This window comes from Protomyctophum bolini (assembly GCF_963924005.1).
Source record: "Protomyctophum bolini genome assembly, chromosome: 3".
In the NCBI taxonomy this organism is placed as follows: domain Eukaryota; kingdom Metazoa; phylum Chordata; class Actinopteri; order Myctophiformes; family Myctophidae; genus Protomyctophum; species Protomyctophum bolini.
This window is the reverse complement of record NC_137864.1, coordinates 50,980,750-51,051,949: the sequence shown is the minus strand read 5'-3', so window position 1 is coordinate 51,051,949 and position 71,200 is coordinate 50,980,750. Positions and strand designations below refer to the sequence as shown.

At 42.3% G+C, this 71,200-nt stretch overlaps 5 protein-coding genes and 1 long non-coding RNA gene across 7 annotated transcripts in view; all 6 read left to right on the top strand.

The window, feature by feature from the left end:
- marf1 (meiosis regulator and mRNA stability factor 1) overlaps nucleotides 1-17,074 on the top strand; it is a 49,935-nt gene extending 32,861 nt beyond the window's left edge. Inside the window, exons 18-27 of one of the 2 annotated variants that reach the window (XM_080760139.1) lie at nucleotides 109-251; nucleotides 1,593-1,726; nucleotides 2,572-2,774; nucleotides 4,380-4,607; nucleotides 6,095-6,334; nucleotides 7,081-7,332; nucleotides 9,048-9,108; nucleotides 10,120-10,218; nucleotides 12,611-12,787; nucleotides 13,709-17,074. In XM_080760139.1, coding sequence (XP_080616265.1) covers nucleotides 109-251; nucleotides 1,593-1,726; nucleotides 2,572-2,774; nucleotides 4,380-4,607; nucleotides 6,095-6,334; nucleotides 7,081-7,332; nucleotides 9,048-9,108; nucleotides 10,120-10,218; nucleotides 12,611-12,787; nucleotides 13,709-13,995 — 1,824 coding nt within the window. In that variant the 3' untranslated portion in view covers nucleotides 13,996-17,074. Of the gene's footprint in view, nucleotides 1-108; nucleotides 252-1,592; nucleotides 1,727-2,571; nucleotides 2,775-4,379; nucleotides 4,608-6,094; nucleotides 6,335-7,080; nucleotides 7,333-9,047; nucleotides 9,109-10,119; nucleotides 10,219-12,607; nucleotides 12,788-13,708 lie in introns of both variants that reach the window. The other variant, XM_080760138.1, reaches the window with a different exon arrangement.
- Nucleotides 17,075-19,216: 2,142 nt separating this feature from the next.
- Nucleotides 19,217-23,688, top strand: LOC308313096 (uncharacterized protein). The gene is made up of 5 exons (XM_080760005.1): nucleotides 19,217-19,472; nucleotides 19,804-19,989; nucleotides 21,667-21,762; nucleotides 22,001-22,084; nucleotides 22,242-23,688. Exons 2-5 carry the CDS (start codon nucleotides 19,807-19,809, stop codon nucleotides 22,326-22,328), a joined length of 450 nt encoding a protein of 149 aa, XP_080616131.1. The 5' UTR covers nucleotides 19,217-19,472; nucleotides 19,804-19,806; the 3' UTR covers nucleotides 22,329-23,688.
- A 2,048-nt stretch (nucleotides 23,689-25,736) lies between these two features.
- On the top strand, nucleotides 25,737-31,500 carry LOC308313097 (cystatin-like protein; the record flags this gene model as incomplete). The annotated part of the gene is made up of 4 exons (XM_080760006.1): nucleotides 25,737-25,919; nucleotides 26,505-26,600; nucleotides 26,838-26,921; nucleotides 27,079-31,500. The coding sequence occupies 4 exons, from the start codon at nucleotides 25,737-25,739 to the stop codon at nucleotides 27,163-27,165; spliced, it is 450 nt and encodes a 149-aa protein (XP_080616132.1). The 3' UTR covers nucleotides 27,166-31,500.
- Nucleotides 31,501-32,596: 1,096 nt separating this feature from the next.
- Nucleotides 32,597-38,706, top strand: LOC308313095 (cystatin-like protein). Its single transcript, XM_080760004.1, has 5 exons — nucleotides 32,597-32,967; nucleotides 33,732-33,917; nucleotides 35,778-35,873; nucleotides 36,050-36,136; nucleotides 36,294-38,706. The coding sequence occupies exons 2-5, from the start codon at nucleotides 33,735-33,737 to the stop codon at nucleotides 36,378-36,380; spliced, it is 453 nt and encodes a 150-aa protein (XP_080616130.1). The 5' UTR covers nucleotides 32,597-32,967; nucleotides 33,732-33,734; the 3' UTR covers nucleotides 36,381-38,706.
- A 7,606-nt stretch (nucleotides 38,707-46,312) lies between these two features.
- Nucleotides 46,313-56,011, top strand: LOC308313094 (cystatin-like protein). The gene is made up of 5 exons (XM_080760003.1): nucleotides 46,313-46,435; nucleotides 46,770-46,955; nucleotides 47,533-47,628; nucleotides 47,801-47,884; nucleotides 54,733-56,011. The coding sequence occupies exons 2-5, from the start codon at nucleotides 46,773-46,775 to the stop codon at nucleotides 54,823-54,825; spliced, it is 456 nt and encodes a 151-aa protein (XP_080616129.1). The 5' UTR covers nucleotides 46,313-46,435; nucleotides 46,770-46,772; the 3' UTR covers nucleotides 54,826-56,011.
- A 2,220-nt stretch (nucleotides 56,012-58,231) lies between these two features.
- Nucleotides 58,232-63,084, top strand: LOC308313099. The gene is made up of 6 exons (XR_013963844.1): nucleotides 58,232-58,558; nucleotides 59,306-59,491; nucleotides 61,344-61,439; nucleotides 61,616-61,699; nucleotides 61,861-61,978; nucleotides 62,426-63,084. It is a non-coding gene; the product is annotated as an uncharacterized lncRNA (long non-coding RNA).
- Nucleotides 63,085-71,200: the final 8,116 nt, after the last annotated feature.

The window sequence follows — 71,200 nt, the reverse complement described above, 5'->3', positions numbered from 1 at the left end:
GGAGAAGGGCGGGGCCGAGAGAGGCCCCCGTATTTCCTCCACTCGTTCACACACCTGTAAAACAAGTTCTGATTCTATTCAACACTGACCCAACTTTGTGTCCTCCAGATCCTGGGCATGGGCACCAAGCGCCTGTTGACCCTCACGCACCGCGCTCAGGTCAAGCGCTTCACGCAGGATCTGCTCAAACTGCTCAAGTTCCAAGCCAGCAAGCAAGTGGCCATTAAGGACTTCATGCAGGCGTACCATTGGTCAGTATACACAGCGGCTCGTACTGTAGTTTAGCATTCCCTCAGTGTGCTTTACTTTGAAATGGATGTCTTTCTTCGTCCATTTAGTTTTTTAAAGCTCCAATTATTAACTATTTTTTTAATTAACTGTTGGATGATCTTTCTTGAGTATTATATTGGACTAGAAGCTCTTCACTGCGGCTGTCGACTGTTCGCCGCTTCACCCCCCAATGTATGAATGAATGAACCATTGTAAAGATTCACCCCCCAATGTATGAATGAATGAACCATTGTAAAGATTCACCCCCCAATGTATGAATGAATGAACCATTGTAAAGATTCACCTCCCAATGTATGAATGAATGAACCATTGTAAAGATTCACCTCCCAATGTATGAATGAATGAACCGTTGTAAAGATTCACCCCCCAATGTATGAATGAATGAACTTGTAAAGAGTTCTGAGCACTTGTAAAAGCGCTATGAAAATGCAATTCATTATTAATGCATGCATAGCGTACCATATTAATATTAATATTATGAATGCAAGCCAGCCACTGCCTGCAAGGCTGATTAGAATTGAAAACAACTGGCGATCATTGATTCCTCACCGGCTCTTTAAAAAGTCAGAAATAATCAGATCTCGGGAAAACAAATCGGGTCCATAAAGAAAAAAGACTGAACGGCTCCGAATCGGTCCAAATTGTCACCGGTCCACTTGTGCTCGGTGCCGTCATTTGAAAGAAATCTCGGAACGGGTCTGAACCGGATAAAATGTCACATGCAGTGGGTGTGCTGTGGATTTGAACTAGTAGGGCTGTATTTTAATGACATCGCGCGTGTGTGCACAAAGCTCATTTGAATTGCATGTGGGGGTGCGTGTGACGTCTGAACTACCCTGGACAGCCCCACCGCCAGCTCACCACTGTTCACACGTCGATGTCTGGTTTGGGACCATTTATTTGGACCCGTTAATAATAATAATAAAACTTTATTTGTACAGCACCTTTCATGACATGAAATGCAGCTCAAAGTGCTTTACAGAAAAATGGAGAATAAAAGAAAAGCAAGGCAACAACATTAAAAACAAGCAGTAATGCAATACAGTGAGGACATGAATAACAAAAATAAAAAATAAAAGATCAATTAAAAGCAATGTTGTAGAAGTGGGTCTTGAGCTGAGCTTTAAAAATGTCTACAGAGGCTGCCTGTCGAAGGTACAGTGGGAGCTTGTTCCATGCCGACGGCCCGTAGAAGCAAAAAGCTGCTTTAAGAGCTCTTTATTAGACTGCTTCAGCATGGTGGGGTTTCTCCCCTTTATTGGACTGCTTCAGCATGGTGGCGTTTCTCCCCTTTCTACCAGGTGTTTCTCCAGGGACTGGAGAGTGATCGACTACGGCATCTGTGACCTGCTGGACCTCCTGGCCGAGATCCCTGACACCACCATCACCATAACGCACCAGGACACAGACACGGTCATCTCTGTGCCCAAGAGAGGTGAGAATCACTGTTAACACACCAGGACACAGACACGGTCCTCTCTGTGCCCAAGAGAGGTGAGAATCACTGTTAACACACCAGGACACAGACACGGTCCTCTCTGTGCCCAAGAGAGGTGAGAATCACTGTTAACACACCAGGACACAGACACGGTCCTCTCTGTGCCCAAGAGAGGTGAGAATCACTGTTAACACACCAGGACACAGACACGGTCCTCTCTGTGCCCAAGAGAGGTGAGAATCACTGTTAACACACCAGAACACAGAGGTTAGAATCACTGTTAACACACCAGGACACAGAGGTGAGAATCACTGTTAACACACCAGGACACAGAGAGGTGAGAATCACTGTTAACGCACCAGGACACAGAGAGGTTAGAATCACTGTTAACACACCAGGACATAGAGAGGTGAGAATCACTGTTAACACACCAGGACACAGAGAGGTGAGAATCACTGTTAACACACCAGGACACAGAGGTTAGAATCACTGTTAACACACCAGGACACAGAGAGGTTAGAATCACTGTTAACACACCAGGACATAGAGAGGTGAGAATCACTGTTAACGCACCAGAACACAGAGGTGAGAATCACTGTTAACACACCAGGACACAGAGGTGAAGTATTTTTTGAAAAATCGAACCACTGACATAGAAACATATAGCTTTTTCAGAAAACTGTCAGGATGTAGAAAGACATTTGTATAGAACGGTCCGGTCTAAATCAGGTCTGTTCCCTCCCTCCCCGTGCGTCCGCCCGTCTGCCCCTCAGAGAGTACCGTGGATGAGATGGACCGCACCAAGCAGTTTGGTCTAAATCAGGTCTGTTCCCTCCCCTCAGAGCGCACCGTGGACGAGATGGACCGCACCAAGCAGTTTGGCAAGGAGGTGGTGGACCTCCTGCGCCACCAGCCCCACTGCCGCATGCCCTTCAGCAAGCTGATCCCCACCTACCACCACCACTTCGGACGGCAGTGCAAGCTCTCCTACTACGGCTTCAACAAGCTCATAGAGCTGTTCGAGGCCATCCCTGACGTACTGATGGTGAGTTGGAACGCACATATCTGCTAGTGTTGTACTGATGGTGAGTTGTTGTTGTTGAGGGGAACCATAGACTCTAAAAAATATGGACAAAGCGTTCTCCGGGTCTAACATGAACGTAAAATGAAGCCTGTCAGTCCTTGAATTGTAAGTCGCCATCTTTCTAGATCCGTTTGGGCCCAGCTGGCCCATTGGCTGGCCCAGACAACGAGGCGGGACTTCCCCCCTTCTTCTCTGTTGGTTTTTATTTTGACTCGAGTGGGTGGGGAATCCCGTTCATAGACTGTAACGGTAGCCACGCCCCTCAGAACATACGCGACTTTATGGTCATTTTTTAAATAAATAGGACATACTTTTCCAAAAAAGAATATTATGACATGAGAAATGAGACTTTAAACTAGTGACTGGAAGCAGAAAGTATTCATGACCATGTTTATTAAGGTAATACAGTCTAGGTGAAGTTGGGCCCAAATACATGGACTTCTATGAGGATATGGGTTTTTTTGGGCCCAATGACAGCGCCACAACAGGCCATTATATGAACTTTCAGGATGTCCCGATTTCCTCAGTGGCTTCACAAAATATCTGTCTGACTGCCCCCCTGGGCGGAACGCACATATCTGCTAGTGTTGTACTGACGTACATTTACCAATGACCCAGGTGCTTTCCCGGATTGAATGAGGTAGATAAGAGCTTCTTGATTGCCTGAATTGTATTTCAGACTGATGTGTCCCTAATATCTCTCAGGTTCTGGAGTGTATTTCAGACTGATGTCCCTATATATTATTGATTCTGAATTTAATTTTAATTCACACATTAATCATGTTACCAAGATTGCCTTTTTTCACCTTAGAAATATTGCACGAATCAGAGCCTATTTGTCCTTGGACGATGCAAAAACGCTAATCCACGCCTTTGTTTTTTCTCGGCTTGACTACTGCAATGCACTTTTTTCAGGACTGCCTAAGAAAACAACTGACAGATTACAACTTGTCCAAAATGCAGCAGCCAGAGTTTTAACTAGAACTAAGATGAGAGAACATATTACTCCAGTTTTGGCATCACTGCACTGGCTTCCGGTTGTTTTTAGGATTGATTTAAAAAATATTTTACTTGTCTATAAAGCTCTCAATGGTCTCGCACCTTCCTACCTACATGACTGCCTGCCTAAATATGTCCCAAACCGCCCCCTAAGGTCTTCCACTGCCGGCCTGCTCGCTTTGCCAAAAAAAATGGCAACTAAAAAATACGGGGAAGCAGATTTTTACTTCTACGGGCCGACGGCATGGAACAAGCTCCCACTGTACCTTCGACAGGCAGCCTCTGTAGACAAAGCTCAGCTCAAGACCCACTTCTACAACATTTCTTTTAATTGATCTTTTATTTTTTACTTTTGTTATTCATGTCCTCACTGTATTGCATTACTGCTTGTTTTTTAATGTTGTTGCCTTGCTTTTCTTTTATTCTCCATTTTTCTGTAAAGCACTTTGAGCTGCATTTCATGTCATGGAAGGTGCTATACAAATAAAGTTTTATTATTATTATTATATTAATATCTCTCAGGTTCCGGAGTGTATTTCAGACTGACGTGTCCCTAATATCTCTCAGGTTCTGGAGTGCGGTGAGGAGAAGGTTCTGACCCTGACGGAAGTGGAGCGTATTAAGGCGCTGGCGGCCCAGCTGGTGAAGCTGCTGCGGTCCCAGCGTAACTCCAGCCTCCCGGTGACTCAGCTGCTCAGCGAGTACAGCAAGACCTTCGGATACGGCCTGCGTCTGCAGGACTACGACGCCAGCTCTCTGCCCGCTCTGATGGGCAAACTGTGCCACGTTGTCAAGGTAAGGCCTGTCTGATTGGGAGAGCTGATGTGTTTGCATTTCCATTTCAGATTATTATTTTAACTGCTTTGTAAAAAGCTTCTGTTGAACAGCTCTGAAGATATTGACAATGGCTTTCTAAATGCCCCCTAGTGGCTTCTCAAAGCATAACATCATGGGTCGGTGTTTCGTTTTCAAACTGTAACTATTAATGTCTTTTGAGGGGCTGAGGAGGAGATATGAGGTACCGCAAAACCACTTCTTTAAATACTTGCAAATCAGAAACTTTATTATTACATGTGTCAAAAATACAAAACAACCTCCTTTATCCGTGCTTGAGAGGTTTTCCAAACAGGATTGTTTAGGAAAGGGGTTGGTCTCACAAATGTATGGTATACTAGAAGGGTTTCATAAAGATGACTCGGAGAAGATAAGACAAAAATGGACACAGGATCTTCAAGTGGAAATCTCAGAAATTGATTGGGGTTTGATATGTTCCAAGGCACAAACGCAAACTATCAATACTAGATTAAGACTAATTCAGTATAATTGGATAATGAGAACTTACATAACCCCGGAGAAAGTAAATAAATTTGATCCAAACATTCCTGATTTATGTTATAAATGTGGGGAACATAAAGGTACACTGTTCCACTGCTTATGGGAATGTGAGGAGATTAAAACATTTTGGAGGTCCGTGGTCCATTATGTCTCTCAGATTACGTCAGGTCCAGTTCCTCTGTGTCCTAAATTATGTATACTCAGTATTTATCCATTAAATTGTACACTAAATAGTAATGAAAAAAGAATGACCGACCTCTGCCTGTTACAGGCCAGACGCTCAATTGCGCTATGTTGGAAGAATGTCAATGCCCCTACGATCGGCTTTTGGCTGAGGAATTTAACAACCAGTTTGGCACATGAAAAACTAACTTATGCAATTAGGAAGAAACCTGAGGTATTCTATAAGATATGGGAGAATTTCTTGAACTTCATTAGGCGAGGTGATATTGAAGAGGCTTTGGATGTATAGTGGTTATCTGAGTAGTCAGCTGGGGGGTGGGGGTAGGGAACTGTGATGGACATTGTGAATCTGTTTAACTGTATGTAATGTGTTTTATTTTCGTTTTATTTTTTGTTTTGTCATTATTTATTTATTTTTTGTTTTGTATTTATTATTGTCAATTCATTTCGTTTTAAGATTTTGTTTGTATTTGTGCTGCCAGAGGGATGTGGGGGGGAAAAATATATGTCAATTGTTGAAAATATTTCTGTAATATAAAGAAAATGAATAAACATATGTTTAAAAAAAAAAAAACTGTAACTATGCTCGTACAGTGTATGGTACCACAATAATGGTACATGAAAGAGAAACTACACATATTACAGAAGAACATACAATATATTCACACATGCATTGCCTCACAATACAAGAGGAAATCACGGGGAGAACATGCAAACTCCACACAGATCTCCATATCTCTCTCTCTCTCTCTCTCTCCCCTCAGGTGGTGGATGGTCCCGAGGGCCGAGAGGTCCAGTTGATCAACAGGAAGTCTCTGCGCTCGCTGACCTGCCAGCTGCTGGCGCTGCTCATGTCCCTGGAGGAGCGGCAGTCGGCCGTGGGCCTGAAGGTGGAGGCGCTGAGCCAGCGCTACCTGGCCGTCCACAGGACGCCGCTGAACCCCTGTGAATACGGCTTCCTGTCGCTCAGCGAGCTGCTGAAGAGCCTGCCCTACCTCGTAGAGGTAAAACACTATGTTATCATCATCTTCTCTGCTCATATAATCTCTACCTCGTAGAGGTAAAACACTATGTTATCATCATCATCATCATCATACTATACTATCATACTGTAGAGGTGACCCTTTTGGTGTTTCTCTCTCCTTCTCTGCTCATATCATCTCTTTTCTGTTGTACGCGTTCATCCTCTCTTCGGTTGTAAGGTTATAATAGTTTTTTGTTTTTTTTCATTATAGTTTAGTTTGAGTTAGTTTTGACATATTTTTTTCTAATTCAGTTAGTTTTAGTTCGTTTTTAGAGCGGCTTTGTTAGTTTTTATTCTGGTGAAATGCTTAGTTTTAGTTTTTTTGGTACTTTGGTTTATTTGTTGGTTAGGGTTAGCGTGGCTACATGCTGCCGTACGGTGCTGAAAACTGCAGTAAAACTTGTTGGAGAAATGAGGAAATTAATCTAATGAATTTAGAAGGATTATATTATATAAATATCTGAAAGGCATATAAATATTGATAAAAACTAAAACTATGGGTATTTTGTCTACAATTTCAGTTAGTTTTGAGGACACACAATACAGTTTCAGTTTAGTTATCGTTTTTTTAATTTATTTTTAGTTTTTATTAGTTTCAGTTAACTAAAATGTTTTTTTTAATTCTAGTTTTCGCTTTTTTGTTAGTTTTAGTTAACTATTATAACCTTGCCCACTACCCACTGCTTCCCATGTGCATGGATGTAACTCTTCCGTCCCCCTCCTCAGTTATACCACGAGGACTCCAGTCCAGACTCGTCTCCATACGGCCGCAGCGCCAGCGGCCGTGAGGAGTGGGTGAGGCTCACCAAGCTGTACCAGTTTGCCCGTAACGTGCGCTCGCTGCTCCACACCTACCACTACAACCAGATCTTCCTCACGGAGTTCCTGGGAGCCTACAGCAAGTTCACCGGCTGCAGCCTCCAGCCGCGGGCCTTCGGCTACGCCAGCACCGATGAGCTGCTGAGCGCCATTCCACAGGTTTGAGACGCCTTTTTTTTCCCCCAAAGAATAGCAGACCTACAAGCTCGTAGCGCGCCACTCGGTGGCGCGCTATGAGCTTGTAGATCTGCTGTTTTTCTATAGCTAAAGCATAACATGATGCTAACACCAACTGGGGTTCCCGTCCAAAGTGGGTTAAAAAAATGAATATGTTATGTGGTCCCCGTGGATTTAGGTTAATTGAAATGATGTTGTACAACTAGTGTATGACGACTGCTTGATCTTGTGCACAAAGGGATCAGTATTATGCTAGTTTATTTTGGTTTAATTTTTGTTTCATACAAATCCACCGCATTGGACATGTTATGATCTCCCAGTCAGTGGCCTAGTGGTTATGATCTCCCAGTCAGTGGCCTTGTGGTTATGATCTCCCAGTCAGTGGCCTTGTGGTTATGATCTCCCAGTCAGTGGCCTAGTGGTTATGATCTACCAGTCAGTGGCCTTGTGGTTATGATCTCCCAGTCAGTGGCCTTGTGGTTATGATCTCCCAGTCAGTGGCCTTGTGGTTAAGATCTCCCAGTCAGTGGCCTTGTGGTTATGATCTCCCAGTCAGTGGCCTTGTGGTTATGATCTCCCAGTCAGTGGCCTTGTGGTTATGATCTCCCAGTCAGTGGCCTTGTGGTTATGATCTCCCAGTCAGTGGCCTAGTGGTTATGATCTACCAGTCAGTGGCCTTGTGGTTATGATCTCCCAGTCAGTGGCCTTGTGGTTATGATCTCCCAGTCAGTGGCCTTGTGGTTAAGATCTCCCAGTCAGTGGCCTTGTGGTTATGATCTCCCAGTCAGTGGCCTTGTGGTTATGATCTCCCAGTCAGTGGCCTTGTGGTTAAGATCTCCCAGTCAGTGGCCTTGTGGTTATGATCTACCAGTCAGTGGCCTAGTGGTTATGATCTACCAGTCAGTGGCCTTGTGGTTATGATCTCCCAGTCAGTGGCCTTGTGGTTATGATCTACCAGTCAGTGGCCTTGTGGTTATGATCTACCAGTCAGTGGCCTTGTGGTTATGATCTCCCAGTCAGTGGCCTTGTGGTTATGATCTACCAGTCAGTGGCCTTGTGGTTATGATCTACCAGTCAGTGGCCTTGTGGTTAAGAGTGTCTGCCCTGAAACTGGGAGGTCGGGGTTCGATCCCCAGCTGAGTCATACTGTACCAAAGACTGTAAAAATGCGTCCCTGCTTCGCACTTGCAGATCTACAATCTATGAGCTTGTAGATCTGCAATTTTTTAATAGCTAATTAAGTATTACATAATGCATAAAACACAAAGGGGTTCCCGGTCTGAATGGGTTAAATCCAGGAAACCCCATCTATTCAGGCGGATGTGATTCATGCATTTTTATTTAGCTGAATTTTTTTTTCTGATTGATTGACTAGTGTATTCTCATCAATCAGGTTTCTGATTATTGACTAGTGTGTTCTCAATCAATCAATCAGGTTTCTGATTATTGACTAGTGTGTTCTCATCCATCAGGTTTCTGATTATTGACTAGTGTGTTCTCAATCAATCAGGTTTCTGATTATTGACTAGTGTGTTCTCAATCAATCAGGTTTCTGATTATTGACTAGTGTGTTCTCATCCATCAGGTTTCTGATTATTGACTAGTGTGTTCTCAATCAATCAGGTTTCTGATTATTGACTAGTGTGTTCTCATCCATCAGGTTTCTGATTATTGACTAGTGTGTTCCCATCCATCAGGTGGTCTGGATCAAAGGACACAGCCACAAGAGGATTATCGTTTTGAAGAACGATATGAAAGGTAAGCTCTATACTTATATTATACTTAAATAAGAATCATAATCTTGAGTATCATCCACATTTACACCATTTAATTTGCACTCATGGATTGTTTAATGCAATCAGACAGGACTTTTATGTTTATATGCATGGGTTGTCCAGGCCAGAAAGTAGTTTTTTTGCCACTCTGTAGGCGTTCCAGCAAAACTTCCGGGTTTGATTAAAATGGTAGAGCCTTACGCTTATCATTTGGCTATTGTCTCCTAGTGAGTCTGAGCTTAGCCTCGGTACCCATTATGTCATTGTCTCCTAGTGAGTCTGAGCTTAGCCTCGGTACCCATTATGTTATTGTCTCCTAGTGAGTCTGAGCTTAGCCTCGGTACCCATTATGTCATTGTCTCCTAGTGAGTCTGAGCTTAGCCTCGGTACCCATTATGTTATTGTCTCCTAGTGAGTCTGAGCTTAGCCTCAGTACCCATTATGTTATTGTCTCCTAGCGAGTCTGAGCTTAGCCTCGGTACCCATTATGTTATTGTCTCCTAGTGAGTCTGAGCTTAGCCTCAGTACCCATTATGTTATTGTCTCCTAGTGAGTCTGAGCTTAGCCTCAGTACCCATTATGTTATTGTCTCCTAGTGAGTCTGAGCTTAGCCTCAGTACCCATTATGTTATTGTCTCCTAGTGAGTCTGAGCTTAGCCTCAGTACCCATTATGCTATTGTCTCCTAGTGAGTCTGAGCTTAGCCTCAGTACCCATTATGTTATTGTCTCCTAGTGAGTCTGAGCTTAGCCTCGGTACCCATTATGTTATTGTCTCCTAGTGAGTCTGAGCTTAGCCTCGGTACCCATTATGTTATTGTCTCCTAGTGAGTCTGAGCTTAGCCTCGGTACCCATTCTTTTATTACTGGGGGTTTCAAAAGGGCACATTTGTTCAGAGGGGAAAGGGCTCTAGCACCCCCTAGTGTCTATCCACTGGAACCGCCCCCTCTAGTTGCTTTAGTGCCTAGTGTTAACGTCACTGTTTTGGTGTCCAGCCAAGGCCTGCTCCGCAGCGTCGGACAGCCCGCTGCCAGAGGAGGAGAGGAACGACGACAGCCTCTCCAGCGGCGCCACCTCCAGAACTCACAGTCCAGGTAAACTAAGACCACCTCCAGAACTCACAGTCCAGGTAAACTAAGACCACCTCCAGAACACAGTCCAGGTAACATAAGACCACCTCCAGAACTCACAGTCCAGGTAAACTAAGACCACCTCCAGAACTCACAGTCCAGGTAAACTAAGACCACCTCCAGAACACAGTCCAGGTAACATAAGACCACCTCCAGAACTCACAGTCCAGGTAAACTAAGAACACCTCCAGAACTCACAGTCCAGGTAAACTAAGACCACCTCCAGAACACAGTCCAGGTAACATAAGACCACCTCCAGAACTCACAGTCCAGGTAAACTAAGACCACCTCCAGAACTCACAGTCCAGGTAAACTAAGACCACCTCCAGAACACAGTCCAGGTAACATAAGACCACCTCCAGAACTCACAGTCCAGGTAAACTAAGACCACCTCCAGAACTCACAGTCCAGGTAAACTAAGACCACCTCCAGAACTCACAGTCCAGGTAAACTAAGACCACCTCCAGAACTCACAGTCCAGGTAAACTAAGACCACCTCCAGAACTCACAGTCCAGGTAAAATAAGACCACCTCCAGAACTCACAGTCCAGGTAAACTAAGACCACCTCCAGAACTCACAGTCCAGGTAAAATAAGACCACCTCCAGAACTCACAGTCCAGGTAAAATAAGACCACCTCCAGAACTCACAGTCCAGGTAAAATAAGACCACCTCCAGAACTCACAGTCCAGGTAAAATAAGACCACCTCCAGAACTCACAGTCCAGCTAAACTAAGACCACCTCCAGAACTCACAGTCCAGGTAAACTAAGACCACCTCCAGAACTCACAGTCCAGGTAAACTAAGACCACCTCCAGAACTCACACTCCAGGTAAAATAAGACCACCTCCAGAACTCACAGTCCAGGTAAAATAAGACCACCTCCAGAACTCACACTCCAGGTAAAATAAGACCACCTCCAGAACTCACAGTCCAGGTAAAATAAGACCACCTCCAGAACTCACACTCCAGGTAAAATAAGACCACCTCCAGAACTCACACTCCAGGTAAAATAAGACCACCTCCAGAACTCACACTCCAGGTAAAATAAGACCACCTCCAGAACTCACAGTCCAGGTAAACTAAGACCACCTCCAGAACTCACAGTCCAGGTAAAATAAGACCACCTCCAGAACTCACACTCCAGGTAAAATAAGACCACCTCCAGAACTCACACTCCAGGTAAAATAAGACCACCTCCAGAACTCACACTCCAGGTAAAATAAGACCACCTCCAGAACTCACACTCCAGGTAAAATAAGACCACCTCCAGAACTCAGTCCAGGTAAACTAAGACCACCTCCAGAACTCACAGTCCAGGTAAACTAAGACCACCTCCAGAACTCACAGTCCAGGTAAACTAAGACCACCTCCAGAACTCACAGTCCAGGTAAACTAAGACCACCTCCAGAACACAGTCCAGGTAACATAAGACCACCTCCAGAACACAGTCCAGGTAACATAAGACCACCTCCAGAACTCACAGTCCAGGTAACATAAGACCACCTCCAGAACACAGTCCAGGTAACATAAGACCACCTCCAGAACTCAGTCTTGAGGAAATGCAAACGGATTTGTAAAGTTTCAAATTAAAGTTTTAAACGAAACAATTGTTTCTATAATATGTATTAATTCTTTAGATCTTTTAGGCCTGTCACAATTATTGTAATTGTCTAATCGCAATTATTTGAGATGATCTCAATTATGTTGTCATAATCGTTTCTCTGTTGAAACCAGGGGGGCAGTCAGACAGATATTTTGTGAAGCCACTAAGGAAATGAAAGTTCATATAATGGCCTGTTGTGGCGCTGTCATTGGGCTCAAAAAAACCCATAGCCCCATAGTCATAGAAGTCCATGTATTTGGGCCCAACTTCACCTAGACTGTATTACCTTAATAAACATGGTCATGAAATGAATACTTTATGCTTCCAGTCACTAGTTTAAAGTCTCATTTCTAATGTCATAATATTCTTTTTGGAAAATTATGGTCCCATTTATAAAATAAATGACCATAAAGTCGCGTATGTTCTGAGGGGCGTGGCTACCGTTACAGTCTATGAACGGGTTCCCCCACCCACAGTTTTTACAGTCTATGGTTGAAACGTATTCAATTCATGAATTAAAAAAAGCTGAAATGGCAGTAGAAAAAAAGGGGGTTTAGATCTTGGCAGCGAGCGAGTTTAACTCTGAGTGAGTTTAACTCTGAAGAGTTAAAATTATTGTTAATCATCTTCATCAGGTTCCCAACCTTTTGTTTGGCTTGGGTACCCCTTGGGGGGGGGAGAAGAATATTTATTAATCGTTAATATTTAATTATACAAATGGATGTTCATTTCGGACACTTTTCCCCAGTAGATCTGCTGTGTGGTCCCGTACCGTCCTGCCTGCCCTCCCCCGAGCTGTACCCGGACCCCGTTCCCCCGCCCAACGACCTCATCGTTCCCCTGCCCAACGACCTCATCGTTCCCCCGCCCAACGACCTCATTCACTTTGAGGGAAAGACCCCGAGGACCCCAACAGCACCCTCTACAGGTCGGTGCTCTATGCCACACACCACACACCACACACACACACACACACACACACACACACACACACACCAGGAGCAGCACCCTCCACAGGTTGGTGCTTTATGCCACACACACACATTCTTGCTTTTTAGTGTCCCGTGTGTGTGTGTGTGTGTGCGCACAAACATTCTTTTTATGGACAATTTTGATTGTCGAAATTACCGACATTTTCGGCATTTACCATTTCCGGCAAAGCTTGAAATTGAACTTGAGTAGGACAAAAAGTCACGTCTGGTCGGGAGCTGTCGTACGCTTTGTCCTCACCAGTTCTTCTGTCGTAGAACAGCGGAGCAGCATTGTTTGACCAGCTGAGAGGCTGTCGCAGGCATCTAAACATATTCACTCCTAAAATGTTTAGATAAAACTTTAATAATTTAATATATAACTAACAACACACAGTGAAAGTTGCTTGCAAATTGCGATATATGCGTGCGTGCGGGGGGTGAGGCAGCAAGGGAAGCGAAGCGAGAAGAGAAACAGACAGCTTTATTTAATTCATGCAGGTTTATTTATTTAAGATACAACAAGTTGCAAGTTGCGTGTGTGTGTGTGTGTGTGTGTGTGTGTGTATGAGAAAGGGGGCAGCAAGGAAGTAACCATGGTTTCAGGATCGTATGCAGAACGTTCATGTCGAGGGCGAGGCTTGATTTCATAGGGCGTGCCAGATAGATTTCAGCCGTCACATTTATTAACGTCAGAACGAAATTAAGGAAGGATCAGCTGTTTGCGATCACTTTATAAATGCCGTGGCGACGTGGGTGTACTACGAAACCTGCACTCGAATCTGTGGCAGATTTTACACTCGATTGATAAATGAGGGCCATGGCGTTTTGTCTGGGAACGCTTTATTTGCCGTCGGCTTATGTTGTACTTGCGTTTTCAGAATTGGAGAAACCCGCGACGGTCAATCCCACGTCCGATGCACCAGAAGCCTCCGCTGTGCCAGTGGACACGCAGCCTGGCGCCCCAGACGAGGCCGCGGTCGCCCCAGAAGAGGCCGCGGTCGCCCCAGAAGAGGCCGCGGTCGCCCCAGAAGAGGCCGCGGTCGCGCCAGCCGCCCTACAGTTTCCAACCAGCAAGGCCACAGCCTCCACTGGCAGTCCCGGCAGAAAGGCCCCACGTAGCAAAATTAAGCTAGCTGTTAATTTCTCGTTTGCGGCCGGCCCCTGATCGCTCTCTCTCTCTCTGAGATAGCAGGTGACACATGCAACTCTTAAAGAGAAGAGTTATCTGGTTCCACGTAAGAAACGGTCCTGAAGGACTTGTTGCTCTTGTATAAGTTGTGTCCATGACGTGCCAACAGACTGCTGCGTTCTTCTGTCCCTCCTTCATCACGTCTGTGTTTTCCCTTCCTTTTCCTTCGTCTAGTTCTCGTCACAACGTGTCCTTGTGAGATTGCCCCCCGTCCGTCCGTAAGCAGTGTTTTGTTTTTTTTCTCTCTCTCATGCAGATTTTCTGCAACATTTTAGTTTTATTGGTCAGAACTTTCCAACTTCTGTTGGCGTTTTTCTGTCCAGGTAAGTTGAGATCCATACTGGGTGATGGATCACAAAGGACGATGAACGCAGAACCGGAAAGACATGAGTTAGTTGGCACTGTATGCTGAATATTAACATTAGGAGTGCTGCTAAGACCATTAACAAAGTTCCCTTTGCTAAAATCCCAGATATTTAGCTACCTACAATCTCCGTTTATAGAGGATTTAATTATTGAGACTGTTTATGTTCACAAGTATTGTTGAAGTACGGAACCGTGATGTTTAGTTGGTGCCTGGCTGTGTCTCAGAAAACCTCTCATTTCTGACTTTGTACAGAAGCACATTTCACAGTTTTTTACCTTTTTCAGGCAGCCACAGAAACCAGTGAATTCTATAATAGAACTGCCCACTTCATTGTTTCAGGCTTCTCCTCTTGTAGAGAGGTCCAGGTCATTTGTCTCCCATTCATGAAATGGACCTGAATTGTTTCCGTCATGAAATGGGAGCAGAATTGTTCATTTTTTTTGTATTAACACTATGTATAATATTTTGTGGTCTGTGAAAGTAGGGCCTAAGTTAGTTAAAGGAGTAATCTGGTGGAAAGGTCCGCGGTGGGACTGAACAGATTAATATTCAGGGAACTGTTAAAATGCCATTTATTGTTTTGTGTTTTTTCAGACGGCTCCTCCAGCCGTGGGATCTGAAGGTCTTTGTGTTGTTGCAGCCAGCACCGGAACGGTGAAACCCAACCAAATGGACCTGGTTACATTGAACACTGAGGGTTGTACTAGTCTGTGTAAGGGTGAGGCGTTAGCAGAGACGTTCACAGTGTGTGTGTGTGTCAGCCAACCCCATTTATGTTGTTTTAGCTGTAACTCGGGCAGTGGTGTGTGTGTGTGTGTGTGTGTGTGTGTGGTTTACACTCGAGACGGTGGCGTGAAATATGTATGGTGTGTGTGCATAAATAATCGTTATGCATGGTGTAAACCTGAGGGGAGCGCGCGAGAGAACGGAGACCCTTTTGCCCTTAAGATCCATTCAGTCTTTATCATTTCCACAACGTTTTTAGCCATTTATTATAGACTTGGACATCACCCTTTGCACTTGTCACTTAAATGCTCTCAAGGTTGTTTTGTAGTAAACCCTGTTGCTGCTAAAAAAAAGCATTGCATCTGAGGTGATGTCCGTGCTAGGTTGATGACTTGGGAGGCGAGCCGAGCGCTCCTTAGTTTTGCTTTAAGGTTGAACGGGTCTTGTTTTTAGTGAGGTGTGGCGGTGGAAGGCTTTACGGGGGAAATCCCCCTGAAATAATATAGTATGACACACAGAGGGACCCCCCTTGTGGCTCTCTGGAACCGGCCTGGCTCTTACAATGGCTTGTATCTGCCACGGCACTGAAGGACAAGCTATTTGGATGGATGCCTTGCCACTCCCATCTCAATCTCACGGAGTCGGTTTTTTTACGTAGTGTATGTTTCCTTTTGTTTTCTTGTCTCTTGAGTGCTGACGAGGGTTGTGCGGGTTGTTTTGATTCCCCCACAAAAATAAAAACCCGCCTGCTTAAGTTCCCACAAATGGGTTCAGAAAAAGACCAAGAATTCACCGCTGAAGTTAAGAGGGCTGCTACTGTTTGTTAAACAGAATGAGTTTTGTGGAAATGGGCAGGTGCCCATTTTATCCTTTTTCTGTCGAGTTTGTTTTTTCTATCCAATGTTGGCGTTTTCATCATGACTTTCCTCATTGTAAGACTACGTTTAGATTTGACGTTTAAAGAAGGAGAAAGAAGACCATGTTGCATGCCGAGTCTCATGCCCCATTCAGATCACTATAGCCACTCCCCCATTAGCCCAGATTGCCATTTGATATGCTTTTAATTGGGGGTGTTGATAGGTCCCCCCCCCCCTTAATCTTTTTAGTAATTGTCTGAAAACCTCATAAGAGATTTATTTTGGCAATAAAACAAATGTGTTTTTTGTATTTTGCGCAAAAACCCCTAACTAACTCCCTAAAGTGCTGCAGTGACGACTAACTCAAGAAGGTTAAAACGCATATTTTCGTTCTTTTTTTTTTCTCTCTATCCGGCTTTCTCCTTTTTCCGTTTGGTTACATCAGTGAGAAAGCTGCTCAGAATATGCACCTTTGCATAGTTTTGGTTCAATAGAATTGCTGTGAATTGGGTTGTAAAAGGGGGGGGGGGGGGGGGGATTATGGTTCTGTGAAATCTTAATTGCATTTATCAGTTTATAATTACATTTCACAGTGGTACATTTATCCGTTTATAATTACATTTCACAGTGGTACATTTATCCGTTTATAATTACATTTCACAGTGGTACTTTATCCGTTTATAATTACATTTCACAGTGGTACTTTATCCGTTTATAATTACATTTCACAGTGGTACTTTATCCGTTTATAATTACATTTCTCAGTGGTACTTTAGTGGTACTTTAGTGGTACTTTAGTGGTACTTTTCGTCGTTGCCCTTAAGTTCTTCCATTGTTAAAATTCCACAGCGGTTGCTTTTTGTCCCTTGATGTTTAAGTTGCATGTCTCAACTGCTCTAGAGTCGTTTGTGTTTCTACTGCTGTAGAATTTGTGTATTTATGGACGTTCTTTCAGTGACCCTAAAGTCAAGATGTGTTTTTTTCTCTCACTGATGTACCCCCCCCCCCCCCCCCCACCCCCTCCTCTGCCACACAGAAGGCGCTGTAACAGTCTAAACGTTGTTGATGGGACCAAATTGATTTCCGTTATGAATAAATTATAACATTCACAAGCATTAACTCTGGTTGGTAGCTGTGTTTTTTCTTTTTTAATGAACATTTACACTATTTTAATAAATTATTAAATGTCAGCAATTATTTGTACATTTAAGGTATTTATCATAATAAACGCAATTCGTGATTACAAAAGAAACCGGAACGGAAATCAAAATGTTCCAGTGTTCGATGCCAAAAGCACAATTAAATCGGCAATCGCAATTATTTGTGCGACAATTAATCGTCAACACAAATGTTCAACAGAGAGTATGCATAAAGTCTATGACAAAGTGAGCGTTCTAGTCAAAGCACATGGGTGCCTGACGCAGTGCCAGCCTCTAGTTCTGGGTGCCTGACGCAGTGCCCTGCCAGCCTCTAGTTCTGGGTGCCTGACGCAGTGCCCTGCCAGCCTCTAGTTCTGGGTGCCTGACGCAGTGCCAGCCTCTAGTTCTTGGTGCCTGATGCAGGGCCAGCCTCTAGTTCTGGGTGCCTGACGCAGTGCCCTGCCAGCCTCTAGTTCTGGGTGCCTGACGCAGTGCCCTGCCAGCCTCATCCTTCTCTCTCTGATGTTGTCTGTGACGCGTGGTATGTCCCCATGGTTTGTCTATGGGGACGTGTGGTATGTCCCCATAGAGGTCCACATTTCTGATGCGGTCCGTCCATGTGACACTGTAGTGCCATTCGTAGCATTCTTGTGTAGACTCCATCCAGGGCTTTTTCCTGTTTATACTCGAGTACAATTTTGAAGTGTTTTTAGTTTTTACTTTACTGGACACAGAGTTTACAGACTACAGTGGCTCTACTCCACACTACATTTATTTGAAAACGGAGCAGATTTAGATTTTTATTACAAAACATATACATTAAAGGACCACTTCACCACTTTTCAACCTATCTTCATATAATAGGTCCTCACTAATAATCATGATAAAATGGCATGATTCTTTTCTACTCAGTCTTTGTCTCATAGGAGGGCGTGGCGTGGCAGTACCCACTGCCGTTTTAAGAACCTTCCGCCTCTGATGTATTGTAAAGTGCTTTCAATTCAGTATATTATTATTAAATAAGTATAAGGAGAACATTTGTGAGGCATAATGGGAACGTTTCACAGAACCTAAATTAAATAGAAAGCTGTGATAGATGACCACCCAACACTAAGCAGTCACGGTGACCTTTGGCCTTAGTGCAAGGAGCAATTGGAGGGAGTGACTGCCACAGAAGGAATGTTGCCGATATGATGGATTAGTTTCTAAACCATCAACATTCAGTTTTTATCTCTCATCACTGATGACCTATACTGACCCTACAAAGCCCAAAAGTGCGGAAACTACCGCAAACTCACTGACTGCAATGCTCTCTCTTAGCCTGATTGTCAAACTCTCAGAGCTGCTCTTGAGAAGCAGTGCGCTCAGTCGAGTGGGCGGGCTCTATGGGCTGGAAACAGGCTAATGCTCTCTCTCTGAAGAGAGACGACTACCTGTCTACCTGCCTCTCTGACTACCTGTCTACCTGCCTCTCTGATTACCTGTCTACCTGCCTCTCTGACTACCCCCAGGGGGGTCCAGGAGGGAAAGCTCCCTATGATCCTTTAACCACTAAAAGCAACACATTGTTGTCACACCTGTATGGCTGATTCTGTGTGCAGTCACACCTGTCCTGAATCAAAGGACCAGATCAAAATGACCACATTGGGCCAAAATGGAAAGCGAAGATGCTTCAGTGGCACCATGCACCAGCAAGAGTTTGCCAATATGGTTATTCCCTTTGGTGGCTTTCTTCTTGTACAGATCTTAAGTGTTATTGGTCAGCATCTTACAAATTCTTGGCTGTAGGCCGGACATTCTGGAGGAAAGTGGTGTGTTTGGAAAGAACACAGCTGCAAACATTATGAAGGGAAAATTATGGGTTAGGGTTAGGGTTACTGGGTTAGGGTGTAGCCCAGGCATGCACAAACTTGCATTTGAAGCATTTTTGACAATAATTATGTTTTGTTTATGTCCATATGTTTATGTCCACATGTTTTGTTTATGTCCACAGTCCATATGTGTGTGTGTGTGTGTGGGTGTGTGTGTGGGTGTGTGTGTGTGTGTGTGTGCACGCACGCGCGTGCGTGCGGGGAGTGGTCACAGCTCCCAGTAGTTTTTTTCTCAGTCACAGAGCATGCCTATACTCGTCGAACAGTCGTACTGATCCTAAGTGATCACTGCTACTGTCTATTGTTAACAGTCGAATCGGGTGCACAGCTAGGGTCAGTTCAGTTATAACCGGACCGACAGTCTTGCGAAGCAGAACTTTCTCTACAAACTCAACCAGACAGACAGCACCGCATTCTGCTCAACTAGACTGTAGACGGCACCACATTCTGCTCAACTAGACAGCACCACATTCTCCTCCCTCTGAAGCTAAAGGTAATTTTTTCATTTGTTTTTATTTTCCATTGGTTTTGACTTCCAAGTTTTGACTACGTTTTTGCAGCGAGTTTGCCAGTTTTAATTTAGTTTCAACGGCTGTTAATTTAGTTTGTATTTTTTGTCGATTTTTTTTTTAAAGAAAAACTAAATAAATTATACATTGCTGACAAAACTAAAGAGCCGTGAAAATCTTCTCTTATGGAGGGGGTCATTGGCACTCTTCAAACGGGGGTCTGCGGGGGCTAATAAGTGTCAAGTTGGGGGTCCTTCCTGTTCAGCGTCCACGCTGCAGAATAATAATAATAATAATAACTATCTTCTCCTGTAGAAGATGATGCTGGTGTTATTCCTGAGCGTGGCGTCCTGCCTGCAGGTGGCAGCACAGACGGACTACAATCAGCTGTCAGCAGCTGGCCTGAAGAGCTACGTGGACACGGCTCTGGTTAGAGCCAACCAAGAGCTCTCATCAAACGGACATCTTAACTTCTACAAGATGGGTGATGCTTCTAAAGTGGTGAGTGTCGATATATGTGACTAAATGTGACTGAGGGACTGTCATATTGTTTGTTCAGTTTGACCCACCAGTTTTTGGAGATATGGCTTATAGAGTAATGTCTTGCAGAGAAACAGCGAGTTGAGAAAACAGGCTTGAAAGGTTCACTTCTGTGGACTCTAACATTACACCTATAGCTACATGTTTAAGCATTTATTTCATATTTACATGTCTTCTGTGGACTAACATTACACCTATAGCTACATGTTTAAGCATTTATTTCATATTTACATGTCTTCTGTGGACTCTAACATTACACCTATAGCTACATGTTTAAGCATTTATTTCATATTTACATGTCTTCTGTGGACTCTAACATTACACCTAGCTACATGTTTAAGCATTTATTTCACATGTCTTCTGTGGACTCTAACATTACACCTAGCTACATGTTGGGGCATTTATTTCATATTTACATGTTGATTTCAGCTCTGACACTTAATTATTTCAGGCCATAGAAGGGCAGTGATTTAAAGTAACTAAGTACTGTACATAAGTACAACTTTGATGTATTTGTACTTTACTTGAGTATTTCCAATTTCGAGAGGCAAATATTGTATTTTTCTGATGCATCCAAAACACCTGAACTTTTAACATTCAGTAGGTTTTCTTCATCCAAAACACCTGAACTTTAACATTCAGTAGGTTTTCTTCATCCATAACATCTGAACTTTAACATTCAGTAGGTTTTCTTCATCCATAACATCTGAACTTTAACATTCAGTAGGTTTTCTTCATCCATAACATCTGAACTTTAACATTCAGTAGGTTTTCTTCATCCAAAACACCTGAACTTTAACATTCAGTAGGTTTTCTTCATCCATAACATCTGAACTTTAACATTCAGTAGGTTTTCTTCATCCATAACATCTGAACTTTAACATTCAGTAGGTTTTCTTCATCCAAAACACCTGAACTTTAACATTCAGTAGGTTTTCTTCATCCATAACATCTGAACTTTAACATTCAGTAGGTTTTCTTCATCCATAACATCTGAACTTTAACATTCAGTAGGTTTTCTTCATCCATAACATCTGAACTTTAACATTCAGTAGGTTTTCTTCATCCAAAACACCTGAACTTTAACATTCAGTAGGTTTTCTTCATCCATAACATCTGAACTTTAACATTCAGTAGGTTTTCTTCATCCATAACATCTGAACTTTAACATTCAGTAGGTTTTCTTCATCCATAACATCTGAACTTTAACATTCAGTAGGTTCTCTTCATCCATAACATCTGAACTTTAACATTCAGTAGGTTTTCTTCATCCATAACATCTGAACTTTAACATTCAGTAGGTTTTCTTCATCCATAACATCTGAACTTTAACATTCAGTAGGTTTTCTTCATCCATAACATCTGAACTTTAACATTCAGTAGGTTTTCTTCATCCAAAACACCTGAACTTTAACATTCAGTAGGTTCTCTTCATCCATAACATCTGAGCTTTAACATTCAGTAGGTTTTCTTCCGTCTGGGGTTTTCTGGCTCAAACAAGTGCTCTGATTGGCCTGTGTGTGGACTGTGAGTCCTCAAATCCCATATAGGAATTTGCGCACACACACATGTGCACGAATCTACTTTAATTTCCTTTAATTTCATTTAATGGAGTTGTGTTGACTTGTTGTCTTGCAGACCAGGTACTGGGTGAATATTGATGTGCGTTTAAAGAACACCAAATGCAACAAACGGACCCAGCACAGACATCGCCCTGAATGTACATTCAAACAGGTTGGTCACTTTACATTCACTATATGCAACTAAATGGGTGGAGTTGTCCTTTAAACATGTGTATTCCTTTTCACAACATTAATACGGGTCTGTCTGTCCGTCTGTCTGTCTGTCCGTCTGTCCGTCCGTCCGTCCGTCTGTCCGTCTGTCCGTCTGTCCGTCTGTCTCTGTCTGTCTGTCTGTCTGTCTGTCTGTCTGTCTGTCTGTCTGTCTGTCTGTCTGTCTGTCTGTCTGTCAGCTCGAGGTTGCATGTCGTGTGTGTGGGCCGGCTGGAAGACAGCCAACGTTCATCGACTGTGTTAAGATAAGATACCAGAACGCGGTAAATATCTCATGTTTCTACTGTCTGTCTGTCTGAAAAAGCGACCAAACATTTGCTTGATTGGTGTTTGGTACGTGTTGTGAACTAGGCCTATAAGACATGTTAATTCTGCTAACAATGCACTGAAAAGTGTCTTAACACATTATTTGTCTTCCAGCGTTTTGCGACTTGGGACCAGGGCTGTATCCAGCCGCCACACATCATTGGTCTCATGCACATCGCAGAGCCGACGGCCACGCCCTGAAAACAGCACCCTGAAAATCCACCTGTTCAGAACAGCCTTCCTGAGGTCACTTTGATTTCAACTTGTTACTTTTACTGCAGCTATTGCCATTAATTAATCTTTGTTATTCTTTTTCTGTTTTTTGGGTGCCTGGAACAACATATTTTCAGACGGGGGTCGGCGGCCAATTACATATATTTTTTGGGGGTCCTTGACATGAAATAGTTTGAGAACCACTGACACTGTATTTCAGAAAACTGAAATACCCATTTGCACACATCTCACCAACACCTACAGCATGTCCTGACATGACACATCTCACCACCCTGTGTTGGGCTTTGGGCAGGGTCCAGACTCCATATATGGAGTGCGGACAGGGCCCCTACCCAGACTCCATATATGGAGTCTGGACAGGGCCCCTACCCAGACTCCATATATGGAGTCTGGCCCCTACCCAGACTCCATATATGGAGTCTGGACAGGGCCCCTACCCAGACTCCATATATGGAGTGTGGACAGGGCCCCTACCCAGGCTCCATATATGGAGTCTGGACAGGGCCCCTACCCAGACTCCATATATGGAGCTGGCCTGTGCTTTATGTTCTCTGGGCATGCCTGACGAAGAACTCCATATACAGTATGGGCATAAATGGGACCCATATAGCCTAATAACTGGGTGGGGCATACATGTGTCAAACTTGCATCGTTCCACGCTCAAGTTCATGTTAAAATATGGTGCCAGTAAATATGTAAAGTGCAGTATATATTAGCCAGTAAATATAACCAGTAAGACTCGCAAATGCGGGAAGCGAACGCAGCTGAGACCCTGCAGATCATGTCTGTCTGTCTGTCTGTCTGTGTGTCTGTCCCGCTGTTACTGTATGTGTGGACCTGGCCCCTTTTGTGCCCATATATGGAGCTGAGTTGACCCGCTGTTACTGTATATGTGGACCTGGCCCCTTTTGTGCCCATATATGGAGCTGAGTGATTGCTGATGCAACACACTCCATATTTGGACGTATAGCGGGACAGACACACAGACAGACAGACAGACACACACACAGACAGACAGACATGATCTGCTAGGTCTCATAGTAAGTGCTTACTGCGTTCGCAATAACGTGTACGACATCCAGTGATTCAGATAACTGTGACATTGCGAATATTTTATGTTTGGAAATGAATACATTTTGTTTTTCTTCTTTTCGTGTCTTCGTGAAGCATGTGGTTAGAGGACAGTTTCACAGTACTTTACACTACTTTACACAGTACTTTACACTACTTTACACAGTACTTTACAGTCCATTATTATCGAACTCTGACAGATCTTTTGAGATGCATTTTGTTAAGGCTCGAGATGAAAAATAAAGGAGTGAAGTGACTCATTTTCTTTATATTATAATTTTTATCCCAGCCCTAGACATTGTACTGCTATTGCTATGTGAACATAATGTATATCCAAATACAGCATAGAATGTCCACTTCCAGCCAAACATCATAATAATCTTCTACCATGTGCCATTTCAGAGTTCTCAGCAGCCAAAGACGGTTTGAGGCCACCAAGTACAGCAGTATGTTTACACGCATGCTGCATTGTACAGGCCCATATTTTGATAATGCAATTTTTCTTTCTGGGTGCCTGACGCAGTGCCCTGCCAGCCTCTAGTTCTGGGTGCCTGACGCAGTGCCCTGCCAGCCTCATCCTTCTCTCTCTGACGTTGTCTGTGACGCGTGGTATGTCCCCATGGTATGTCTATGGGAACGTGTGGTATGTCCCCATAGAGGTCCACATTTCTGATGCGGTCCGTCCATGTGACACTGTAGTGCCATTCGTAGCATTCTTGTGTAGACTCCATCCAGGGCTTTTTCCTGTACAAAGTGTTTTTAGTTTTTACTTTACTGGACACAGAGTTTACAGACTACAGTGGCTCTACTCCACACTACATTTATTTGAAAACGGAGCAGATTTAGATTTTTATTACAAAACGTATACATTAAAGGACCACTTCACCACTTTTCAACCTATCTTCATATAATAGGTCCTCACTAATAATCATGATAAAATGGCATGATTCTTTTCTACTCAGTCTTTGTCTCATAGGAGGGCGTGGCGTGGCAGTACCCACTGCCGTTTTAAGAACCTTCCGCCTCTGATGTATTGTAAAGTGCTTTCAATTCAGTATATTATTATTAAATAAGTATAAGGAGAACATTTGTGAGGCATAATGGGAACGTTTCACAGAACCTAAATTAAATAGAAAGCTGTGATAGATGACCACCCAACACTAAGCAGTCACGGTGACCTTTGGCCTTAGTGCAAGGAGCAATTGGAGGGAGTGACTGCCACAGAAGGAATGTTGCCGATATGATGGATTAGTTTCTAAACCATCAACATTCAGTTTTTATCTCTCATCACTGATGACCTATACTGACCCTACAAAGCCCAAAAGTGCAGAAACTACCGCAAACTCACTGACTGCAATGCTCTCTCTTAGCCTGATTGTCAGACTCTCAGAGCTGCTCTTGAGAAGCAGTGCGCTCAGTCGAGTGGGCGGGCTCTATGGGCTGGAAACTACCTGTCTACCTGCCTCTCTGACTACCTGTCTACCTGCCTCTCTGTCTACCTGCCTCTCTGACTACCTGTCTACCTGCCTCTCTGACTACCTGTCTACCTGCCTCTCTGACTACCTGCCTCTCTGACTACCTGTCTACCTGCGTCTGTGTGTCTGTGTGTGTGTGTGTGTGTCTGTGTGTGTGTGTGTGTGTGTGTGTGTGTGTACGTGCGCGCGGGGAGTGGTCACAGCTCCCAGTAGGTATTTTCTCAGTCACAGAGCATGCCCATACTCGTCGAACAGTCGTACTGATCCTATAAAGTGATCACTGCTACTGTCTATTGTTAACAGTCGAATCGGGTGCACAGCTAGGGTCAGTTCAGTTATAACTGGACCGACAGTCTTGCGAAGCAGAACTTTCTCTACAAACTCAACCAGACTGTAGACGGCACCACATTCTGCTCAACTAGACAGCACCACATTCTGCTCAACCAGACTGTAGACAGCACCACATTCTGCTCAACCAGACAGCACCACATTCTCCTCCCTCTGAAGCTAAAGGTAATCTTTTCATTTGTTTTTATTTTCCATTGGTTTTGACTTCCAAGTTTTGACTTAAGTTTTTGCAGCGAGTTTGCCAGTTTTAATTTAGTTTCAACGGCTGTTTTATTTTAGTTTGTATTGCGAAAAACTAAATAAATTATACATTGCTGACAAAACTAAAGAGCCGTGAAAATCTTCTCTTATGGAGGGGGTCATTGGCACTCTTCAAACGGGGGTCTGCGGGGCTAATAAGTGTCAAGTTGGGGGTCCTTCCTGTTCAGCGTCCACGCTGCAGAATAATAATAATAATAATAACTATCTTCTCCTGTAGAAGATGATGCTGGTGTTATTCCTGAGCGTGGCGTCCTGCCTGCAGGTGGCAGCACAGACAGACTACAATCAGCTGTCAGCAGCTGGCCTGAAGAGCTACGTGGACACAGCTCTGGTTAGAGCCAACCAAGAGCTCTCATCAAACGGACATCTCAACTTCTACAAGATGGGTGATGCTTCTAAAGTGGTGAGTGACTGAGTGTCGATATATGTGACTAAATGTGACTGAGGGACTGTCATAGCTTCAAATTGACATATTGGTTGTTCAGTTTGACCCAGCAGTTTTGGAGATATGGCTTATAGAGTAATGTCTGGCAGAGAAACAGCAAGTTGAGAAAACAGGCTTGAAAGGTTCACTTCTGTGGACTCTAACATTACACCTATAGCTACATGTTTAAGCATTTATTTCATATTTACATGTTGATTTCAGCTCTGACACTTAATTATTTCAGGCCATAGAAGGGCAGTGATTTAAAGTAACTAAGTACTGTACATAAGTACAACTTTGATGTATTTGTACTACTTGAGTATTTCCAATTTCGAGAGGCAAATATTGTATTTTTCTGATGCATCCAAAACACCTGAACTTTTAACATTCAGTAGGTTTTCTTCTGGGGTTTTCTGGCTCAAACTAGTGCTCTGATTGGCCTGTGTGTGGACTGTGAGTCCTCAAATCCCATATAGGAATTTGCGCACACACACATGTGCACAAATCTACTTTAATTTCCTTTAATTTCATTTAATGGAGTTGTGTTGACTTGTTGTCTTGCAGACCAGGTCCTGGGTGAATATTGATGTGCGTTTAAAGAACACCAATTGCAACAAACAGACCCAGCACAGACATCGCCCTGAATGTCCATTCAGACGGGTTGGTCACTTTACATTCACTATTATGCAACTAAATGGGTGGAGTTGTCCTTTAAACATGTGTATTCCTTTTCACAACATTAATACGGGTCTGTCTGTCTGTCTGTCCGTCTGTCCGTCTTTCCGTCTGTCCGTCTGTCCCTCTGTCCCTCTGTCCGTCTGTCCGTCTGTCCGTCTGTCTGTCTGTCTGTCTGTCTGTCTGTCTGTCTGTCTGTCTGTCCGTCCGTCTGTCTGTCAGCTCGAGGTTGCATGTCGTGTGTGTGGGCCGGCTGGAAGACAGCCAACATTCATCGACTGTGTTCAGAAAAAATTCCAGAACACGGTAAATATCTCATGTTTCTACTGTCTGTCTGTCTGAAAAAACGACCAAACATTTGCTTGATTGGTGTTTGGTATGTGTTGTGAACTAGGCCTATAAGACATGTTAATTCTGCTAACAATGCACTGAAAAGTGTCTTAACACATTATTTGTCTTCCAGCGTTTTGCGACTTGGGACCAGAAATGTATCCAGCCGCCACGCTTCGTTGGTCTCATGCACCTGGCAGAGACGACGGCCACGCCCTGAAAACAGCGCCCTGAAAATCCACCTGTTCAGAACAGCCTTCCTGAGTTCACTTTGATTTCAACTTGTTACTTTTACTGCAGCTATTGCCATTAATTAATCTTTGTTATTCTTTTTCTGTTTTTTGGGTGTCTGGAACAACATATTTTCAGACGGGGTCGGCGGCCAATTACATATATTGTTTGGGGGTCCTTGACATGAAATAGTTTGAGAACCACTGACACTGTATTTCAGAAAACTGAAATACCCGTTTGCACACATCTCACCAACACCTACAGCATGTCCTGACATGACACATCTCACCACCCTGTGTTGGGCTTTGGGCAGGGTCCAGACTCCATATATGGAGTGTGGACAGGGCCCCTACCCAGACTCCATATATGGAGTCTGGACAGGGCCCCTACCCAGACTCCATATATGGAGCTGGCCTGTGCTTTATGTTCTCTGGGCATGCCTGACGAAGAACTCCATATACAGTATGGGCATAAATGGGACCCATATAGCCTAATAACTGGGTGGGGCATACATGTGTCAAACTTGCATCGTTCTACGCTCAAGTTCATGTTAAAATATGGTGCCAGTAAATATGTAAAGTGCAGTATATATTAGCCAGTAAATATAACCAGTAAGACTCGCAAACGCGGGAAGCGAACGCAGCTGAGACCCTGCAGATCATGTCTGTCTGTCTGTCTGCCTGTGTGTCTGTCCCGCTGTTACTGTATATGTGGACCTGGCCCCTTTTGTGCCCATATATGGAGCTGAGTTGACCCGCTGTTACTGTATATGTGGACCTGGCCCCTTTTGTGCCCATATATGGAGCTGAGTGATTGCTGATGCAACACACTCCATATTTGGACGTATAGCGGGACAGACACACACAGACAGACAGACAGACACACACACACACAGACAGACAGACATGATCTGCTAGGTCTCATAGTAAGTGCTCACTGCGTTCGCAATAACGTGTACGACATCCAGTGATTCAGATAACTGTGACATTGCGAATATTTTATGTTTGGAAATGAATACATTTTGTTTTTCTTCTTTTCGTGTCTTCGTGAAGCATGTGGTTAGAGGACAGTTTCACAGTACTTTACACTACTTTACACAGTACTTTACACTACTTTACACAGTACTTTACACTACTTTACACAGTACTTTACAGTCCATTATTATCGAACTCTGACAGATCTTTTGAGATGCATTTTGTTAAGGCTCGAGATGAAAAATAAAGGAGTGAAGTGACTCATTTTCTTTATATTATAATTTTTATCCCAGCCCTAGACATTGTACTGCTATTGCTATGTGAACATAATGTATATCCAAATACAGCATAGAATGTCCACTTCCAGCCAAACATCATAATAATCTTCTACCATGTGCCATTTCAGAGTTCTCAGCAGCCAAAGACGGTTTGAGGCCACCAAGTACAGCAGTATGTTTACACGCATGCTGCATTGTACAGGCCCATATTTTGATAATGCAATTTTTCTTTTTTTATCTTTTTCTTTTTACAATTACACTTGACAACCTCAGGTTTAACTTGTTATATAGCATGAATATGTCGCTATAGTAGAACCTAGACTAGAGGTGTTTGAAACATTCAAATGTGTCTCACGCTAATAGTCGTTTTCAGACAAGGGTACACATGGAGAACAAGCTTTATTTATCTGTTGATATCTACATAACAAAATATGTTATCAATTCAGTTAATTTTTTACATGAATCCAGACATTTTCTTTCGATACATTTCGTGTTCATATAGGTCCAACAGAGAATTAAAATAAAATAAAATGAAATTAAATGAATGGGTGGTCAATGGTGGCATAGGTTAGCACAGTTCTTGGGCAGACTGGTTGGCACAGATAGAGTTGGGAGATTCACCAGTAAATATATAATTGCCATGAGAAATGTATATGTATGCTACAGCTGTGTCAGAATTCTTGCTATTGAAATATTAAGTATGATAACTATGACTATTATGTAACAACTTGGGTGAGGTTGCCACCATGTGGTGCAGAGAAGAACAGCAACATTAAAATGATTCAGCAATATCATTTTTTACAACATACCAAATTGCCTCTCCACATTAGATCTGCCGAGTCAATTATTGGGGCTTTTAAATCCCTCCTCAAAACTCATCTGTTCTCCCTCGCCTTTAACTGCACCTGATTTACATGTATATTGATTTCCTGCTCTGTGCTATTCATGCTCTGTTTTATGTTTTATTGTCTCTTTTCATTGTTTTATATTGCTATGCTCTACTGTCTTGTTTTTACTCGGTTCAGCACTTTGGTCAGCTTTGGCTGTGTGAAGGTGCTATACGAATAAAGGTTGATTTGATTTGATGACGGATTAGTTTCTAAACCATCAACATTCAGTTTTTATCTCTCATCAGTGATGACTTATAGCTACTGCCTACTGCCCTACAAAGCCCAAAAGTGACTGACTGCAATGCTCTCTCTCTGAAGAGCTCAGACTATAGGCTACTGCCCGCAGGCAGTAAACAAAACAATTTGGTCCAGTTTTAGGGAAAGCTCCCTAGGATCCTTTAACCACTAAAAGCAACTCATTGTTGTCACACCTGTATGGCTGATTCTGTGTGCAGTCACACCTGTCCTGAATCAAAGGACCAGATCAAAATGACCACATTGGGCCAAAATGGAAAGCAAAGATGCTTCAGTGGCACCGCCAGCAAGAGTTTGACAATATGGTTATTCCCTTTGGTGGCTTTCTTCTATTGGTCAGCATCTTACAAATTCATGGCTGTAGGGCATTCTGGAGGAAAGTGGTGTGTTTGGAAAGAACACAGCTGCAAACATTCTGAAGGGAAAATGATGGAACTGTGTAGCCCAGGCATGCACAAACTGGCCTTTGAAGCATTTTTTAAGTTTTCTGCAATGGATGGATGGAGGATAACGACAGAAAAATAGACAACAGTTGCTTTGAGCTATAATTCACCAATCAGTTGTGGACGATAGAAGGCAGGCTGCGTTGGTCTTGGTCCCCAAGCTTTCTATTGGAGATGCAAGGAAGTCAGGGCGCACGCAGCGACCAACAGCAAAGAGTTTTGGTTTGATATTTATGTCCATATATGTTTTGTTTATGTCCATATGTTTTGTTTATGTCCACATGTTTTGTTTATGTCCACATGTTTTGTTTATGAACTCTGACAGATCTTTTGAGATGCATTTTGTTAAGGCTCGAGATGAAAAATAAAGGAGTGAAGTGACTCATTTTCTTTATATTATAATTTTTATCCCAGCCCTAGACATTGTACTGCTATTGCTATGTGAACATAATGTATATCCAAATACAGCATAGAATGTCCACTTCCAGCCAAACATCATAATAATCTTCTACCATGTGCCATTTCAGAGTTCTCAGCAGCCAAAGACGGTTTGAGGCCACCAAGTACAGCAGTATGTTTACACGCATGCTGCATTGTACAGGCCCATATTTTGATAATGCAATTTTTCTTTTTTTATCTTTTTCTTTTTACAATTACACTTGACAACCTCAGGTTTAACTTGTTATATAGCATGAATATGTCGCTATAGTAGAACCTAGACTAGAGGTGTTTGAAACATTCAAATGTGTCTCACGCTAATAGTCGTTTTCAGACAAGGGTACACATGGAGAACAAGCTTTATTTATCTGTTGATATCTACATAACAAAATATGTTATCAATTCAGTTAATTTTTTACATGAATCCAGACATTTTCTTTCGATACATTTCGTGTTCATATAGGTCCAACAGAGAATTAAAATAAAATAAAATGAAATTAAATGAATGGGTGGTCAATGGTGGCATAGGTTAGCACAGTTCTTGGGCAGACTGGTTGGCACAGATAGAGTTGGGAGATTCACCAGTAAATATATAATTGCCATGAGAAATGTATATGTATGCTACAGCTGTGTCAGAATTCTTGCTATTGAAATATTAAGTATGATAACTATGACTATTATGTAACAACTTGGGTGAGGTTGCCACCATGTGGTGCAGAGAAGAACAGCAACATTAAAATGATTCAGCAATATCATTTTTTACAACATACCAAATTGCCTCTCCACATTAGATCTGCCGAGTCAATTATTGGGGCTTTTAAATCCCTCCTCAAAACTCATCTGTTCTCCCTCGCCTTTAACTGCACCTGATTTACATGTATATTGATTTCCTGCTCTGTGCTATTCATGCTCTGTTTTATGTTTTATTGTCTCTTTTCATTGTTTTATATTGCTATGCTCTACTGTCTTGTTTTTACTCGGTTCAGCACTTTGGTCAGCTTTGGCTGTGTGAAGGTGCTATACGAATAAAGGTTGATTTGATTTGATGACGGATTAGTTTCTAAACCATCAACATTCAGTTTTTATCTCTCATCAGTGATGACTTATAGCTACTGCCTACTGCCCTACAAAGCCCAAAAGTGACTGACTGCAATGCTCTCTCTCTGAAGAGCTCAGACTATAGGCTACTGCCCGCAGGCAGTAAACAAAACAATTTGGTCCAGTTTTAGGGAAAGCTCCCTAGGATCCTTTAACCACTAAAAGCAACTCATTGTTGTCACACCTGTATGGCTGATTCTGTGTGCAGTCACACCTGTCCTGAATCAAAGGACCAGATCAAAATGACCACATTGGGCCAAAATGGAAAGCAAAGATGCTTCAGTGGCACCGCCAGCAAGAGTTTGACAATATGGTTATTCCCTTTGGTGGCTTTCTTCTATTGGTCAGCATCTTACAAATTCATGGCTGTAGGGCATTCTGGAGGAAAGTGGTGTGTTTGGAAAGAACACAGCTGCAAACATTCTGAAGGGAAAATGATGGAACTGTGTAGCCCAGGCATGCACAAACTGGCCTTTGAAGCATTTTTTAAGTTTTCTGCAATGGATGGATGGAGGATAACGACAGAAAAATAGACAACAGTTGCTTTGAGCTATAATTCACCAATCAGTTGTGGACGATAGAAGGCAGGCTGCGTTGGTCTTGGTCCCCAAGCTTTCTATTGGAGATGCAAGGAAGTCAGGGCGCACGCAGCGACCAACAGCAAAGAGTTTTGGTTTGATATTTATGTCCATATATGTTTTGTTTATGTCCATATGTTTTGTTTATGTCCACATGTTTTGTTTATGTCCACATGTTTTGTTTATGTCCACATGTTTTGTTTATGTCCACATGTTTATGTCCATATGTTTATGTCCATATGTTTATGTCCATATATATGTTTATGTACGTTTCAAACCTCTATGATCTGCTGTAAACCTATAATTTCCTCCCCGGGGACGCTAATAATAAAGAACTTTGAACTTTAACCTCTACAGGCCAGATGGCTTGGAACTGACTGTGGATGCAAGTAAAGTGAAAACCAGGCGCAGCTGTGTGTGTGTGTGTGTGTGTGTGTGTGTGTGTGTGTGTGTGTGTGTGTGTGTGTGTGTGTGTGCGCGCGCGCGCGTGTGCGGGGAGTGGTCACAGCTCCCAGTAGGTATTTTCTCAGTCACAGAGCATGCCCATACAGTCGTACTGATCCTAAGTGATCACTGCTACTGTCTATTGTTAACAGTCGAATCGGGTGCACAGGTCAGTTCAGTTATAACCGAGGAGGACCGACAGTCTTGCGAAGCAGAACTTTCTCTACAAACTCAACCAGACAGCACCACATTCTGCTCAACCAGACTGTAGACGGCACCACATTCTGCTCAACCAGACTGTAGACGGCACCACATTCTGCTCAGCCAGACTGTAGACGGCACCACATTCTGCTCAACCAGACTGCACCACATTTCCTCCCTCTGAAGCTATTGGTATTTTTTTTAATCTTTCATTTGTTTTTTTATTTTCCATTGCTTTTGACTTCCAAGTTTTAACTAAGTTTTTGCAGCGAGTTTGCCAGTTTTAATTCAGTTTCAACGGCTGTTTTATTTTAGTTTATATTGCGATTAATTTTTTTTAAGAAGAACTAAAGAAATTATACATTGCTGACAAAACTAAAGGACAATGTATTTAGTATTTTTGTTTGTTTTGAAAACGGACAATACAGTTTCAGTTGGTCATTATTTAATTTTAATTTCAGTTAACCGCCTAAAGTCCTAAACTAATGGTTTCCGAAGTGGGGTCCATGGGACCCCCAGGGGTCCAGCAGTTCCAGGGGGTCCCCAGCTAAATGATAGTTTGGAACCAAATGGACCCTTATGGTCTGTAACCCAAGGTGGACCCTTAAGTCTGTAACTCCAAATGGACCCTATTTGTTCCATTTGTACACTCTCAGACTTAAATTAATATTGATTTCACAATATAAATTGGGGGTCCCATAGATATAAATGACATTAAATGGGGATCCGTAGACTAATGCATGTCAAACTGGGGGTCCATGGAATTAAACGGGTTTCACTGCTATAGAGCCATGAAAATCTTCTCTTATGGAGGGGGTCCTTAATTGGCACTCTTCAAACGGGGGTCTGATAAGTGTCAATTAAGTTGGGGTCCTTGATGTTTTATCTTCTCCTGTTCAGCGTCCACGCTGCAGAATAATAATAATAATAATAATAATAACTATCTTCTCCTGTAGAAGATGATGCTGGTGTTATTCCTGAGCGTGGCGTCCTGCCTGCAGGTGGCAGCACAGACAGACTACAATCAGCTGTCAGCAGCTGGCCTGAAGAGCTACGTGGACACGGCTCTGGTTAGAGCCAACCAAGAGCTCTCATCAAACGGACATCTCAACTTCTACAAGATGGGTGATGCTTCTAAAGTGGTGAGTGTCGATTCGACAACTCAAATCTTTGCTTCTGGGCGGTCCCTGGAACAACATAATTTGAGATTGTGTTCCGCGGCCAAATACATATATATATAATTCTGGCCTTGGCATGAAATAGTTTGAGAACCACTGAGTCATATAAACATAGTTTCTTTTTTTAGTAAACTGTCATGATTTAGAAGACATTTGTAGAATCATCCTCAGGTCTAAATGGGTTAAAAACTAACGCTATCATTAATATAAATATGACTATACTGACAATTTCGTCAAAAATTTAAAACTAGTGGAGATCCTGTACAACTAAAAGACAAATGTTATGTTTGGCTGTGTGCTGGTGTCACTGCTCTCTGCTATTTTCAGCACACAGCTGAGAATAAATCAGACTTTTCATCGCCTGCTAAGATACATTTTAGTCGACTAAATCAACCGTAGATTTAGTTGACTAAAGTCTCATGGTCAACTAAAACTAAACGCCAGACCATAGAAGGGCAGTGATTTAAAGTAACTAAGTACAAACATAAGTATTTAAAGTAACTAAGTACAAACATAAGTACAACTTTGATGTATTTGTACTTGAGTATTTCCAATTTCTAGTTATTTGAAAACTTTAGTTAGTGACTTTGTAGATTTTGATTATTATTACAAAACATGAATTCCCCTCTTCAGGCCATATATCCTTTCCGCCATTTGAAAATAACCGATCTACAAGCTCACAATGCGTTGCCGACATGACACATTGTGAGCTTGTAGATCTGCTGTTTTCAAAAAGACGTTAAAAGATTCGAAAACTTGAAATGGGACATTCTGCATTGTGAGTACTTTCTACTGTTTACTACTTTAAGTACATTTCTATACCAATCCTTTTGTACTTTTACTCAAGTACTCAAGTACAATTTTAATTCCGGACTTTAAAGGGATAGTTCAGATTTTTTTAACTTAAGCTGTATGAAATACTTGCCATTAATATAGTGGTTGCAACTGTATTCATTGATTGCCCGAGTCCTGAAATGTAGCCATTTGAATGAGTCTAGCACTTTTCAGTCTCTCGTTTTTGATCATTCATATTACAAGACACATATCAAACTGTGTTAGTAGACACAGTTATAACTAGAACTGCACTCTGTCGAGTGCATACTTGCTTGTTGCACACTAGTAGGCCATAAATGGCCAACTAGTGCGCAAGCAGAGCGAGCAAGTACTTTCGACCGTTATAAACTGCCACTTTTGATGCGTATGCACCGTCCCAGCAAATTGTGCCTGATACGGCAGTGGTGCCAGATTACATACATGTATACACAGGAGCATTACCTTTAATCCTCCCAACACTAAAACATATCGTCATTACGTCACCATCGAAAACCAATTACACTCTGGCATTGGGTCCTTTAATCCACATATTTCTTACGTCATCATTGAGAGCTAGTTATACATATACTATGTATATATGTATAATGTAATTTGTAAGTTGATTAGCGGTATACTGTGGTTACTTTGCGCCGTACGCACGTCCCAGCCAACCCGCCACTTTTGATGCGTATGCTATGCACCGTCGCAGCAAATTGTGCCTGATACGGCAGTGGTGCCAGATTACATACTGTACATGTATACACAGATTACATACATGTATACACGGGAGCATTACCTTTAATCCTCCCAACACTAAAACATATCGTTAGTATGTCGAAGACGTGACACACGCACGTGACGTGACACACGCACGCACGCACACATGTGCACACACGCATGCACACATGTGCACGCACACACACACACACACACACACACACACACACACATGTGCACAAATCTACTTTCATTTAATTTCATTTCATTTAATGGAGTTGTGTTGACTTGCAGACCAGGTCCTGGGTGAATATTGATGTGCGTTTAAAGAACACCAAATGCAACAAACGGACCCAGCACAGACATCGCCCTGAATGTCCATTCAAACGGGTTGGTCACTTTACATTCACTATATGCAACTAAATGGGTGGAGTTGTCCTTTAAACATGTGTATTCCTTTTCACAACATTAATACGGGTCTGTCTGTCTGTCTGTCCGTCTGTCCGTCTGTCCGTCTGTCCGTCTGTCTGTCTGTCTGTCTGTCTGTCTGTCTGTCTGTCTGTCAGCTTGGTCAGGTTGCATGTCGTGTGTGTGGGCCGGCTGGAAGACAGCCAACGTTCATCGACTGTGTTAAGATAAGATACCAGAACGCGGTAAATATCTCATGTTTCTACTGTCTGTCTGTCTGAAAAAACGACCAAACATTTGCTTGATTGGTGTTTGGTATGTGTTGTGAACTAGGCCTATAAGACATGTTAATTCTGCTAACAATGCACTGAAAAGTGTCTTAACACATTATTTGTCTTCCAGCGTTTTGCGACTTGGGACCAGAAATGTATCCAGCCGCCACGCTTCGTTGGTCTCATGCACCTGGCAGAGACGACGGCCACGCCCTGAAAACAGCGCCCTGAAAATCCACCTGTTCAGAACAGCCTTCCTGAGTTCACTTTGATTTCAACTTGTTACTTTTACTGCAGCTATTGCCATTAATTAATCTTTGTTATTCTTTTTCTGTTTTTTGGGTGTCTGGAACAACATATTTTCAGACGGGGTCGGCGGCCAATTACATATATTGTTTGGGGGTCCTTGACATGAAATAGTTTGAGAACCACTGACACTGTATTTCAGAAAACTGAAATACCCGTTTGCACACATCTCACCAACACCTACAGCATGTCCTGACATGACACATCTCACCACCCTGTGTTGGGCTTTGGGCAGGGTCCAGACTCCATATATGGAGTGTGGACAGGGCCCCTACCCAGACTCCATATATGGAGTCTGGACAGGGCCCCTACCCAGACTCCATATATGGAGCTGGCCTGTGCTTTATGTTCTCTGGGCATGCCTGACGAAGAACTCCATATACAGTATGGGCATAAATGGGACCCATATAGCCTAATAACTGGGTGGGGCATACATGTGTCAAACTTGCATCGTTCTACGCTCAAGTTCATGTTAAAATATGGTGCCAGTAAATATGTAAAGTGCAGTATATATTAGCCAGTAAATATAACCAGTAAGACTCGCAAACGCGGGAAGCGAACGCAGCTGAGACCCTGCAGATCATGTCTGTCTGTCTGTCTGCCTGTGTGTCTGTCCCGCTGTTACTGTATATGTGGACCTGGCCCCTTTTGTGCCCATATATGGAGCTGAGTTGACCCGCTGTTACTGTATATGTGGACCTGGCCCCTTTTGTGCCCATATATGGAGCTGAGTGATTGCTGATGCAACACACTCCATATTTGGACGTATAGCGGGACAGACACACACAGACAGACAGACAGACACACACACACACAGACAGACAGACATGATCTGCTAGGTCTCATAGTAAGTGCTCACTGCGTTCGCAATAACGTGTACGACATCCAGTGATTCAGATAACTGTGACATTGCGAATATTTTATGTTTGGAAATGAATACATTTTGTTTTTCTTCTTTTCGTGTCTTCGTGAAGCATGTGGTTAGAGGACAGTTTCACAGTACTTTACACTACTTTACACAGTACTTTACACTACTTTACACAGTACTTTACACTACTTTACACAGTACTTTACAGTCCATTATTATCGAACTCTGACAGATCTTTTGAGATGCATTTTGTTAAGGCTCGAGATGAAAAATAAAGGAGTGAAGTGACTCATTTTCTTTATATTATAATTTTTATCCCAGCCCTAGACATTGTACTGCTATTGCTATGTGAACATAATGTATATCCAAATACAGCCAAACATCATAATAATCTTCTACCATGTGCCATTTCAGAGTTCTCAGCAGCCAAAGACGGTTTGAGGCCACCAAGTACAGCAGTATGTTTACACGCATGCTGCATTGTACAGGCCCATATTTTGATAATGCAATTTTTCTTTTTTTATCTTTTTCTTTTTACAATTACACTCGACAACCTCAGGTTTAACTTGTTATATAGCATGAATATGTCGCTATAGTAGAACCTAGACTAGAGGTGTTTGAAACATTCAAATGTGTCTCACGCTAATAGTCGTTTTCAGACAAGGGTACACATGGAGAACAAGCTTTATTTATCTGTTGATATCTACATAACAAAATATGTTATCAATTCAGTTAATTTTTTACATGAATCCAGACATTTTCTTTCGATACATTTCGTGTTCATATAGGTCCAACAGAGAATTAAAATAAAATAAAATGAAATTAAATGAATGGGTGGTCAATGGTGGCATAGGTTAGCACAGTTCTTGGGCAGACTGGTTGGCACAGATAGAGTTGGGAGATTCACCAGTAAATATATAATTGCCATGAGAAATGTATGTATGCTACAGCTGTGTCAGAATTCTTGCTATTGAAATATTAAGTATGATAACTATGACTATTATGTAACAACTTGGGTGAGGTTGCCACCATGTGGTGCAGAGAAGAACAGCAACATTAAAATGATTCAGCAATATCATTTTTTACAACATACCAAATTGCCCCTCCACATTAGATCTGCCGAGTCAATTATTGGGGCTTTTAAATCCCTCCTCAAAACTCATCTGTTCTCCCTCGCCTTTAACTGCACCTGATTTACATGTATATTGATTTCCTGCTCTGTGCTATTCATGCTCTGTTTTATGTTTTATTGTCTCTTTTCATTGTTTTATATTGCTATGCTCTACTGTCTTGTTTTTACTCGGTTCAGCACTTTGGTCAGCTTTGGCTGTGTGAAGGTGCTATACGAATAAAGGTTGATTTGATTTGATGACGGATTAGTTTCTAAACCATCAACATTCAGTTTTTATCTCTCATCAGTGATGACTTATAGCTACTGCCTACTGCCCTACAAAGCCCAAAAGTGACTGACTGCAATGCTCTCTCTCTGAAGAGCTCAGACTATAGGCTACTGCCCGCAGGCAGTAAACAAAACAATTTGGTCCAGTTTTAGGGAAAGCTCCCTAGGATCCTTTAACCACTAAAAGCAACTCATTGTTGTCACACCTGTATGGCTGATTCTGTGTGCAGTCACACCTGTCCTGAATCAAAGGACCAGATCAAAATGACCACATTGGGCCAAAATGGAAAGCAAAGATGCTTCAGTGGCACCGCCAGCAAGAGTTTGACAATATGGTTATTCCCTTTGGTGGCTTTCTTCTATTGGTCAGCATCTTACAAATTCATGGCTGTAGGGCATTCTGGAGGAAAGTGGTGTGTTTGGAAAGAACACAGCTGCAAACATTCTGAAGGGAAAATGATGGAACTGTGTAGCCCAGGCATGCACAAACTGGCCTTTGAAGCATTTTTTAAGTTTTCTGCAATGGATGGATGGAGGATAACGACAGAAAAATAGACAACAGTTGCTTTGAGCTATAATTCACCAATCAGTTGTGGACGATAGAAGGCAGGCTGCGTTGGTCTTGGTCCCCAAGCTTTCTATTGGAGATGCAAGGAAGTCAGGGCGCACGCAGCGACCAACAGCAAAGAGTTTTGGTTTGATATTTATGTCCATATATGTTTTGTTTATGTCCATATGTTTTGTTTATGTCCATATGTTTTGTTTATGTCCACATGTTTATGTCCACATGTTTATGTCCACATGTTTATGTCCATATGTTTATGTCCATATATATGTTTATGTAGCCTACGTTTCAAACCTCTATGATCTGCTGTAAACCTATAATTTCCTCCCCGGGGACGCTAATAATAAAGAACTTTGAACTTTAACCTCTACAGGCCAGATGGCTTGGAACTGACTGTGGATGCAAGTAAAGTGAAAACCAGGCGCGTGTGTGTGTGTGTGTGTGCGCGTGTGCGGGGAGTGGTCACAGCTCACAGTAGGTATTTTCTCAGTCACAGAGCATGCAGTCAATGTCAACAGTCGAATCGGGTGCACAGGTCAGTTCAGTTATAACCGAGGAGGACCGACAGTCTTGCGAAGCAGAACTTTCTCTACAAACTCAACCAGACAGCACCACATTCTGCTCAACCAGACTGTAGACGGCACCACATTCTGCTCAACCAGACTGTAGACGGCACCACATTCTGCTCAACCAGACTGTAGACGGCACCACATTCTGCTCAACCAGACTGCACCACATTTCCTCCCTCTGAAGCTATTGGTATTTTTTTTTAATCTTTCATTTGTTTTTTTATTTTCCATTGCTTTTGACTTCCAAGTTTTAACTAAGTTTTTGCAGCGAGTTTGCCAGTTTTAATTTAGTTTCAACGGCTGTTTTATTTTAGTTTATTTTGCGATTTATTTTTTTAAGAAAAACTAAAGAAATTATACATTGCTGACAAAACTCAAGGACAATGTATTTAGTATTTTTGTTTGTTTTGAAAACGGACAATACAGTTTCAGTTGGTCATTATTTAATTTTAATTTCAGTTAACCGCCTAAAGTCCTAAACTAATGGTTTCCGAAGTGGGGTCCATGGGACCCCCAGGGGTCCAGCAGTTCCAGGGGGTCCCCAGCTAAATGATAGTTTGGAACCAAATGGACCCTTATGGTCTGTAACCCAAGGTGGACCCTCAAGTCTGTAACTCCAAATGGACCCTATTTGTTCCATTTGTACACTCTCAGACTTAAATTAATATTGATTTCACAATATAAATTGGGGGTCCCATAGATATAAATGACATTAAATGGGGATCCGTAGACTAATGCATGTCAAACTGGGGGTCCATGGAATTAAACGGGTTTCACTGCTATAGAGCCATGAAAATCTTCTCTTATGGAGGGGGTCCTTAATTGGCACTCTTCAAACGGGGGTCTGATAAGTGTCAATTAAGTTGGGGTCCTTGATGTTTTATCTTCTCCTGTTCAGCGTCCACGCTGCAGAATAATAATAATAATAATAACTATCTTCTCCTGTAGAAGATGATGCTGGTGTTATTCCTGAGCGTGGCGTCCTGCCTGCAGGTGGCAGCACAGACAGACTACAATCAGCTGTCAGCAGCTGGCCTGAAGAGCTACGTGGACACGGCTCTGGTTAGAGCCAACCAAGAGCTCAAATCAAATGGACATCTCAACTTCTACAAGATGGGTGATGCTTCTAAAGTGGTGAGTGTCGATTCGACAACTCAAATCTTTGCTTCTGGGCGGTCCCTGGAACAACATAATTTGAGATTGTGTTCCGCGGCCAAATACATATATATAATTCTGGCCTTGGCATGAAATAGTTTGAGAACCACTGAGTCATATAAACATAGTTTCTTTTTTTAGTAAACTGTCATGATTTAGAAGACATTTGTAGAATCATCCTCAGGTCTAAATGGGTTAAAAACCAACGCTATCATTAATATAAATATGACTATACTGACAATTTCGTCAAATTAAAAACTAGTGGAGATCCTGTACAACTAAAAGACAAATGTTATGTTTGGCTGTGTGCTGGTGTCACTGCTCTCTGCTATTTTCAGCACACAGCTGAGAATAAATCAGACTTTTCATCGCCTGCTAAGATACATTTTAGTCGACTAAATCAACCGTAGATTTAGTTGACTAAAGTCTCATGGTCAACTAAAACTAAACGCCAGACCATAGAAGGGCAGTGATTTAAAGTAACTAAGTACAAACATAAGTATTTAAATTAACTAAGTACAAACATAAGTACAACTTTGATGTATTTGTACTTGAGTATTTCCAATTTCTAGTTATTTGAAAACTTTAGTTAGTGACTTTGTAGATTTTGATTATTATTACAAAACATGAATTCCCCTCTTCAGGCCATATATCCTTTCCGCCATTTGAAAATAACCGATCTACAAGCTCACAATGCGTTGCCGACATGACACATTGTGAGCTTGTAGATCTGCTGTTTTCAAAAAGACGTTTAAAGATTCGAAAACTTGAAACGGGACATTCTGCATTGTGAGTACTTTCTACTGTTTACTACTTTAAGTACATTTCTATACCAATCCTTTTGTACTTTTACTCAAGTACTCAAGTACAATTTTAATTCCGGACTTTAAAGGGATAGTTCTGATTTTTTTAACTTAAGCTGTATGAAATACTTGCCATTAATATAGTGGTTGCAACTGTATTCATTGATTGCCCGAGTCCTGAAATGTAGCCATTTGAATGAGTCTAGCACTTTTCAGTCTCTCGTTTTTGATCATTCATATTACAAGACACATATCAAACTGTGTTAGTAGACACAGTTATAACTAGAACTGCACTCTGTCGAGTGCATACTTGCTTGTTGCACACTAGTAGGCCATAAATGGCCAACTAGTGCGCAAGCAGAGCGAGCAAGTACTTTCGACCGTTATAAACTGCCACTTTTGATGCGTATGCACCGTCCCAGCAAATTGTGCCTGATACGGCAGTGGTGCCAGATTACATACATGTATACACAGGAGCATTACCTTTAATCCTCCCAACACTAAAACATATCGTCATTACGTCACCATCGAAAACCAATTACACTCTGGCATTGGGTCCTTTAATCCACATATTTCTTACGTCATCATTGAGAGCTAGTTATACATATACTATGTATATATGTATAATGTAATTTGTAAGTTGATTAGCGGTATACTGTGGTTACTTTGCGCCGTACGCACGTCCCAGCCAACCCGCCACTTTTGATGCGTATGCTATGCACCGTCGCAGCAAATTGTGCCTGATACGGCAGTGGTGCCAGATTACATACTGTACATGTATACACAGATTACATACATGTATACACAGGAGCATTACCTTTAATCCTCCCAACACTAAAACATATCGTTAGTATGTCGATGACGTGACACACGCACGTGACGTGACACACGCACGCACGCACACATGTGCACACACGCATGCACACATGTGCACGCACACACACACACACACACACACACATGTGCACAAATCTACTTTCATTTAATTTCATTTCATTTAATGGAGTTGTGTTGACTTGCAGACCAGGTCCTGGGTGAATATTGATGTGCGTTTAAAGAACACCAAATGCAACAAACGGACCCAGCACAGACATCGCCCTGAATGTCCATTCAAACGGGTTGGTCACTTTACATTCACTATATGCAACTAAATGGGTGGAGTTGTCCTTTAAACATGTGTATTCCTTTTCACAACATTAATACGGGTCTGTCTGTCTGTCTGTCTGTCTGTCTGTCTGTCTGTCTGTCTGTCTGTCTGTCTGTCTGTCTGTCTGTCTGTCTGTCTGTCAGCTCGAGGTTGCATGTCGTGTGTGTGGGCCGGCTGGAAGACAGCCAACGTTCATCGACTGTGTTAACATAAGATACCAGAACGCGGTAAATATCTCATGTTTCTACTGCCTGTCTGTCTGTCTGAAAAAACGACCAAACATTTGCTTGATTGGTGTTTGGTACGTGTTGTGAACTAGGCCTATAAGACATGTTAATTCTGCTAACAATGCACTGAAAAGTGTCTTAACACATTATTTGTCTTCCAGCGTTTTGCGACTTGGGACCAGGGCTGTATCCAGCCGCAACGCATCATTAGTATCATGACCCAGGCAGAGACGACGGCCTGAAAACAGCGCCCTGAAAATCCACCTGTTCAGAACAGCCTTCCTGAGGTCACTTTGATTTCAACTTGTTACTTTTACTGCAGCTATTGCCATTAATTAATCTTTGTTATTATTTTTCTGCCTGGAACAACATATTTTCAGACGGGGTCGGCGGCCAATTACATATATTTTTTGGGGGTCCTTGACATGAAATAGTTTGAGAACCACTGACACTGCGGAGTGTGGACAGGGCCCCTACCCAGACTCCATATATGGAGCTGGCCTGTGCTTTATGTTCTCTGGGCATGCCTGACGAAGAACTCCATATACAGTATGGGCATAAATGGGACCCATATAGCCTAATAACTGGGTGGGGCATACATGTGTCAAACTTGCATCGTTCCACGCTCAAGTTCATGTTAAAATATGGTGCCAGTAAATATGTAAAGTGCAGTATATATTAGCCAGTAAATATAACCAGTAAGACTCGCAAACGCGGGAAGCGAACGCAGCTGAGACCCTGCAGATCATGTCTGTCTGTCTGTCTGTGTGTCTGTCCCGCTGTTACTGTATATGTGGACCTGGCCCCTTTTGTGCCCATATATGGAGCTGAGTGATTGCTGATGCAACACACTCCATATTTGGACGTATAGCGGGACAGACACACACAGACAGACAGACAGACAGACAGACAGACAGACAGACACACACACAGACAGACAGACATGATCTGCTAGGTCTCATAGTAAGTGCTCACTGCGTTCGCAATAACGTGTACGACATCCAGTGATTCAGATAACTGTGACATTGCGAATATTTTATGTTTGGAAATGAATACATTTTGTTTTTTCTTCTTTTCGTGTCTTCGTGAAGCATGTGGTTAGAGGACAGTTTCACAGTACTTTACACTACTTTACACAGTACTTTACACTACTTTACACAGTACTTTACAGTCCATTATTATCGAACTCTGACAGATCTTTTGAGATGCATTTTGTTAAGGCTCGAGATGAAAAATAAAGGAGTGAAGTGACTCATTTTCTTTATATTATAATTTTTATCCCAGCCCTAGACATTGTACTGCTATTGCTATGTGAACATAATGTATATCCAAATACAGCATAGAATGTCCACTTCCAGCCAAACATCATAATAATCTTCTACCATGTGCCATTTCAGAGTTCTCAGCAGCCAAAGACGGTTTGAGGCCACCAAGTACAGCAGTATGTTTACACGCATGCTGCATTGTACAGGCCCATATTTTGATAATGCAATTTATTTTTTAATCTTTTTTCTTTTTACAATTACACTCGACAACCTCAGGTTTAACTTGTTATATAGCATGAATATGTCGCTATAGTAGAACCTAGACTAGAGGTGTTTGAAACATTCAAATGTGTCTCACGCTAATAGTCGTTTTCAGACAAGGGTACACATGGAGAACAAGCTTTATTTATCTGTTGATATCTACATAACAAAATATGTTATCAATTCAGTTAATTTTTTCCATGAATCCAGACATTTTCTTTCGATACATTTCGTGTTCATATAGGTCCAACAGAGAATTAAAAGAAAATAAAATTAAATGAAATGAATGGGTGGTCAATGGTGGCATAGGTTAGCTCAGTTCTTGGGCAGACTGGTTGGCACAGATAGAGTTGGGAGATTCACCAGTAAATATATAATTGCAGTAAATAGATTTTTATTACAAAACATATACATTAAAGGACCACTTCACCACTTTTCAACCTATCTTCATATAATAGGTCCTCACTAATAATCATGATAAAATGGCATGATTCTTTTCTACTCAGTCTTTGTCTCATAGGAGGGCGTGGCGTGGCTGCATGTACCCACTGCCGTTTTAAGAACCTTCCGCCTCTGATGTATTGTAAAGTGCTTTCAATTCAGTATATTATTATGAAATAAGTATAAGGAGAACATTTGTGAGGCATAATGGGAACGTTTCACAGAACCTAAATTAAATAGAAAGCTGTGATAGATGACCACCCAACACTAAGCAGTCACGGTGACCTTAGGCCTTAGTGCAAGGAGCAATTGGAGGGAGTGACTGCCACAGAAGGAATGTTGCCGATATGATGGATTAGTTTCTAAACCGTCAACATTCAGTTTTTATCTCTCATCACTGATGACCTATACTGACCCTACAAAGCCCAAAAGTGCGGAAACTACCGCAAACTCACTGACTGCAATGCTCTCTTACTAGTCAGACTCTCAGAGCTGCTCTTGAGAAGCAGTGCGCTCAGTCGAGTGGGCGGGCTCTATGGGCTGGAAACTACCTGTCTACCTGCCTCTCTGACTACCTGTCTGCCTGCCTCTCTGTCTACCTGCCTCTCTGACTACCTGTCTACCTGCCTCTCTGACTACCTGTCTACCTGCCTCTCTGACTACCTGTCTACCTGCCTCTCTGACTACCTGTCTACCTGCCTCTCTGTCTACCTGCCTCTCTGACTACCTGTCTGCCTGCCTCTCTGTCTACCTGCCTCTCTGACTACCTGTCTACCTGCCTCTCTGACTACCTGTCTACCTGCCTCTCTGACTACCTGTCTACCTGCCTCTCTGACTACCTGTCTACCTGCCTCTCTGACTACCTGCCTCTCTGACTACCTGTGTGTGTGTGTGTGTGTGTGTGTGTGTGTGTACGTGTACGTGCGCGCGTGCGTGCGTGCGGGGAGTGGTCACAGCTCCCAGTAGGTATTTTCTCAGTCACAGAGCATGCCCATACTCGTCGAACAGTCGTACTGATCCTATAAAGTGATCACTGCTACTGTCTATTGTTAACAGTCGAATCGGGTGCACAGCTAGGGTCAGTTCAGTTATAACTGGACCGACAGTCTTGCGAAGCAGAACTTTCTCTACAAACTCAACCAGACTGTAAACGGCACCACATTCTGCTCAACTAGACAGCACCACATTCTGCTCAACCAGACTGTAGACAGCACCACATTCTGCTCAACCAGACAGCACCACATTCTCCTCCCTCTGAAGCTAAAGGTAATCTTTTCATTTGTTTTTATTTTCCATTGGTTTTGACTTCCAAGTTTTGACTAAGTTTTTGCAGCGAGTTTGCCAGTTTTAATTTAGTTTCAACGGCTGTATTATTTTAGTTTGTATTGCGCTTTTTTTTTTTTTTTTTAAGAAAAACTAAATAAATTATACATTGCTGACAAAACTAAAGAGCCGTGAAAATCTTCTCTTATGGAGGGGGTCATTGGCACTCTTCAAACGGGGGTCTGCGGGGGCTAATAAGTGTCAAGTTGGGGGTCCTTCCTGTTCAGCGTCCACGCTGCAGAATAATAATAATAATAATAACTATCTTCTCCTGTAGAAGATGATGCTGGTGTTATTCCTGAGCGTGGCGTCCTGCCTGCAGGTGGCAGCACAGACAGACTACAATCAGCTGTCAGCAGCTGGCCTGAAGAGCTACGTGGACACAGCTCTGGTTAGAGCCAACCAAGAGCTCTCATCAAATGGACATCTTAACTTCTACAAGATGGGTGATGCTTCTAAAGTGGTGAGTGACTGAGTGTCGATATATGTGACTAAATGTGACTGAGGGACTGTCATAGCTTCAAATTGACATATTGGTTGTTCAGTTTGACCCAGCAGTTTTGGAGATATGGCTTATAGAGTAATGTCTGGCAGAGAAACAGCAAGTTGAGAAAACAGGCTTGAAAGGTTCACTTCTGTGGACTCTAACATTACACCTATAGCTACATGTTTAAGCATTTATTTCATATTTACATGTTGATTTCAGCTCTGACACTTAATTATTTCAGGCCATAGAAGGGCAGTGATTTAAAGTAACTAAGTACTGTACATAAGTACAACTTTGATGTATTTGTACTACTTGAGTATTTCCAATTTCGAGAGGCAAATATTGTATTTTTCTGATGCATCCAAAACACCTGAACTTTTAACATTCAGTAGGTTTTCTTCTGGGGTTTTCTGGCTCAAACTAGTGCTCTGATTGGCCTGTGTGTGGACTGTGAGTCCTCAAATCCCATATAGGAATTTGCGCACACACACGAATCTACTTTAATTTCCTTTAATTTCATTTAATGGAGTTGTGTTGACTTGTTGTCTTGCAGACCAGGTCCTGGGTGAATATTGATGTGCGTTTAAAGACCACCAAATGCAACAAACGGACCCAGCACAGACATCGCCCTGAATGTCCATTCAAACGGGTTGGTCACTTTACATTCACTATATGCAACTAAATGGGTGGAGTTGTCCTTTAAACATGTGTATTCCTTTTCACAACATTAATACGGGTCTGTCTGTCCGTCTGTCTGTCTGTCTGTCCGTCTGTCCGTCTGTCCGTCTGTCCCTCTGTCTGTCTGTCTGTCTGTCTGTCAGAACGAGGTTACATGTCGTGTGTGTGGGCCGGCTGGAAGACAACCAACGTTCATCGACTGTGTTCAGATAAGATACCAGAACGCGGTAAATATCTCATGTTTTGTTAAGTATTCGTTCACGAAATACTTCACTCTATGGGATGTTTCCCTTGCGGAGCAAAGGGCAGAAACTTCAGTCATGAACTCCCACAGCACATATAGCTCCTAAATATGTACTGTGGGTTTAAGAGCGATGACGTAGACGCCCTGCTTCTCGAAGCGTCTAGTCTGCGTCTACGTCATGCGCGCTCATTCGCTTTCTTCTGCCGAGCTGTAAGGACAGACTTCTGTTAATAGAGTCAAGTGTTTAGGGCAATTTATACCTTGAAAATCGGACAAGAGTGCAACTCGAGTACCGTGAGGTTCCCTGATACTTGAACTTTCTTCAGACAGAATTCTTCGCAAAGAAACTCTGCAGAAACAAAGCTCCTAGAACGGTTAAAACCTAAGTTCTAAAATAAAACAATTCGAAAAGACCGCCCTTTTCAGAATAGGAAGCTAACATCAACTACAGCTAGCGCCGTTGGCGTTAGCTTACAGCTAGCGCCGCTTAGCATTAGCTTAGCAAGGCACTAACTTCCTATTGATAGCTATCTACAGTTAGCATAGCTCGAGTCTCACTAAGGTGCTATCTTCCTAGCTCGCTCGGTTTACTAGCCAGCGCTAGCATAGCACCTTCAGCGTTAAAACTAGGCGGTGTTTTACGGTGCCCCTAAGACCGTTTTCGCCAGCCTAGTTTTCACTTAGAGACTCCACGTCAAGTTAGCTAGTGTTCACCGAGGCCCATACAGCCCTTTGTTCGCTAGTCTACCTTCACGTTAGCTAGTTGGTGTTGACTAGGCCTGTAAGCCAGTTTTCGCTAGTTCAGCTTCAACTAAAACTACGCGGCCAATAAGCCAACTAGTAAATTAGCTTTCTCTACGTTCGCGGCTAGTAGGCCCTTTCACAGAGTCAGCTAATTCCAGCTTCCTTCACGTTCCGGCTATTAGCCCTCACACGAAGCCAGCTAACTCGCGGTCCCCTTCTCCACGGAAATTCCCCGGGGAAGGAGACCGCAGCAGCAGCAGCGATACGCCGCTGAAGAGGCCTCTCTACCCCAGAAAAGGAGAAAGAAAAGCCTCAGAAGTTAGCTAGTGTTCACCGAGGCCCATACAGCCCTTTGTTCGCTAGTCTACCTTCACGTTAGCTAGCTGGTGTTGACTAGGCCTCTAAGCCAGTTTTCGCTAGTTCAGCTTCAACTAAAACTACGCGGCCAATAAGCCAACTAGTAAATTAGCTTTCTCTACGTTCGCGGCTAGTAGGCCTTTTCACAGAGTCAGCTAATTCCAGCTTCCTTCACGTTCCGGCTATTAGCCCTCACACGAAGCCAGCTAACTCGCGGTCCCCTTCTCCACGGAAATTCCCCGGGGAAGGAGACCGCAGCAGCAGCGAGACGCCGCCGAAGAGGCTTCTCTACCCCAGAAGAGAGAAAGAAAAGCCTCAGAAGTGGTGCGCCGTGGCGGGATGCGGCAACAACACTGGCCGTAGCTAACACGTACCACCCCATAAGGTGCCGCGTGCTAGCTCGGCTAAACCATGAGAGGCCTGTGCCGCGCACGCTAGCGGGGAGCTAACTAGCTTTCGCTGCGTAGAGTCAACGGACCTAACACCCACGGCTCTACTAGCTTATAGCTAACGTTGCTAACAAAGAAACGGGTCAACCCACTCCCCGAGAGTAGTGGTCTCGAACCACAAGCCAAACGTTTCAGTGGGAATGTACAAGCACTTCTGCCCCTGTACAAACCCCTCAAACATGGTGAATGTGCATGATTATGTCACAAATGAAATGTGTATGTTTTTTACCTCAATAAAAAAGTAACACGAAAATCTCACTCTACCCACTGCTTCCCCCAACATTACAAGGTATGTACATTGTGAAGCTAGGTTTGTTTAGCTGTTTAGCTAACAATTAAAAGAGGTCGGGATTAACAACCTCGTTGGATGGTCGCTGCCATCCTAGCTTGTTTAGCATTCTAGTTAGGCTGCTTTCAGGGTGGACGACGGACACAGAGGACGCCCCGGGACCGCTGGCCGCTGCTCTCCGCCCTACAAACGTTTCAGAGGGAATGTACATGCAGTGCTGCCACTGTACAAAACCCTCAAACGTTGTTAAAATGTGCATAATTATGTCACAATGTGTATGTTTTTTACTTCAAAGAGTAACACAAAAACAAAAACACAGGAACAACTTGAAACTTGACGACCTGAAGAAGGGCACAAGCCCATTGTGGGGACTATAACCCGCCTCTGGGACAGTATTTTACTGTCCCAGGCCCGGGAGGTCACGCCCAATTATTTTTTCAATTGATTGAAAAATGAACGGGCTGTCAATGATATCTAATGCCTCTACACGCCTAGGCCACTAGAGTGCACCAGAGCCTCACAGACAGAACCTTTCCCTAGAACGGGGGCTTCTCTTCTCTCCTCCCTTCAGGGGTCCGAGTTAGAGGGTAGTGGTCACGGACCTCACCCTCAAACCACAGACTCTAAAAGACGTTTCAAAGCCGAAAATGGTGCATGCTACTAGCCTCTGTACCCTTTTCTGCATTTGTTGTTAATGTGTATTCTCTGTATTTTTTATAAAATAAAATTATACAATGAAACAAAAAACACTAATACGACTTGAAACGACCTGAAGACCATACGTGGGCCATACGTGGGGAATAACCACGCTCTGTGACAGTATTATACTGTCACAGGCCGCGTACTCTACGCCCAATTATTTTCTCACCTACAATGAAAGAATAACGGCGCTTGTCTCTAGCAGGTAATGCCTCTACGCGCCTAGGCCACTAGAGTGCACCACAATGCCTCAGAGATAGTCGCCACAGACAGCACTGTTTAAAGCAACTATCTCTCATTTTCTCATCTAAAGGAAGAGAAACACTTGCCCCCATGCGCTCAAATCGCTAGAGGGCACCAAAGCCTCACGGACAGAATCCCCTGGAACAAAAGGGGCTCCCTGTTGTCATCAAGCTCAGTGCTAGATACTGGGAACTCCCCATGATCATGCGCACTATAGCAGAGGGCTAAAGGCTCCAATTAGCCTAAATAAAACCGCCCACTCTCGAAGGAATCATCTTCTCGAGAGCAGACGGAGAGGCGAGGCACATTCTAATGGAGGAAATCAATTCCTTCCTGCAGAAAGACGCCATCTCAGAGAGGTCCCTGTCAACCAGTCTCTCAACGGGTTCCCCGCTATTTTCTGGTGAAAAGACAGGGGGCGGGCTTCGCCCATTCAAACCTCAGAGCCCCGAATCGATTTAGATGACTTTGGCTCCAAAATGCTGACACCGCCAGTCCTACTAAGCTTACTCCGCGAAGGGGACTGGCGCACGTTCGGACTGTCCCTGAGTCTGAGAGTCTCTGTGAAGGTTACAGCCATGGCTATAAGCTCCACTATGACAACAGGACATTCGCCTAGCAACATTAGACGAATGGCCCCTGTGAGCAGACTCGCCACAGGAGGCGCCACTAAACACTCAACAGGAGTGCTCAGCCACCTCCACTCTCAGGTTTCAAGTAAACCAGGAGAAGAGCGTGCTAACTCCGAAACAGCCCGAAAGAAAAGTCTATAGACTCCATCGGTATAACGCCAGACTCAATCTCTCCCACGACTCACCCGAGCCAAGAGGGGATAGAGGCGATAATACAGTCCGAGGCATCATTCAAGAGGTATCGCACGATTACTCTTCATGCACGCCTCCGGATGGCGAGGCTTTTAGCCTCAGTGGCTCACATATTCCGCCTAAACAGGCTGAATATGAGACCTTTTCAACGGTGGGTAAATGCTGTACGCATACCCATGAACCGTTGATAATAAAGTCCACGGCATCATTCAAGAGGGATCGTTCGATTCCTTTTCATGCATGCCTCCGGAGGGCGGGGCTTATGGCCCCAGGGGTTCACATAGTCCGCCTAGCCAGGCTAAATGTGAAACCTTTTCAACGGTGGATGAATGCTTTATGCATACCCATGCACCGTCGCCACTAGAGGGTAACAGTGACGTCACAATGCGTGCTAGCACTGAAATGGTGGGCGGACAGACGAGCCCTCTCAGAGGGCGTCCCTATGGGCAGACCTCTGACCAGGAAAGTCGTCACCACAGACGCCAGCATGTCTGGCTGGGGAGCCACATTGGAGGGCGCTACAGCCAGAGGGCTGTGGACAGAACAACTACGGTCCTGCCACATCAATTATCTGGAGCTGATGGCGGTGTTCCTCGCACTGAGGAGCTTCGAACCGCGCGTCCAAGGTTGTCACGTCCTGGTCAGGACAGACAACATGACAACGATGTGCTACATCAACAAGCAAGGGGGGCTCAGGTTCCCCCGCTTGCACCAACTGGCTCAGAAACGCACGTTGTGGTGCAACACTCGTCTCTTGTCCATTACAGCGTGCCACGTCCCGGGTGTTCTAAACACAGGGGCGGACCTGCTGTCCAGGGGAGACCTCCGATACGCAGACTGGTCACTATACAACCCCAGGTAGCGAACCAGATCTGGTGCAGGTTCGGAGCACCCGAGGTAGACCTGTTCGCCTCAGAGCAGGACACGAAGTGTCCTCTCTTCTTCGCCATGAGAGGACCATCAACATTGGGACTAGACGCTCTAGCTCACCAATGGCCCAGGTCCCTTCTCTACGCCTTCCCTCCACTGAGTCTCATTCTTCACACTCTGGACAGAGTGAGTACTCAGGGTCTGACACTACTCCTAGTAGCACCAGCCTGGGGCGATAGCTCCCCTCCTCTACAGACAACCATGGCAGCTCCCTCTACGAGCGGAACCCCTCACGCAAGCAAGAGGAGAGATCTTCCACCCTTTCCCCAAGGACCTAGACCTATGGGTCTGGCCCATGAGAGGGCAATGCTGACTGAAACCGGCCTCCCTCTGAATGTTGTTGCAACAATTCAGAGGGCCAGAGCCCAGTCAACAGCGTTACACTACGACACAGCCTGGAGTGTGTTCGAGCAGTGGTGCTTAGAACGACCTAACCAGGTTATCCCTTTCCAAGCTTCAATAGTCGACATTCTGACATTCCTGCAGGAGTTCCCGGACAGAGGTCTAGGCATCTCCTCAGTGAAAACCCACCTGTCAGCCATCTCGGCTTGCCACGTGGGCATTGACAACCAGACGGTATCATAGAGTGAAGTATTTCGCTCACTCTACTTACAAAACCTTGGTTTCTAAAGAAACCTCTTCGATTTGCAAGAGTAAAGTGACAAATGCCCACATTATTATATGGGCATTTGACTTCACAATGACTTCACAATGATATGTAACCTTTTCATCAGGTAATGCAACTTCACCACCAGTCATTCTCCGCTAGTAAGACAGTTTGTGAAAGGCGTACGCAGGGACTGTAGGGTCAACAGGCCCCTGGTCCCCTCCTGGGATCTGTCCCTATAGTACTCAGGGCTCTAACCAATGAGCCCTTCAAGCCACTGCAGACGGCTGACCTAAAGTTTCTTACTCTTAAGACAGCCCTCCTAGTCGCTCTGACGACCGCTAAGAGGGTCAGCGATCTACATGCACTTTCGACCACTCCAGAGTGCATGTGATTCGACGACAGGTCAACCAAGGTCACCATCAAAGCAAACCCAGCCTTCTTACCAAAGAACGCTTTCTCGGTCTGCGTACCGGTGGACCTACAGTTTTTCCACCCTCCCCCCTTCGCCACGGAAGAGGACAGGAGGCTGAACCGCCTTTGTCCAGTGAGAGCGCTCCGCGCCTACATGGACAGGACAGGCCCCTACAGGATAGGTCATCAACTGTTCATATCCTGGGGTGAAAGAACCAGGGGAAAACCTGTCACCAAAGTCGCTATCTCTAGCGTATCCTGGGGTACCAGGACCAAAGGAAAGCCCGTCACAACGGTCAGTATCTCCAATTGGATAGTGCAAACCATCCGCCTGGCTTATACTAGTCAGGGAGTGGAGCCCCCACAAGCGCTGAGAGCTCACTCCACAAGAGGCATGGCAGCATCATGGGCACTCTGCAAGGGAGTCCCAATCCAAGAGGTCTGTACCGGTCTGGTCCTCTCCCTCAACATTTGCCACATACTATAACCTAGACGTGGCAGCGCCCTCTGTGGCGCACACAGTGTTGGGAGCTGCCGCTCCATAATGGACCTATTAGGCCATTAAACCATGTGTAATCACATAAGTCTAGATGCCCTGGATATACCAGGCCTACATTAAGCATCTACACTGGGAATGTATAGGTCAGCCCGAGGCTACTACCATTCTCCACCGGGACCGGGCTATCAACCAGAGGTTCTCCAGCCCTCTTTTAGGTTACCATATAGCCCTGAACACACTTGACTAAATTCAAGACACGGGAGTTCATAAGGTCCCATAGAGTGAAGTATTTCGTGAACGAATACTTAACAAAACGAAGAGGTTTCTTTAGAAACCAAGGTTTTGTAAGTAGAGTGAGCGAAATACTTCACTCGAAACACCCTTCTGTCTTGGCCCGGCAGAAGAAAGGTGTACGAATGAGCGCGCATGACGTAGACGCAGACTAGACGCTTCGAGAAGCAGGGCGTCTACGTCATCGCTCTTAAACCCACAGTACATATTTAGGAGCTATATGTGCTGTGGGAGTTCATGACTGAAGTTTCTGCCCTTTGCTCCGCAAGGGAAACATCCCATAGAGTGAAGTATTTCGCTCACTCTACTTACAAAACCTTGGTTTCTAAAGAAACCTCTTCGTTTCTACTGTCTGTCTGTCTGAAAAAGCGACGAAACATTTGCTTGATTGGTGTTTGGTACGTGTTGTGAACTAGGCCTATAAGACATGTTAATTCTGCTAACAATGCACTGAAAAGTGTCTTAACACATTATTTGTCTTCCAGCGTTTTGCGACTTGGGACCAGGGCTGTATCCAGCCGCAGCCGCCATGCATCATTGGTCTCATACACATGGCAGAGACGACGGCCACTCCCTGAAAACAGCACCCTGAAAATCCACCTGTTCAGAACAGCCTTCCTGAGGTCACTTTGATTTCAACTTGTTACTTTTACTGCAGCTATTGCCATTAATTAATCTTTGTTATTATTTTTCTGTTTTTTGGGTGCCTGGAACAACATATTTTCAGACGGGGGTCGGCGGCCAATTACATATATTTTTTGGGGGTCCTTGACATGAAATAGTTTGAGAACCACTGACACTGTATTTCAGAAAACTGAAATACCCGTTTGCACACATCTCACCAACACCTACAGCATGTCCTGACATGACACATCTCACCACCCTGTGTTGGGCTTTGGGCAGGGTCCAGACTCCATATATGGAGTGTGGACAGGGCCCCTACCCAGACTCCATATATGGAGTCTGGACAGGGCCCCTACCCAGACTCCATATATGGAGCTGGCCTGTGCTTTATGTTCTCTGGGCATGCCTGACGAAGAACTCCATATACAGTATGGGCATAAATGGGACCCATATAGCCTAATAACTGGGTGGGGCATACATGTGTCAAACTTGCATCGTTCCACGCTCAAGTTCATGTTAAAATATGGTGCCAGTAAATATGTAAAGTGCAGTATATATTAGCCAGTAAATATAACCAGTAAGACTCGCAAACGCGGGAAGCGAACGCAGCTGAGACCCTGCAGATCATGTCTGTCTGTCTGTCTGTGTGTCTGTCCCGCTGTTACTGTATATGTGGACCTGGCCCCTTTTGTGCCCATATATGGAGCTGAGTGATTGCTGATGCAACACACTCCATATTTGGACGTATAGCGGGACAGACACACACAGACAGACAGACAGACACACACACACACAGACAGACAGACATGATCTGCTAGGTCTCATAGTAAGTGCTCACTGCGTTCGCAATAACGTGTACGACATCCAGTGATTCAGATAACTGTGACATTGCGAATATTTTATGTTTGGAAATGAATACATTTTGTTTTTCTTCTTTTCGTGTCTTCGTGAAGCATGTGGTTAGAGGACAGTTTCACAGTACTTTACACTACTTTACACAGTACTTTACACTACTTTACACAGTACTTTACACTACTTTACACAGTACTTTACAGTCCATTATTATCGAACTCTGACAGATCTTTTGAGATGCATTTTGTTAAGGCTCGAGATGAAAAATAAAGGAGTGAAGTGACTCATTTTCTTTATATTATAATTTTTATCCCAGCCCTAGACATTGTACTGCTATTGCTATGTGAACATAATGTATATCCAAATACAGCATAGAATGTCCACTTCCAGCCAAACATCATAATAATCTTCTACCATGTGCCATTTCAGAGTTCTCAGCAGCCAAAGACGGTTTGAGGCCACCAAGTACAGCAGTATGTTTACACGCATGCTGCATTGTACAGGCCCATATTTTGATAATGCAATTTTTCTTTTTTTATCTTTTTCTTTTTACAATTACACTTGACAACCTCAGGTTTAACTTGTTATATAGCATGAATATGTCGCTATAGTAGAACCTAGACTAGAGGTGTTTGAAACATTCAAATGTGTCTCACGCTAATAGTCGTTTTCAGACAAGGGTACACATGGAGAACAAGCTTTATTTATCTGTTGATATCTACATAACAAAATATGTTATCAATTCAGTTAATTTTTTACATGAATCCAGACATTTTCTTTCGATACATTTCGTGTTCATATAGGTCCAACAGAGAATTAAAATAAAATAAAATGAAATTAAATGAATGGGTGGTCAATGGTGGCATAGGTTAGCTCAGTTCTTGGGCAGACTGGTTGGCACAGATAGAGTTGGGAGATTCACCAGTAAATATATAATTGCCATGAGAAATGTATGCTACAGCTGTGTCAGAATTCTTGCTATTGAAATATTAAGTATGATAACTATGACTATTATGTAACAACTTGGGTGAGGTTGCCACCATGTGGTGCAGAGAAGAACAGCAACATTAAAATGATTCAGCAATATCATTTTTTACAACATACCAAATTGCCTCTCCACATTAGATCTGCCGAGTCAATTATTGGGGCTTTTAAATCCCTCCTCAAAACTCATCTGTTCTCCCTCGCCTTTAACTGCACCTGATTTACATGTATATTGATTTCCTGCTCTGTGCTATTCATGCTCTGTTTTATGTTTTATTGTCTCTTTTCATTGTTTTATATTGCTATGCTCTACTGTCTTGTTTTTACTCGGTTCAGCACTTTGGTCAGCTTTGGCTGTGTGAAGGTGCTATACGAATAAAGGTTGATTTGATTTGATGACGGATTAGTTTCTAAACCATCAACATTCAGTTTTTATCTCTCATCAGTGATGACTTATAGCTACTGCCTACTGCCCTACAAAGCCCAAAAGTGACTGACTGCAATGCTCTCTCTCTGAAGAGCTCAGACTATAGGCTACTGCCCGCAGGCAGTAAACAAAACAATTTGGTCCAGTTTTAGGGAAAGCTCCCTAGGATCCTTTAACCACTAAAAGCAACTCATTGTTGTCACACCTGTATGGCTGATTCTGTGTGCAGTCACACCTGTCCTGAATCAAAGGACCAGATCAAAATGACCACATTGGGCCAAAATGGAAAGCAAAGATGCTTCAGTGGCACCGCCAGCAAGAGTTTGACAATATGGTTATTCCCTTTGGTGGCTTTCTTCTATTGGTCAGCATCTTACAAATTCATGGCTGTAGGGCATTCTGGAGGAAAGTGGTGTGTTTGGAAAGAACACAGCTGCAAACATTCTGAAGGGAAAATGATGGAACTGTGTAGCCCAGGCATGCACAAACTGGCCTTTGAAGCATTTTTTAAGTTTTCTGCAATGGATGGATGGAGGATAACGACAGAAAAATAGACAACAGTTGCTTTGAGCTATAATTCACCAATCAGTTGTGGACGATAGAAGGCAGGCTGCGTTGGTCTTGGTCCCCAAGCTTTCTATTGGAGATGCAAGGAAGTCAGGGCGCACGCAGCGACCAACAGCAAAGAGTTTTGGTTTGATATTTATGTCCATATATGTTTTGTTTATGTCCATATGTTTTGTTTATGTCCACATGTTTTGTTTATGTCCACATGTTTTGTTTATGTCCACATGTTTTGTTTATGTCCACATGTTTATGTCCATATGTTTATGTCCATATGTTTATGTCCATATATATGTTTATGTACGTTTCAAACCTCTATGATCTGCTGTTAACCTATAATTTCCTCCCCGGGGACGCTAATAATAAAGAACTTTGAACTTTAACCTCTACAGGCCAGATGGCTTGGAACTGACTGTGGATGCAAGTAAAGTGAAAACCAGGCGCAGCTGTGTGTGTGTGTGTGTGTGTGTGTGTGTGTGTGTGTGTGTGTGTGTGTGTGTGCGCGCGCGCGTGTGCGGGGAGTGGTCACAGCTCCCAGTAGGTATTTTCTCAGTCACAGAGCATGCCCATACAGTCGTACTGATCCTAAGTGATCACTGCTACTGTCTATTGTTAACAGTCGAATCGGGTGCACAGGTCAGTTCAGTTATAACCGAGGAGGACCGACAGTCTTGCGAAGCAGAACTTTCTCTACAAACTCAACCAGACAGCACCACATTCTGCTCAACCAGACTGTAGACGGCACCACATTCTGCTCAACCAGACTGTAGACGGCACCACATTCTGCTCAGCCAGACTGTAGACGGCACCACATTCTGCTCAACCAGACTGCACCACATTTCCTCCCTCTGAAGCTATTGGTATTTTTTTTTAATCTTTCATTTGTTTTTTTATTTTCCATTGCTTTTGACTTCCAAGTTTTAACTAAGTTTTTGCAGCGAGTTTGCCAGTTTTAATTCAGTTTCAACGGCTGTTTTATTTTAGTTTTTTAAGAAGAACTAAAGAAATTATACATTGCTGACAAAACTAAAGGACAATTTATTTAGTATTTTTGTTTGTTTTGAAAACGGACAATACAGTTTCAGTTGGTCATTATTTAATTTTAATTTCAGTTAACCGCCTAAAGTCCTAAACTAATGGTTTCCGAAGTGGGGTCCATGGGACCCCCAGGGGTCCAGCAGTTCCAGGGGGTCCCCAGCTAAATGATAGTTTGGAACCAAATGGACCCTTATGGTCTGTAACCCAAGGTGGACCCTTAAGTCTGTAACTCCAAATGGACCCTATTTGTTCCATTTGTACACTCTCAGACTTAAATTAATATTGATTTCACAATATAAATTGGGGGTCCCATAGATATAAATGACATTAAATGGGGATCCGTAGACTAATGCATGTCAAACTGGGGGTCCATGGAATTAAACGGGTTTCACTGCTATAGAGCCATGAAAATCTTCTCTTATGGAGGGGGTCCTTAATTGGCACTCTTCAAACGGGGGTCTGATAAGTGTCAATTAAGTTGGGGTCCTTGATGTTTTATCTTCTCCTGTTCAGCGTCCACGCTGCAGAATAATAATAATAATAATAATAATAACTATCTTCTCCTGTAGAAGATGATGCTGGTGTTATTCCTGAGCGTGGCGTCCTGCCTGCAGGTGGCAGCACAGACGGACTACAATCAGCTGTCAGCAGCTGGCCTGAAGAGCTACGTGGACACGGCTCTGGTTAGAGCCAACCAAGAGCTCTCATCAAACGGACATCTCAACTTCTACAAGATGGGTGATGCTTCTAAAGTGGTGAGTGTCGATTCGACAACTCAAATCTTTGCTTCTGGGCGGTCCCTGGAACAACATAATTTGAGATTGTGTTCCGCGGCCAAATACATATATATATAATTCTGGCCTTGGCATGAAATAGTTTGAGAACCACTGAGTCATATAAACATAGTTTATTTTTTTAGTAAACTGTCATGATTTAGAAGACATTTGTAGAATCATCCTCAGGTCTAAATGGGTTAAAAACCAACGCTATCATTAATATAAATATGACTATACTGACAATTTCGTCAAATTAAAAACTAGTGGAGATCCTGTACAACTAAAAGACAAATGTTATGTTTGGCTGTGTGCTGGTGTCACTGCTCTCTGCTATTTTCAGCACACAGCTGAGAATAAATCAGACTTTTCATCGCCTGCTAAGATACATTTTAGTCGACTAAATCAACCGTAGATTTAGTTGACTAAAGTCTCATGGTCAACTAAAACTAAACGCCAGACCATAGAAGGGCAGTGATTTAAAGTAACTAAGTACAAACATAAGTATTTAAAGTAACTAAGTACAAACATAAGTACAACTTTGATGTATTTGTACTTGAGTATTTCCAATTTCTAGTTATTTGAAAACTTTAGTTAGTGACTTTGTAGATTTTGATTATTATTACAAAACATGAATTCCCCTCTTCAGGCCATATATCCTTTCCGCCATTTGAAAATAACCGATCTACAAGCTCACAATGCGTTGCCGACATGACACATTGTGAGCTTGTAGATCTGCTGTTTTCAAAAAGACGTTAAAAGATTCGAAAACTTGAAATGGGACATTCTGCATTGTGAGTACTTTCTACTGTTTACTACTTTAAGTACATTTCTATACCAATCCTTTTGTACTTTTACTCAAGTACTCAAGTACAATTTTAATTCCGGACTTTAAAGGGATAGTTCTGATTTTTTTAACTTAAGCTGTATGAAATACTTGCCATTAATATAGTGGTTGCAACTGTATTCATTGATTGCCCGAGTCCTGAAATGTAGCCATTTGAATGAGTCTAGCACTTTTCAGTCTCTCGTTTTTGATCATTCATATTACAAGACACATATCAAACTGTGTTAGTAGACACAGTTATAACTAGAACTGCACTCTGTCGAGTGCATACTTGCTTGTTGCACACTAGTAGGCCATAAATGGCCAACTAGTGCGCAAGCAGAGCGAGCAAGTACTTTCGACCGTTATAAACTGCCACTTTTGATGCGTATGCACCGTCCCAGCAAATTGTGCCTGATACGGCAGTGGTGCCAGATTACATACATGTATACACAGGAGCATTACCTTTAATCCTCCCAACACTAAAACATATCGTCATTACGTCACCATCGAAAACCAATTACACTCTGGCATTGGGTCCTTTAATCCACATATTTCTTACGTCATCATTGAGAGCTAGTTATACATATACTATGTATATATGTATAATGTAATTTGTAAGTTGATTAGCGGTATACTGTGGTTACTTTGCGCCGTACGCACGTCCCAGCCAACCCGCCACTTTTGATGCGTATGCTATGCACCGTCGCAGCAAATTGTGCCTGATACGGCAGTGGTGCCAGATTACATACTGTACATGTATACACAGATTACATACATGTATACACGGGAGCATTACCTTTAATCCTCCCAACACTAAAACATATCGTTAGTATGTCGAAGACGTGACACACGCACGTGACGTGACACACGCACGCACGCACACATGTGCACACACGCATGCACACATGTGCACGCACACACACACACACACACACACACACACATGTGCACAAATCTACTTTCATTTAATTTCATTTCATTTAATGGAGTTGTGTTGACTTGCAGACCAGGTCCTGGGTGAATATTGATGTGCGTTTAAAGAACACCAAATGCAACAAACGGACCCAGCACAGACATCGCCCTGAATGTCCATTCAAACGGGTTGGTCACTTTACATTCACTATATGCAACTAAATGGGTGGAGTTGTCCTTTAAACATGTGTATTCCTTTTCACAACATTAATACGGGTCTGTCTGTCTGTCTGTCTGTCTGTCTGTCTGTCTGTCTGTCTGTCTGTCTGTCTGTCTGTCTGTCTGTCTGTCTGTCTGTCTGTCAGCTCGAGGTTGCATGTCGTGTGTGTGGGCCGGCTGGAAGACAGCCAACGTTCATCGACTGTGTTAATATAAGATACCAGAACGCGGTAAATATCTCATGTTTCTACTGCCTGTCTGTCTGTCTGAAAAAACGACCAAACATTTGCTTGATTGGTGTTTGGTACGTGTTGTGAACTAGGCCTATAAGACATGTTAATTCTGCTAACAATGCACTGAAAAGTGTCTTAACACATTATTTGTCTTCCAGCGTTTTGCGACTTGGGACCAGGGCTGTATCCAGTTGCCACGCTTCAACCCCATGAACCACGCAGACAGACAGACAGACACACACACAGACAGACAGACATGATCTGCTAGGTCTCATAGTAAGTGCTCACTGCGTTCGCAATAACGTGTACGACATCCAGTGATTCAGATAACTGTGACATTGCGAATATTTTATGTTTGGAAATGAATACATTTTGTTTTTCTTCTTTTCGTGTCTTCGTGAAGCATGTGGTTAGAGGACAGTTTCACAGTACTTTACACTACTTTACACAGTACTTTACACAGTACTTTACACAGTACTTTACACAGTACTTTACAGTCCATTATTATCGAACTCTGACAGATCTTTTGAGATGCATTTTGTTAAGGCTCGAGATGAAAAATAAAGGAGTGAAGTGACTCATTTTCTTTATATTATAATTTTTATCCCAGCCCTAGACATTGTACTGCTATTGCTATGTGAACATAATGTATATCCAAATACAGCATAGAATGTCCACTTCCAGCCAAACATCATAATAATCTTCTACCATGTGCCATTTCAGAGTTCTCAGCAGCCAAAGACGGTTTGAGGCCACCAAGTACAGCAGTATGTTTACACGCATGCTGCATTGTACAGGCCCATATTTTGATAATGCAATTTTTCTTTTTTTATCTTTTTCTTTTTACAATTACACTCGACAACCTCAGGTTTAATTTGTTATATAGCATGAATATGTCGCTATAGTAGAACCTAGACTAGAGGTGTTTGAAACATTCAAATGTGTCTCACGCTAATAGTCGTTTTCAGACAAGGGTACACATGGAGAACAAGCTTTATTTATCTGTTGATATCTACATAACAAAATATGTTATCAATTCAGTTTATTTTTTCCATGAATCCAGACATTTTCTTTCGATACATTTCGTGTTCATATAGGTCCAACAGAGAATTAAAATAAAATAAAATGAAATTAAATGAATGGGTGGTCAATGGTGGCATAGGTTAGCTCAGTTCTTGGGCAGACTGGTTGGCACAGATAGAGTTGGGAGATTCACCAGTAAATATATAATTGCCATGAGAAATTTATATGTATGCTACAGCTGTGTCAGAATTCTTGCTATTGAAATATTAAGTATGATAACTATGACTATTATGTAACAACTTGGGTGAGGTTGCCACCATGTGGTGCAGAGAGGAACAGCAACATTAAAATTATTCAGCAATATCATTTTTTACAACATACCAAATTAAAGAAAGATATATTGTTAAGACAACACATGAAGAGCAAATACTTACAAACATGTTTGGGGACGCTGGGAGCATTAGGTCTAAAACACAAAACATCCCATTTGACTTCCACGTTTCACACAAACACCATGAATCACGTATGATTTGGCCCTCAGCCAACATTTGGCAACAGCTCAACAAGAGCAGTTCAAAGACTTCATTCATATTCATTGTAGCAGAATTATTGTTCCATATTCTAATGCAGGCGTTCTCAACCCGTGGGTCGCGACGTCGCCAAATCATTTTGGGTTTTTGGGTCCCCAGCCAAAAACGGGAAACCGGAAACACCAGGCCAGTAAACCGCGGTGAAGTTGGTTTCAGGTTTTATATCCACCCAGGTTATAGCCCATGTTTTTTGAAATTTTGAAAAAAAAAGTTAGCCTCGTTTCTCATCATTTTGGACCGTGGGCTATAGCCCATATCGTACGGCATACTATGGCACGCCGTTTTTCATCATTTTTGAGGATTTGAAAAAAATGAAAAATGAAAAAAAACGGAGGGTTATAGCCCATGTTTTTTGAAATTTTGGAAAAAAAAGTTAGCCTCGTTTCTCATCATTTTGGACCGTGGGCTATAGCCCATATCGTACGGCATACTATGGCACGCCGTTTTTCATCATTTTTGAGGATTTGAAAAAAATGAAAAATGAAAAAAACGGTGGGTTATAGCCCATGTTTTTTGAAATTTTGAAAAAAAAAGTTAGCCTCGTTTCTCATCATTTTGGACCGTGGGCTATAGCCCATATCGTACGGCATACTATGGCACGCCGTTTTTCATCATTTTTGAGGATTTGAAAAAAATGAAAAATGAAAAAAACGGTGGGTTATAGCCCATGTTTTTTGAAATTTTGGAAAAAAAAGTTAGCCTCGTTTCTCATCATTTTGGACCGTGGGCTATAGCCCATATCGTACGGCATACTATGGCATGCCGATTTTCATCATTTTTGAGGATTTGAAAAAAATGAAAAATGAAAAAAACGGTGGGTTATAGCCCATGTTTTTTGAAATTTTGAAAAAAAAAGTTAGCCTCGTTTCTCATCATTTTGGACCGTGGGCTATAGCCCATATCGTACGGCATACTATGGCACGCCGTTTTTCATCATTTTTGAGGATTTGAAAAAAATGAAAAATGAAAAAAACGGAGGGTTATAGCCCATGTTTTTTGAAATTTTGAAAAAAAAAGTTAGCCTCGTTTCTCATCATTTTGGACCGTGGGCTATAGCCCATATCGTACGGCATACTATGGCACGCCGTTTTTCATCATTTTTGAGGATTTGAAAAAAATGAAAAATGAAAAAAACGGTGGGTTATAGCCCATGTTTTTTGAAATTTTGAAAAAAAAAGTTAGCCTCGTTTCTCATCATTTTGGACCGTGGGCTATAGCCCATATCGTACGGCATACTATGGTACGCCGTTTTTCATCATTTTTGAGGATTTGAAAAAAATGAAAAATGAAAAAAAACGGTGGGTTATAGCCCATGTTTTTTGAAATTTTGGGAAAAAAAGTTAGCCTCGTTTCTCATCATTTTGGACCGAGGGCTATAGCCCATATCGTACGGCATACTATGGCACGCCGTTTTTCATCATTTTTGAGGATTTGAAAAAAATGAAAAATGAAAAAAACGGTGGGTTATAGCCCATGTTTTTTGAAATTTTGAAAAAAAAAGTTAGCCTCGTTTCTCATCATTTTGGACCGTGGGCTATAGCCCATATCGTACGGCATACTATGGCACGCCGTTTTTCATCATTTTTGAGGATTTGAAAAAAATGAAAAATGAAAAAAACGGTGGGTTATAGCCCATGTTTTTTGAAATTTTGAAAAAAAAAGTTAGCCTCGTTTCTCATCATTTTGGACCGTGGGCTATAGCCCATATCGTACGGCATACTATGGCACGCCGTTTTTCATCATTTTTGAGGATTTGAAAAAAATGAAAAATGAAAAAAACGGTGGGTTATAGCCCATGTTTTTTGAAATTTTGGAAAAAAAAGTTAGCCTCGTTTCTCATCATTTTGGACCGTGGGCTATAGCCCATATCGTACGGCATACTATGGCACGCCGTTTTTCATCATTTTTGAGGATTTGAAAAAAATGAAAAATGAAAAAAACGGTGGGTTATAGCCCATGTTTTTTGAAATTTTGAAAAAAAAAGTTAGCCTCGTTTCTCATCATTTTTGACCGTGGGCTATAGCCCATATCGTACGGCATACTATGGCACGCCGTTTTTCATCATTTTTGAGGATTTGAAAAAAATGAAAAAAACGGTGGGTTATAGCCCATGTTTTTTGAAATTTTGGAAAAAAAAGTTAGCCTCGTTTCTCATCATTTTGGACCGTGGGCTATAGCCCATATCGTACGGCATACTATGGCACGCCGTTTTTCATCATTTTTGAGGATTTGAAAAAAATGAAAAATAAAAAAAACGGTGGGTAATAGCCCATGTTTTTTGAAATTTTGAAAAAAAAAGTTAGCCTCGTTTCTCATCATTTTGGACCGTGGGCTATAGCCCATATCGTACGGCATACTATGGCACGCCGTTTTTCATCATTTTTGAGGATTTGAAAAAAATGAAAAATGAAAAAAACGGTGGGTTATAGCCCATGTTTTTTGAAATTTTGGAAAAAAAAGTTAGCCTCGTTTCTCATCATTTTGGACCGTGGGCTATAGCCCATATCGTACGGCATACTATGGCACGCCGTTTTTCATCATTTTTGAGGATTTGAAAAAAATGAAAAATGAAAAAAACGGTGGGTTATAGCCCATGTTTTTTGAAATTTTGGAAAAAAAAGTTAGCCTCGTTTCTCATCATTTTGGACCGTGGGCTATAGCCCATATCGTACGGCATACTATGGCACGCCGTTTTTCATCATTTTTGAGGATTTGAAAAAAATGAAAAATGAAAAAAACGGTGGGTTATAGCCCATGTTTTTTGAAATTTTGAAAAAAAAAGTTAGCCTCGTTTCTCATCATTTTGGACCGTGGGCTATAGCCCATATCGTACGGCATACCATGGCACGCCGGTTTTCATTATTTTTGAGGATTTGAAAAAAATGAAAAATGAAAAAAACGGTGGGTTATAGCCCATGTTTTTTGAAATTTTGAAAAAAAAAGTTAGCCTCGTTTCTCATCATTTTGGACCGTGGGCTATAGCCCATATCGTACGGCATACTATGGCACGCCGATTTTCATCATTTTTGAGGATTTGAAAAAAATGAAAAATGAAAAAAACGGTGGGTTATAGCCCATGTTTTTTTAAATTTTGAAAAAAAAAGTTAGCCTCGTTTCTCATCATTTTGGACCGTGGGCTATAGCCCATTTCGTACGGCATACTATGGCACGCCGTTTTTCATCATTTTTGAGGATTTGAAAAAAATGAAAAATGAAAAAAACGGTGGGTTATAGCCCATGTTTTTTGAAATTTTGGAAAAAAAAGTTAGCCTCGTTTCTCATCATTTTGGACCGTGGGCTATAGCCCATATCGTACGGCATACTATGGCACGCCGTTTTTCATCATTTTTGAGGATTTGAAAAAAATGAAAATTAAAAAAACGGAGGGTGCCCATGAGGGAGGGAGCCCATGTTTTTTGAAATTTTGAAAAAAAAAGTTAGCCTCGTTTCTCATCATTTTGGACCGTGGGCTATAGCCCATATCGTACGGCATACTATGGCACGCCGTTTTTCATCATTTTTGAGGATTTGAAAAAAATGAAAAATAAAAAAAACGGTGGGTTATAGCCCATGTTTTTTGAAATTTTGAAAAAAAAAGTTAGCCTCGTTTCTCATCATTTTGGACCGTGGGCTATAGCCCATATCGTACGGCATACTATGGCACGCCGTTTTTCATCATTTTTGAGGATTTGAAAAAAATGAAAAATAAAAAAAACGGTGGGTTATAGCCCATGTTTTTTGAAATTTTGAAAAAAAAAGTTAGACTCGTTTCTCATCATTTTGGACCGTGGGCTATAGCCCATATCGTACGGCATACTATGGCACGCCGTTTTTCATTATTTTTGAGGATTTAAAAAAAATGAAAAATGAAAAAAACGGTGGGTTATAGCCCATGTTTTTTGAAATTTTGAAAAAAAAAGTTAGCCTCGTTTCTCATCATTTTGAACCGTGGGCTATAGCCCATATCGTACGGCATACTATGGCACGCCGTTTTTCATCATTTTTGAGGATTTGAAAAAAATGAAAAATGAAAAAAACTGTGGGTTATAGCCCATGTTTTTTGAAATTTTGAAAAAAAAAGTTAGCCTCGTTTCTCATCATTTTGGACCGTGGGCTATAGCCCATATCGTACGGCATACTATGGCACGCCGTTTTTCATCATTTTTGAGGATTTGAAAAAAATGAAAAATGAAAAAAACGGTGGGTTATAGCCCATGTTTTTTGAAATTTTGAAAAAAAAAGTTAGCCTCGTTTCTCATCATTTTGGACCGTGGGCTATAGCCCATATCGTACGGCATACCATGGCACGCCGGTTTTCATTATTTTTGAGGATTTGAAAAAAATGAAAAATGAAAAAAACGGTGGGTTATAGCCCATGTTTTTTGAAATTTTGAAAAAAAAAGTTAGCCTCGTTTCTCATCATTTTGGACCGTGGGCTATAGCCCATATCGTACGGCATACTATGGCACGCCGATTTTCATCATTTTTGAGGATTTGAAAAAAATGAAAAATGAAAAAAACGGTGGGTTATAGCCCATGTTTTTTTAAATTTTGAAAAAAAAAGTTAGCCTCGTTTCTCATCATTTTGGACCGTGGGCTATAGCCCATTTCGTACGGCATACTATGGCACGCCGTTTTTCATCATTTTTGAGGATTTGAAAAAAATGAAAAATGAAAAAAACGGTGGGTTATAGCCCATGTTTTTTGAAATTTTGGAAAAAAAAGTTAGCCTCGTTTCTCATCATTTTGGACCGTGGGCTATAGCCCATATCGTACGGCATACTATGGCACGCCGTTTTTCATCATTTTTGAGGATTTGAAAAAAATGAAAATTAAAAAAACGGAGGGTGCCCATGAGGGAGGGAGCCCATGTTTTTTGAAATTTTGAAAAAAAAAGTTAGCCTCGTTTCTCATCATTTTGGACCGTGGGCTATAGCCCATATCGTACGGCATACTATGGCACGCCGTTTTTCATCATTTTTGAGGATTTGAAAAAAATGAAAAATGAAAAAAACGGTGGGTTATAGCCCATGTTTTTTGAAATTTTGAAAAAAAAAGTTAGCCTCGTTTCTCATCATTTTGGACCGTGGGCTATAGCCCATATCGTACGGCATACTATGGCACGCCGTTTTTCATCATTTTTGAGGATTTGAAAAAAATGAAAAATAAAAAAAACGGTGGGTTATAGCCCATGTTTTTTGAAATTTTGAAAAAAAAAGTTAGACTCGTTTCTCATCATTTTGGACCGTGGGCTATAGCCCATATCGTACGGCATACTATGGCACGCCGTTTTTCATTATTTTTGAGGATTTAAAAAAAATGAAAAATGAAAAAAACGGTGGGTTATAGCCCATGTTTTTTGAAATTTTGAAAAAAGAAGTTAGCCTCGTTTCTCATCATTTTGGACCGTGGGCTATAGCCCATATCGTACGGCATACTATGGCACGCCGATTTTCATTATTTTTGAGGATTTGAAAAAAATGAAAAATGAAAAAAACGGTGGGTTATAGCCCATGTTTTTTGAAATTTTGAAAAAAAAAGTTAGCCTCGTTTCTCATCATTTTGAACCGTGGGCTATAGCCCATATCGTACGGCATACTATGGCACGCCGTTTTTCATCATTTTTGAGGATTTGAAAAAAATGAAAAATGAAAAAAACTGTGGGTTATAGCCCATGTTTTTTGAAATTTTGAAAAAAAAAGTTAGCCTCGTTTCTCATCATTTTGGACCGTGGGCTATAGCCCATATCGTACGGCATACTATGGCACGCCGTTTTTCATCATTTTTGAGGATTTGAAAAAAATGAAAAATGAAAAAAACGGTGGGTTATAGCCCATGTTTTTTGAAATTTTGAAAAAAAAAGTTAGCCTCGTTTCTCATCATTTTGGACCGTGGGCTATAGCCCATATCGTACGGCATACTATGGCACGCCGTTTTTCATTATTTTTGAGGATTTAAAAAAAATGAATAATGAAAATAACGGTGGGTTATAGCCCATGTTTTTTGAAATTTTGAAAAAAAAAGTTAGCCTCGTTTCTCATCATTTTGGACCGTGGGCTATAGCCCATATCGTACGGCATACTATGGCACGCCGTTTTTCATTATTTTTGAGGATTTGAAAAAAATGAAAAATGAAATAAACGGTGGGTTATAGCCCATGTTTTTTGAAATTTTGAAAAAAAAAGTTAGCCTCGTTTCTCATCATTTTGGACCGTGGGCTATAGCCCATATCGTACGGCATACTATGGCACGCCGATTTTCATTATTTTTGAGGATTTGAAAAAAATGAAAAATGAAAAAAACGGTGGGTTATAGCCCATGTTTTTTGAAATTTTGAAAAAAAAAGTTAACCTCGTTTCTCATCATTTTGGACCGTGGGCTATAGCCCATATCGTACGGCATACTATGGCACGCCGTTTTTCATCATTTTTGAGGATTTGAAAAAAATGAAAAATGAAAAAAACGGTGGGTTATAGCCCATGTTTTTTGAAATTTTGAAAAAAAAAGTTAGCCTCGTTTCTCATCATTTTGGACCGTGGGCTATAGCCCATATCGTACGGCATACTATGGCACGCCGTTTTTCATTATTTTTGAGGATTTGAAAAAAATGAAAAATGAAAAAAACGGTGGGTTATAGCCCATGTTTTTTGAAATTTTGAAAAAAAAAGTTAGCCTCGTTTCTCATCATTTTGGACCGTGGGCTATAGCCCATATCGTACGGCATACTATGGCACGCCGTTTTTCATCATTTTTGAGGATTTGAAAAAAATGAAAAATGAAAAAAACGGTGGGTTATAGCCCATGTTTTTTGAAATTTTGAAAAAAAAAGTTAGCCTCGTTTCTCATCATTTTGGACCGTGGGCTATAGCCCATATCGTACGGCATACTATGGCACGCCGGTTTTCATTATTTTTGAGGATTTGAAAAAAATGAAAAATGAAAAAAACGGTGGGTTATAGCCCATGTTTTTTGAAATTTTGAAAAAAAAAGTTAGCCTCGTTTCTCATCATTTTGGACCGTGGGCTATAGCCCATATCGTACGGCATACTATGGCACGCCGATTTTCATCATTTTTGAGGATTTGAAAAAAATGAAAAATGAAAAAAACGGTGGGTTATAGCCCATGTTTTTTGAAATTTTGGAAAAAAAAGTTAGCCTCGTTTCTCATCATTTTGGACCGTGGGCTATAGCCCATATCGTACGGCATACTATGGCACGCCGTTTTTCATCATTTTTGAGGATTTGAAAAAAATGAAAAATGAAAAAAACGGTGGGTTATAGCCCATGTTTTTTGAAATTTTGGAAAAAAAAGTTAGCCTCGTTTCTCATCATTTTGGACCGTGGGCTATAGCCCATATCGTACGGCATACTATGGCACGCCGTTTTTCATCATTTTTGAGGATTTGAAAAAAATGAAAAATGAAAAAAACGGTGGGTTATAGCCCATGTTTTTTGAAATTTTGAAAAAAAAAGTTAGCCTCGTTTCTCATCATTTTGGACCGTGGGCTATAGCCCATATCGTACGGCATACTATGGCACGCCGGTTTTCATTATTTTTGAGGATTTGAAAAAAATGAAAAATGAAAAAAACGGTGGGTTATAGCCCATGTTTTTTGAAATTTTGAAAAAAAAAGTTAGCCTCGTTTCTCATCATTTTGGACCGTGGGCTATAGCCCATATCGTACGGCATACTATGGCACGCCGTTTTTCATTATTTTTGAGGATTTAAAAAAAATGAAAAATGAAAAAAACGGTGGGTTATAGCCCATGTTTTTTGAAATTTTGAAAAAAAAAGTTAGCCTCGTTTCTCATCATTTTGGACCGTGGGCTATAGCCCATATCGTACGGCATACTATGGCACGCCGTTTTTCATTATTTTTGAGGA

Coding starts and splice junctions, on each gene's coding strand:
- LOC308313094 (XM_080760003.1), top strand. CDS start 46,773: ATGATGCTGGTGTTATTCCTGAGCGTGGCGTCCTGCCTGCAGGTGGCA. Junction 46,956..47,532: donor TGGGTGATGCTTCTAAAGTG/GTGAGTGACTGA, acceptor GTTGTCTTGCAG/ACCAGGTCCTGGGTGAATAT. Junction 47,885..54,732: donor AGATAAGATACCAGAACGCG/GTAAATATCTCA, acceptor TTTGTCTTCCAG/CGTTTTGCGACTTGGGACCA.
- LOC308313095 (XM_080760004.1), top strand. CDS start 33,735: ATGATGCTGGTGTTATTCCTGAGCGTGGCGTCCTGCCTGCAGGTGGCA. Junction 35,874..36,049: donor CTGAATGTCCATTCAAACGG/GTTGGTCACTTT, acceptor TCTGTCTGTCAG/CTTGGTCAGGTTGCATGTCG. Junction 36,137..36,293: donor AGATAAGATACCAGAACGCG/GTAAATATCTCA, acceptor TTTGTCTTCCAG/CGTTTTGCGACTTGGGACCA.
- LOC308313096 (XM_080760005.1), top strand. CDS start 19,807: ATGATGCTGGTGTTATTCCTGAGCGTGGCGTCCTGCCTGCAGGTGGCA. Junction 21,763..22,000: donor CTGAATGTACATTCAAACAG/GTTGGTCACTTT, acceptor TCTGTCTGTCAG/CTCGAGGTTGCATGTCGTGT. Junction 22,085..22,241: donor AGATAAGATACCAGAACGCG/GTAAATATCTCA, acceptor TTTGTCTTCCAG/CGTTTTGCGACTTGGGACCA.